Source organism: Mustela erminea, chromosome 9 (genome assembly GCF_009829155.1).
Source record: "Mustela erminea isolate mMusErm1 chromosome 9, mMusErm1.Pri, whole genome shotgun sequence".
Lineage (NCBI taxonomy): Eukaryota > Metazoa > Chordata > Mammalia > Carnivora > Mustelidae > Mustela > Mustela erminea.
In genome coordinates this window covers 98,986,395-99,058,483 of record NC_045622.1, presented here as the reverse complement: position 1 = coordinate 99,058,483, position 72,089 = coordinate 98,986,395, and the positions used below count along the sequence as shown (strand labels likewise).

Genomic DNA, 72,089 nt, shown 5'->3' with positions numbered 1-72,089 from the left:
TTCAAAGTATAGAGATAGAGGGAACATTCCTGAACCTCATCAAATCTATCTATGAAAGACCCACAGCAAATATCATCCTCAATGGGAAAAAGCTTGTAGCCTTCCCGTTGTGATCAGGAAAACAAGGATGCCCACTTTCACCACTCTTGTTCAACATAGTATTAGAAGTCCTAGCAACAGCAATCAGACAACAAAGAGAAATAAAAGGTATCCAAATTGGCAATGAAGAAGTCAAACTCTCTCTCTTTGCAGATGACTTGATTCTTCATATGGAAAACCCAAAAGACTCCACCCCCAAACTACTAGAACTCATACAGCAATTCAGCAACGTGGCAGGGTACAAAGTCAATGTGCAGAAATCAGTGGCTTTCTTATACACTAACAATGAAAATATAGAAAGGGAAATTAGAGAATCGATTCCATTTATTATAGCACCAAGAACCATAAGATACCTGGGAATAAACCTAACCAAAGAGGTAAAGGATCTGTACTCGAGGAATTACAGAACACTCATGAAAGAAACTGAAGAAGACACAAAAAGATGGAAGACCATTCCATGCTCTTGAATCTGAAGAATAAACATTGTTAAAATGTCTATACTTCCTCGAGCAATCTATACTTTTAATGCCATTCCGATCAAAATTGCACCGGTATTCTTCAAAGAGCTGGAGCAAATAATCCAAAAATTTGTATGGAATCAGAAGAGACCCTGAATCGCTAAGGAAATGTTGAAAAACAAAAATAAAGCTGGAGGCATCACGTTACCTAATTTCAAGCTTTACTACAAAGCTGTGATCACCAAGACAGCATGGTACTGGCATAAAAATAGACACATAGACCAGTGGAACAGAGTAGAGAGCCCAGATATGGACCCTCAACTCTATGGTCAATTAATCTTCGACAAAACAGGAAAAAATATACAGTGGAAAAAAGACTGTCTCTTCAATAAATGGTGCTGGGAAAACTGGACAGCTATATGTAGAAAAATGAAACTCGACCATTCTCTTACACTGTACACAAAGATAAACTCAAAATGGATAAAAGACCTCAACGTGAGACAGGAATCCATCAGAATCCTAGAGGAGAACATAGGCAGTAATCTCTTCGATATCAGCCACAGCAACTTCTTTCAAGATAGTCTCCAAAGGCAAAGGAAACAAAAGTGAAAATAAACTTTTGGGACTTCATCAAAATCAAAAGCTTCTGCACAGCAAAGGAAACAGTCAAGAAAACAAAGAGGCAACCCACGGAATGGGAGAAGATATTTGCAAATGACAGTACAGACAAAAGGTTGATATCCAGGATCTATAATGAACTCCTCAAACTCAACACACACGAAACAGGCAAACATATCAAAAAATGGGCAGAAGATATGAACAGACACTTCTCCAATCAAGACATACAAATGGCTATCAGACACATGAAAAAATGTTCATCATCACTAGCCCTCAGGGAGATTCAAATTAAAACCACATTGAGATATCACCTTACACAAGCTAGAATGGCCAAAATTAACAAAACAGGAAACAACATGTGTTGGAGAAGATGTGGAGAAAAGAGGACCCTCTTACACTCTTGGTGGGAATGCAAGTTGGTGCAGCCTCTTTGGAGAACAGTGTGGAGATTCCTCAAGAAATTAAAAATAGAACTTCCCTATGACCCTGCCATTGGACTCCTGGGTATTTACCCCAAAGATACAGATGTAGTGAAAAGAAGGGCCATCTGTACTCCAATGTTTATAGCAGCTATGGCCACGGTCGCCAAACTGTGGAAAGAACTAAAATGCCCTTCAACGGATGAATGGATAAGGAAGATGTGGTCCATATACACTATGGAGTATTATGCCTCCATCAGAAAGGACGAATACCCAACTTTTGTAGCAACGTGGATGGGACTGGAAGAGATTATGCTGAGTGAAATAAGTAAGCAGAGAGAGTCAATTATCATATAGTTTCACTAATTTGTGGAGCATAACAAATATCGTGGAGGACAAGGGGTGTTAGAGAGGAGAAGGGAGTTGGGGGAAATTGGAAGGGGAGGTGAATCATGAGAGACTATGGACTCTGAAAAACAATGTGAGGGATTTGAAGTGGTGGGGGAGTGGGAGGTTGGGGTACCAGGTGGTGGGTATTATAGAGCGCACGGATTGCATGGAGCACGGGGTGTGGTGCAAAAATAATGAATACTGTTTTTCTGAAAATAAATAAATTAATTAAAAAAAAAAGAAAAAATAAATATATCTATTTGAGTGTCCAAGGAAGTGCTCCATGGAAATAATGATTTCACTTGGGATGGAGCAGGCTTTCCTTTTCAATAGTAAGTGAGCATTGGACAGGAATGAAAACTTTTGGATTGTTTCAACAGGAAACTCTTATATCTTTCATTCACTTTATTAATACTTTATTAATATTTATTAATAAATATTTACTTTCTTTCTGGATGATAAATTTAGCATTAAACAGATAAAAATTGTCTCTCTTGTGTTGCTTCCTTTGAACAAAAGCCTCTCATATCTGTTATTATGTGCACTATACAAATGCCTCAGTCTGTATCTCTATTATATAGTTAGATCAATAGGTCTGGATGGATAAGGATGATAGAGAGATGATGATAGATGCTTGATAGATAGATGGATAGATGATAAATACAGCATATATCAATAAGTAGATGGGTTGAGAGAGACAAAGATACATTTTATAATATTTAACTGTTAGAAACCACAGACAAGTTTTCACTCCTGTTTGCTGAAGAGTTGGATAAAGAGCGTATCTGGCAAACTCCTAAGAGTGCAGGGAAATCGTAGTGAATAGCAGTGTGGTTGGGGCATGGTGTGGTTAAGAGCTGTGAGTCCAGAACTGCCTCTACGGTTAATCACCCTCTCTAGTCCTAGGAATCTTGCTGTCCCTGAAGCCTATGTCAGAAGACAGTTGTTAAGAACCGCTAATATACCAAGGTGATTAATAAACCATCTACTAAGAGAAGGTATTTAAAAGTTTTATTTTCAACAACTAAAGGGGGTATTTTAAAAAGTAAGTAATCCACCTTTGTTTCCAGTAATGCAATTTCTGTATCCTGAGGACAAAATATATTATGCTATCCCCATGCTCTCTTAAAATGAATGGATATGCGTCCGTGTGTGTGTGTGTGTGTGTGTGTGTGTGTGTGTGTGTGTGTGTGTGTGTGAAATACGTTATTCTGTAGGTAATCAAAATATTACCATCCTCAGCACACAGTTCAGAACTCTATCACTTTTCAGCTTATTTTAGAAAGCATCGAATATATATCCACTTCCTTTTTTTTTATGATCACATAAAAAACCATTCCTGATTCATTAAGCTTCCATCCTATAAGCATTGAAGTAGTCTCTGACCTCTTTCTGACAAGGAAAGGACTTTTGTGATTGTCTTTGTGCCTCTGAGTGAGATTACTTGCAGCATATGGAAATGCTACATCTCTGTCTACGTGACACTGAAGTATCAATGCTTAAAATCACTCCCTGAGAGATTGCATCCCCTTAAACTCCCACCAAGAATGTGTGAGGTCAGTTGTTTCCTATATCATTTTTATCTGTGTTTGTTAAAATACATGTATCAAAAAGGTGACTTTATTAATATGATAGGTAAAAGGATAAAGAATTGGAATTTAAATTAAATATATTTTTCTGTGATAGAATTGATAATCTTTTCAAACTATGTTTAATAAGGAAATTTTCTTTTGGAATCAGCTCTTTGGTCCATTTTCTTTCTTTCTTTCATTCCTTTTTTTTTTTTTTTTTTTTTTAAGACCTTGTCAATTTATTTAGAGAGAAAGAGAGATCCTGAGCAGGGACAGAAGCAGAGGGAGAGAGTGAGGTAGAATCTTCAGCTGCTTCCATGCCCAGCATGGAGCCCAGCTATGGACTCAAATACACAACCCTGAGATCACAACCTGAGTGGAAATCAAGAGTGGGACACAAATGACTGAGACATCCAAGCACCCTATTTATTGTGTTTTTAAAATATTGATCTCTGAAATCCACTTCTATTTGACAAAATTGTGCTTTTCTCTGTAATACATGATGTAAATATACTTAAATACCTTGGCACTTAAACATTTTATTGCGGTGCCATTTGGAAAATATATGTAAATAGGATGGTGAAGGTTTATTCCAATGTTTAGTATATATAAATAAATATTAGTTCCTTTCTTGTTTCTATCTCCTCTTACTGAAGATAGGGTAGGGGATAATCCAGGAAATAGATTCCAGGAATTCTGTTGAAAAGATTCAGCTATGACTTGAAGCTTTCATAGCTCATTTTGTAAATCCCTGATACTAAAAATAACATGTAATTAAAAAACAAACTATTTTGATTCATGCCAAATGTTTCTATCCTTCATTTTAGTCTCAGTCACTCTTTGTGTCTTAAAAAGTATATCCTGAAATACCCATTAAAATATGAACTAAGTGAAGAATTTAACTGTGGACAACATAATACAATATAAAAAATGTAAAAAGCTTATGATAGAAACTGATTTTAAAACTCTAAACAACTATAAATTATTGTGAGTTAAAGTACAATAACTAAACAATCAAGCTGACAGATTAAAATAAATTCTGTGATAGACTGGACCAAATGACTGAATGTTCACAGCTAAAATATTGTTTGTTTCTCTCTTGTTCTCTCTCTCTCTCTCTCTCTCTCATCTCTATCTCTCTTTTAGGTGTCATTATGGAAAACACTATGACAAGTTTCTACATCATCCCTTCATTACTCAGAATACTTACTAGAAGATACTTTAGAACTGAACTACCAGCCTCAAATAGTATGAAAGAGCATTATGTAAATCATGCATGAGTTTTCTCCATTTGGCAACATCCTGTTCTAATAGGTTCTTGCTGTAAACTAAAGAAAGACCTTCACTTCAGAAAGAAACCATATCATATCAATCCCTAAATTAATGTTTATTATGCCTGAGGAATCACATCCTCTTTTATTATTGATATATTTCATTGTTTTCATAAGCACTCATGTGAACAGATTGTGAGTAAATATTATGATTCCCACCTTATTCAGAAGAAAACAACACTTAAGGTAAGGGTTTACACACTGATAATTGACACATCCATGGTCATATGGATTTGATCTCCAAATGGAGTAGTCATTTCATAATACTTTATGTGAAGATTATTTCAAACCTTTCATTTCTCCACTTTGCCTGAAATAATACAATGAAATATCAGTGTAACTGAGTTCATTCTGTTAGGATTGACCCAAAATCCCATGAGAGAGAAAATGATATTTGTAATCTTCTGCATTTTTTATGTGGGAACAATGGTAGGGAATTTGCTGATTATTGTGACCATCAAGTCCAGCCAGACAATTGGGAGCCCCATATACTTTTTCCTATTTTATTTGTCCCTTGCTGATTCCTGTTTCTCAACGTCTACAGCCCCCAGACTAATTGTGGATTCACTCTCTGCAAAAAGAATCATAATGTACAATGAGTGCATGACTCAAGTCTTTGCCCTACATTTATTTGGCTGCATGGATGTCTTTGTGCTCATCCTCATGGCTGCTGATCATTATGTGGCAATCTGTAAGCCCTTACATTACCCAACCATCATGAGACGACAGGTCTGCACCATCCTTATTGTTCTTGCATGGATAGGGTCTTTTATCCATTCTATAGCCCAGATTATCCTGGCCTTGAGACTGCCTTTCTGTGGACCCAATTTGATTGATCATTACTGCTGTGATTTGCAACCCTTGCTGAAACTTGCTTGCATGGACACCTATAGGATCAACCTACTGTTGGTGTCTTAACAGTGGGGCCATTTGCTCAAGCAGTTTTGTGATTCTGATGATCTCATACATTGTCATCTTGCATTCCCTGAGAAATCACAGGGGAGAAGGAAGGGAAAAAAAGCTCTCTTGACTTGCACTTCTCACATCATAGTAGTAATCTTATTCTTTGGTCCATGTATATTCATATACACACGCCCCCCAACCACTTTTCCCATGGACAAGATGGTGGCTGTATTTTATACTATTGGGACCTCTTTAACAACCCATTCATCTACACCCTGAGGAATGCAGAAATGAAAAACGCCATGAGAAAGCTATGGCATATCACAACTACCTCAGAAAGCAAGAAATGAATTGAGGGGTCTTTTGATTCCATAATCTGTATAGATATTAAATATAATGGTGTGTATCCTCATTTGACCGATGCACTCTCTTACAATGCACCTGATTTCCTTACTTTTTTTCTGTACTTCTGCCCTCAAACTAGTAGCTTCCCTCATATCACCAGCCTGGTTCTTACTTTTCACGAGAGCTCAATTCTGACATTGCTGATTATGAAATACTCCTCACATTTCAGTCTACACTCTGGTTTGGTAAGGAGAAAGATATTTATACAATCACAACTGTTCACACAGTGAGCTTCTATAAGTGAAGAATGATCTGTAGTCTCTGCTTTGTAATTCTCTCTAGAGTAAACTTCTAATAAGGAATCCTGCTTTCAATTGAACACATTTAAAGTAAAGGAATTAACTTAGTGTGTTTAGAAATTTTTTTTTCATTATATCATCAGTTTATCTTAGTAAGTTCCACATGAATGAACCAAAGGCCAAAAATATTGTAAAAATTACATGTCATTTATTTCACAAACAATTTCTATTATTTTTTTTCCTCTGACTATCAGGATAATTGAAGCATTATGGATGGGATTTTTTAAATGTAGTATTACAAAAGTGTGGAAATATCCAGCTAATTTATATGATTGGAATATAGGAACTACACCAAGAGAATAGTGCAATTCTAAGGTAGAAATAAGTCAAACTATTGTGAAGACTAAATATAAATTTAAAATACAACAGAGATAAAACATATTTTCTGTGATTGTAGTATAGAAAAGTAGAACTCAATTTGAAGGGGAGGAAAGCACATAACTTCATTCACTGCTGTGTTTTATTCAGTGGAATAAAATAAAGTACCAGAGGCATTCAGAAATAACACATTTGAATGTCTCTAGTTAATGGAGTTAGAGTGAACCTCCTTCTGCAGCAGGAAGCCACTTTGTTTCTCTGTTTGTGCTTTTCTAGTAAAGGGGTAGTGTGGATTGACAAGTTAGAATGACGCAGAGAATTTTGGTGCTCACAGTGAACAGAACAGATTAGCACACATGATTTGAATATGTGTATTCCAGGGTTATATCATGAATTTTTAAAATTCATTGATTTCATACAGTAAAAATGTTAATTCAAAGTTATCCATGCGCCCTGATGTTTGTATCAGCATTATCTACAATAGCAGAACTATGGACACAGCTCAAGTTTCCATTTCCATTGAATGATGAATGGATAAAGATGTGATATATAAACTAATGTCCCATTATATATACGTAATGGGATATTATTAAGCCATCAAAAAGAATGAGGTCTTTCTCTTTGCAATGACAAGTTCTGAGCTAGAGAATATGAGGCTAAGCAAAACAAGTCAGTCAGTGAAAGATAAATACCATATATTTGACTCGTGGAATTTTTTTTAACTTTTTGTTTAAATTTTACTTATTTTAAATGTGTATAGGGAAAAACACAGAAAGGGAACAAATCAAGAAATGGGTTCTTAACTATAGAAAACAAACAGATCATTTCTAGAGGGAGGGGGATAGAAAGATGGGTTAAATAGGTGATGAGGATTAAGGAATACACATGTTAGGGTGCCTGGGTGGCTCAGTGGGTTAGGCCTCTGCCTTCTGCACAGATCATGATCTCAGGGTCCTGGGATCGAGCCCCGCATCAGGCTCTCTGCTCAATGGGGAGCCTGCTTCCTTCCCTCTCTGCCTGCCTCTCTGCCTACTTGTGGTCTCTCTCTGTCAAATAAATAAATAAAATCTTAAAAAAAAAAAAAGGAATATGCATGTTGTCATGAACACTGGGTGTGATCTGTAACTGTTGAATCTCTAAACTGTACATCTGAAAGTCATATTACACTGTATGTTAATTAACTGAAATCTAAATAAAAACTTGAAATTAAATAACAAATACAATTTGTTACTTTCAGTGTATCCAAGTGGTCCACATCCTTAGTAACTGTGAAAAAATACAATTTCACTTTTAATGTGTTCCCCATTAATTACCTTGGCAACTATTAATGCCTATAGTTACCTCCTGTCAAAGATCATTTTTTTTTTGAAAAAAAAATCATTAAAATATCATGTTTTCAGTGTTCTCACTACTCTTTGCTTTTTGGGTTATTATGAAGCTAGCGACTGCTCTAGTGTCCCAAAGGTGGCATTCTGAAATAAAATGTCATATATATACGTAGTTGTACAAATATATTTTTTAACATACATATAATGTGAAAAGATCACCACAATCTAACTAATTACTGCATCTATCTCTCTAAATAGTTACCATTGCATGTGTGTGCGTATGTGTGTGTGTAAGATTTAATTTAGATCTATCCTCTTTGTAATTCTAAGTATACATTATGGGATGGTTAACTATAGTGACCATGCTATATATTATATCTCTATAGCTCATTCATTCTACATAACTGAAACCTTGTATTCTTGACGCAACATCTCTCCATTTATCCCTATCCCTGGTCCCTGATAACCACCATTTTAGTCTCTGCTTCTGTGAATTGAACTATATCATTTCTACATAGATGTGAGATCATACAGTATTTCTATTTCCGTGACTTTCTTTTTTCACTTAATGTCAAGTCCTCCAGCTCCATTCAGCTCCATTTTTTTTAATTGCAAATGACAGAGTGTTCCTCTTTTTAATGTCTGAATAATAAAGATCTCACATTTTCTCTGTTAATCTGACAGTCAGGGATGAGGTTTTGTTCATAGGTTGGCTACTGTGAATAATAATGTCGTGAACCTAAGAATGTAGGTAGCCCTTCACAATCATGATTTCAGATCCTTTGGATATATATCTTACAGCAGGAATGATGGATCATAGTCTTACTGTCAATTTTTTGAGGAACATCCATACTCTTCTCCATAATGACTATATCAATTTACATGCCCATCAGTAGTATACATGGGATCCCTTCACTCCACATCCTCACCAACATTTTTTATTTCTTGTCTTTATGATAATAGTCATTCCAACATATATAAAGTGGTATCTCATTGATTCTGATTTGCATTTTTTGATGATGAGAGTTGTTGAGCACCCTTTGTTGTACCTCCCAGATAGTTGTATGTCTTTGGAAAAATTGCTATTTTGTCCCTCTGCCTGTGTTTTCACAGAAGAGATGAAGGAAATCTCCATAGTTTCTGCTTAATTTTCCTGTGGACGTGAAACTGCTCTAAAACTGGAGTCGATTATTAAGGAAATATGTTAAGAAGAAGAGAAAATAGATCCCAAATCATGAGGGGGGAGGGTATGTGCTTTGGTGAGTGCTGTGAAGTGTGTAAACCTGGTGATTCACAGACCTGTACCCCTGGGGATAAAAACATATGTTTATAAAAAAGAAAAAAAAAAAAAAAAAAAAAGAAGAAGAGAAAATAGAATATTTGAAAAAAAAGTCATCTACTCAATTAGCTCAGGACAATAAATAAAAGAATTAAAATAATATATAGAGGAACAAAAAAGTAAGCTACAGTAAGATGAACTATTCCCCAATATTTAACAATTACATTAAATTCCAATACACTGCACTTGTAAGGCAGAATCTGACAGGATAGATGGAATATTCTTCAGCAAAGAAAAGTGGTGGACCAATGATATACATGTCAATATGTTAAATTCTAGAACACAGATACCATGCACTATGAGTAAGTGCTGTGATTAGATTTTACATGAAGTTAAAGTCTAGACAACACTACAACACAGTGATACAAATCAGGTCAATTGTTGCATCGGAGGGAATTAACTGAAAAAGGAGCATAACATAACATTCTGGGTGAATGAAAGTATTCTAGATCTTGAATTTGTTAATGGTATGTGATTATATACATTTATCCAAACTTTGGACACATGGGGTGGGGGCTCAGTCAATTATTTAAGCCTCTGCCTTCAGTTCAGCTCCTCATCCCAGGGTTCTGGGATAGAGTTCCACATTGGGATCTCTGCTCAGTGGGGAGGCTCCTTCTCCCTTGGTCTGCCACTCTTCCTGCTTGTACTCTCATTGTGAAAATTAAATAAATAAATTCTTAAAATGCATTTATCAAAACTCATGAAACAATAAGCTTAAAAGTCTGGATTTCATTGTATGTAAAATTTAACTCAGAAAACAAATTGTATTACAAGAAAAAATAATAAAGCCTTACTAATATCTTAAATTTACTTTCCCTCAAAGTGCCTATCAAATCTAGTGACCATTAACAGAGAAAACAACCTGAACAGTGACTGTCATTAAGAATTTCAGTCACCAAACTGTGGAAAGAACCAAGATGCCCTTCAAGGGATGAATGGATAAGGAAGATGTGGTCCATATACACTATGGAGTATTATGCCTCCATCAGAAAGGATGAATACCCAACTTTTGTAGCAATATGGATGGGACTGGAAGAGATTATGCTGAGTGAAATAAGTCAAGCAGGGAGAGTCAATTATCATATGGTTTCACTTATTTGTGGAGCATAACAAATAGCATGGAGGACATGGGGAGATAGAGAGGAGGAGGGAGTTCGGAGAAATTGTAATGGGAGGTGAATCATGAGAGTCTATGGACTCTGAAAAACAATCTGAGGGTTTTGAAGGGGCAGGGGGTGGTGGGAGGTCAGGGTACAAGGTGGTGGGTATTAAAGAGGGCATGGATTGCATGGAGCACTGGGTGTGGTGCAAAAATAATGAATACTGTTATGCTGAAAATAAATAAAAAATAAATTTAAAAAAAGATTGGTGCTTTCTATGTAGCAATCATTAAATTTCAAATTTTTCAAATATAATAATATTTTATCCTTATATTAATTCTTCAGTAGATATTGGTAAATGCCACTAACCTAACTTGGCAATTGAAAACTTTGAGGTTTATACAGATTACACAATTTTTAGGACCAAGATATCTGACACCAAGTGCTTCCTTTTTCCAAGAGCCACCTCCTTTAACAATCAAGACTAATCATGAGTATGAAAATCAAAGGTAAATACTCTTCACACACAGAATGACATAAGTATGACTAATAAATGACAAAACCCATCAGTCATTTAGTCCAAGGAAGACCAGGGTCAAATCTTCCTGAGGATAACTGCTATGGATAATGTGAATCTCTGTGGCTTCTTGAAAAGTAAAATTGGAGATGAACATTCTTGAGCTGATTGCATGGTTAAAAGTTTATGCATACTTCACTCAAAATAACAATTTTTCAAATCTCCTAGTTGCATACACAGTCACAAAACTAGGTGAGAGTTCTTATGTGCCCCCCATAATGTGGTGGGTATGTGTATATGTTTCCTCAATTTTCATAACACCTAGGGGATAGAGATATGATCATTCTCACTTTATAGATGTAGAAGCAAGGGTATAACATGCCAAGAAATGTGCCCAGGATTAAAAAAAAATTTTTTTGCAGGTTCAAAAGCAAGATTCCAATCTTGTCTTTCTGATTTTCCAAACCAATACAGTACACTTAACCACTGTGGTAGTCATTTCCCAGAAATCTGGGAAATCAAGCATGAAGAAATGGAGCCACATCAGAGGTCAAGGTAAAAGTACTCTTCAATGAAAGCAACACACATGTTGTTTTAATATTTAGGGATCCAATTTGTGCGTGCATGTGTATGTGTGTGTGCGCGCACTCATGAAATTGTTTCATGTACACTTTTCTGAAATAGCATTAGAGGCACTATAAGTATTATGATCTTGTCAAAAGATTACTAGTTCAACATTGTGTATTATAACATACCAATGTAGGGAAAGGATTAAAAATTTCCAGGAAAAAGTTCACAAGTCTAATTTGATCTAATCTTGGCCCTACCCCTTATTAACTGCTTCATCTTGGGCAGGATCTTTAAATTCTTCTCTATGTATATATCTCCTACAGTGTAGAAGAATTATAAAATAATAGTGATAATTATCTCACAGATTTGTAGTAAGGATTAAATAGTCACATCTGCAAACACTTATCAGAGAAGTGTCTAGTAAATTTTAGTTGATTTGAGGGGCGCCTGGGTGGCTCAGTGGGTTAAGCCGCTGCCTTCGGCTCAGGTCATGATCTCAGGGTCCTGGGATCGAGTCCCGCATCGGGCTCTCTGCTCAGCAGGGAGTCTGCTTCCTCCTCTCTCTCTCTCTGCCTGCCTCTCTGTCTGCTTGTGATTTCTCTCTGTCAAATAAATAAATAAAATCTTAAAAAAAAATTTAGTTGATTTGATCATTAATATTACTATTACCATCAGTTTCTGTATTGTTTCTTCATTTGAAGAACCAAAAAATACTAACTACACATGTTACTGTCATGCCATGTACATAGCAATCAATCCTAAAAATATGTTTATCAGCTATTATAATGTTATTGGATTTAACAACATGTATTATCAATTCATTTGTAGTAGTTCCTGGAACTTTTTATTACATTCTCACAAAAACACCCTGTTAGACTATTTAGCAACTGTTATGAATAGGGTAATACTGGACTTTCTGTCACTGGCTTGCATCCCTTACTGAACCTCAGCTGACTTCAGCAAGGCACACAAAGTTCTTACCAGACTTATATGCAAGAGTCTCTCTTCCTCCAACTCCTGTTCATCCTTCTACTCACACTCTCAATTACCTTGCATGTGTCCCCGTTCCCTTAGGATAAAGCAAAAGTACCTAGTTCTATATTCATAGCTTTGACATCCATTTCTGACCACGATTTTCAGACTTACCAGCGAGTAGGACTACATCAGGGTAGGCTCTGGAAGGGGAGGTGAACCATGAGAGACTATGGACTCTGAAAAACAATCTGAGGGTTTTGAAGGGGCGGGGGGTGGGACGTCGGGGTACCAGGTGGTGGGTATTATAGAGGGCATGGATTGCATGAAGCACTGGGTGTGGCACAAAAACAATGAATACTGTTATGCTGAAAATAAATTTTAAAAATTAGAAAAAAAAAAGGTTTTTTGTCATCTCAGACAATGATGTGTAAACTGATGCTCTTCAAGAACTCAAAACCACTTTCTCTCTCAGAAACCTCATGAGAGGGGCGCCTGGGTGGCTCAGTGGGTTAAGCTGCTGCCTTCGGCTTGGGTCATGATCTCAGGGTCCTGGGATCGAGTCCCACATCGGGCTCTCTGCTCAGCAGGGAGCCTGCTTCCTCCTCTCTCTCTCTCTCTGCCTGCCTCTCTGCCTACTTGTGATCTCTCTCTGTCAAATAAATAAATAAAATCTTAAAAAAAAAAAGAAACCTCATGAGAATCTACAACTCAGTAGAATAATGCATTTGTTATTTATAAGGTGAAGAAGGTTAATAAACTCAAGGTTACATTAATTAAGAGGATTTCTTTTTCAGGTAATATAGTTAAACATAATATGAAATGAGACAGTTTGTTCTACTGGGGTTCACAGAGAATCCAAAGATGCAGAAAATCATGTTTGTTGTGGTACAGGTTATCTATATCATCTCTGTGGTAGATAATGTGTTCACTGTGGTCACTATCACTGTCAGCCCATTTTCAGGGTTCCCGTGTCCTTTTTCCTGGTCTCTCTCTATGTCACTGATCTCTGCTATTCTTCTGTCACTATCACTACAATGATCTTAGATTCACTCTGTGAAAAGAAGACCATTCCATTTAGTGACTGCATTACCAAAATATTTGGAGAGGTTTTGTTTTGTTTTGTTTTGTTTTTTTGTTTTGTTTTTTTTTTGAGGTGCTGATGATAGCCTGCTTACTGTGATGGCGTAGGAGAGCTATGTAGCCATCTGCAAGTCATTGCACTATGTGACCATCATGAATTGATGGGTTTATGGACTGCTAACAGGAGTGGTATGGGTGGGAGCTTTCCTACATGCAACCATACAAGTCATTTTTATCATCCCATTATCCTTCTGTGGCCCTAAGATTATAGATCACTTCATGTGTGTTTGAACCCTTTGCTCAATCTTCCCTGCACAGATATCCACACTCTAGAGCTCTTTGTGCCTTCCAAGAGTGGTTTCATCTGTCTGTTAAACTTTCTCCTCTTGAAGGTCTCCTATGTGGTCATTCTGAGCTCCCTAAGGAACCACAACTTGGATGCGAGGCACAAAGCTCCCTCTATCTGTCTCCCAAAAAATAGTGGTCATCCTATTATTTGTACCCTCCATATCTGATATCTGTGTACACAAGACCCAAAGCTATGTTTTCTATTGATAAGACAATTGCATTGTTCTATACTACAATGATGCCCATGTTAAATCCTTTAATCTACACCTTGGTAAAGGACAGGATGAAAAATGCCATTAGAAAACTGTGTAGTAAGAATGTTACTTTAGGTGACACATTAAATGTCCTTCAAGTTCTCCATTGATGCGACTCAAACAAAGTCAAGAAGACATTTTGAATGATCTCAGCAAAGAACACCTAGGAAGAAAAGAGGAAAAAAGTGGTTGCTATGAATCAAGATTTTGCACTGAGAAGAAAAGAAATAGGTGCAAGAAAAGGAAAAATAATCTTAACCCAACACCATTCCTTGCATATTTGGCCATTTCTATCAAATTTCATTTTAGTTTTACTAGTTTCATTCATATATGGATTTATAAGCTTTCATCCTAATTCAACAATTAAAAATATTTTGGAATTGAGCTGTAATCTCTATTAAAATTCCAAAGAGGGAGCCACTGCCATTATTGCCATTATTCCCTTTGTGAAGAAACACAAAGGTGAGTATCAAAATAACTTGACTGAAGAGTCGGTGATCAGAATCTACGTGATTTTTCAGGCCATGCTCTTCAATGTTGTGATACAGTGCCAGACAATGATGACAGAAAGATTATTATAACAGCTACCATTTAGTAAAGTGGGGATTTTAAAATACTATACATTTTATTTAATAGTATAATATTTACATATTATATATAGCAGACATATACATGTTATATTATTTTATATGTGATATATGATAACTACATACATATATACATTTATATAAGTTCATTATATATAACAAAATTATATGGGCATTTCTTTAAAACTCTGCTCATTTTTATATTTGATAATAATACAACCACTATTGGGGTACCTGGGTGGCTCAGTGTGTTAAACCTCTGCCTTCAGCTCAGTCATGATCTCAGGGTCCTGGGATCGAGCCCCACATCAGGGTCCTTGCTCAGCGGGGCAACTGCCTCCCTTTCTCTCTCTACCTGCCTCTCTGCCTACTTGTGACCGCTCCCTGTGACATAAATAAATAAAATCTTTTTAAAAATAATACATCCACTATAATATTCTGGTATGTAAATGCATTAAGAATGTAAAAACAATGGTTCACTATACCCTTAAAGGGTAGGTTATGAATATTATACCAGGTTTCCAAATTTCCTTGTAGGCTTCTGAATAATTTTGTATTATTCACATCACCCATCTTATGCTGGTAAGTGATTAGAAAATGCAGTGCTTCAAATGAAGGATTATTTTAATGTCAGACAGGAATTTTTATTTTGTAATATATATTTATCTTATAGTGTTCTTGCCTGATAACTAAAAAACAATTTCTAGGTGTACAACAATATCTGGTGCATGATCAATGTTGAATAAAAATTAAAGTATAAAGGGAGATAAATAAAGTCAATAAAATGTACAGGAAAAAAAAAATGACTGGGTTGAAGGAATTTTTTCCTCTTTATCTGATTTAGACTCTGAGACTTAAAGCTAGATCTCTTTGAGAAATGACAGTTTGTTGTAATTCCTGCTTAAACTGTGTGATGAGAAACGAATTGAAATAGATTCTCAGTGAAGGAGCCAATAGCTTATTTGGATACTATTCCTGCTCTCAGAAACTTTTCATCACATGATTGGGAGCTGTGTTATTTTTCTCTTTCAATTAGCTTAGTTTTGGTAACATTTCATTATGAGAATGTATTATTAAAAATACGTGACTCCATCTACATACAAAACAAAGGCAGCATAAATATATTCCACTTATACCTTCTATTCCTCACTCAATTAATCAACAGAAATTTCTTGAGCCCAAAGAATATATCAAACACATCGATGGACTTACAATGATAAGTAGAGAGTAACCTGGGTCTTGTCTTCACAGTCTTCATATCCACTGAGAGACACCCAGAATGGAGCAGAAAATGACAGTGCAGTGTAAGGTAGTGGCAGCACAGGTGCTTTGAAAGCATGTTTGAGGGACACACAACAAAGACCTGGGGATTCAGGAAATGTTCAAAGATGAAAGGACATACAAAATGGAACTTGAAACTAGAAATCAAGTCAGAAGTGTGAATAGGTACACATAAGTTGGAGTAGGAGCATTCTTACAGACAAAATACCTAACAAAGGCCAAGATGTGAAAATCAGTATTCATGAAGCCTCATGAATGCAGTGTGGCCTTTGAACCACCAAGTGATATAGTTTGATTTGAGTTTGACTTCATTAGTGTATGGGTTATTAGTGTGAGAAATGGATTGAAGGGAATAAGAGTGACATCAAGATGTTCCTGAAATGACTTGGGTATGAAAGGATGAAGGTCTGAAGTATGGTGATGCTGGAGGGGATGCAGAATGTGGCGAGCACTGATGTGTCTAGCTCATTTCCCTCCATTCCTGTGATGCCCCAGTTGCTGCGTGTCTGGGCTATACAACAGCTCAGAGCTCAGTGCCCCACCTTCTCTGTGGATTTGCTCCAGGACAAAGTTGTATGCTTTGCTCCCCATCCCAGGCCCCAGAGGAATCCAATGAACAATGGGGTGGACACTTTGCCTTAAGGTGGAACTGGTCCGTACTAAAATATATTCCCCAAGGATTTTATGGCTACAGGTGGAAGCCAAGGACCTTTTGGGACCATAATCTTCTTCCAAAACTGTAGTCAACTTCCCCCAACCCTCCTCCTTAAATTCACTTGTATGAAAATCCCCAACTCGGAGTCTACACCTGGGTAACACAAACTAACACAGAGAGATAGAAGAGTTTAAGAGATATTTAAGAGTATAAACAGAAGAACTTGACATGGGCTGAAGATTTAAGAAAGAAGTCATGGATGAAAAATGTATTCTTCCTTGGATACTGGGAGGATACGGGAACAGAGATGAGTCTTCTTTGCCCATTGAAATGGCTTCTCCCTCGTAGGCTGAAGGCTTAACTTTGCATTGTCTATGGAAACTCTAATGGGTCCCCCAGAGGCAGTTGCCCTAAAGAAGGGGCTGATTCTTCTCAGGATCCACCCCCACTACTCTCTTTGTTCCTAGACCTATAAGTAGATGTGAGTCCCAGCAGACCCCTAAAGGTCAGGTTCCAGATGTGACTCATGAGGAACAGACTACACACCAAAACAATGAAGTCTTTTCTAATACATAAATACAGAAATAGGATACTAATGGAAACAAACAAACAAACAAACATAAAATTCAAGAAAGCCAAATCTTGATATGGGTTCATGAAGCAGAGATTCTTCTTTTAATTTTGTAGCTGGGGAACTGAGGAAAAGTTAACAGTTTTCTCCTTGGTGGCTATTATATGAGTCAGAAGGTGGCTCATATAAAGCAAATTAGAGTTACCAGACCTGACATGGTTTAATGGAAAGGAAGAGATTGAAAGGCATAGGGAGATTGGAATGTAGAAAGGATTTGTCAAGTGCTTTTTGTACATCGATTGAGAGGACCACATTGATCTTCTCTCTTTTCTTACTGATTTTTTTCTATCACATTGATTGATTTGCGAGTGTTGAACCATGCTTGCATCCCAGGGATAAATCCTACCTGGATGTGGTAGATAATCTTTTTAATATACTGTTGGGTCCTATTAACTAGGATCTTGTTGAGAATCTTGGTGTCCATATTCATCAAGGATATTGGCCTGAAATCTTCCTTTGTGATGAGGTCTTTTCTTGGTTTGGGGATCAAGGTAATGCTGGCTTCAGAGAAAGAGTCTGGAAGTTTTCCTTCCATTTCTATTTTTAAAAAATTCAGGAGATTAGATATTATTTCTTCTTTGAAGGTTTTGTAGAATTCGCCAGGCAATCCATCAGGTCCTGGACTCTTGTTTTTGATCACTGCTTCAATCTTGTGACTAGATATTGGCCTATTTAGGTTGTCAGTTTCTTCCTGTTTCAGTCTTGGAAGTTTATAGGTTTCCAGGAATGCATCTGTTTCTTTGATATTGCTTAGCTTATTGGCATATAAGTGTTGATAATAACTTCTGATGATTGTTCTCTTTTCTTGGTGTTAGTCATTATTTCTTCCCTTTTGTTCATAATTTTACTAATTTGGGTCCTCTTTCTTTTCTTTTGGATTAGTTTGGCCAGTGGTTTATCAATCTTATTAATTATTTCAAAGAACCATTGTTTAGTGTCATTGATGTGTTCTACTGTGTCTCTAGTTTCTATCTCATTGATCTCTGCTCTAATCTTATTTTTTTTCCCTTCTTGTGCATGGGTTTGGCTTAATTTATTGTTGACTTTCCAGTTCTTTAAGGTTTAAAGAGAGTTGGTGTATTCAGGATTTTTCAATTTTTTTTTTTTTTTTTTTTTTTTTTTTTTGAGTGAGGCTTGGATGGCAATGTATTTCTGCCTTTGTCATATTCCAAAGTATTTGGCCTAATGTGTCTTCATTCTCATTGGTTTCTGCGAATTGTTTAAGCTCTTCTTTGGTTTCCTGGTTGATCCAAACAAACTTGGATGACTTTAGGAGAGGGAAAGGAAAGTGAATTTGGATAAATCTGAGAGGGAGATGAAACATGAGACTGTGGACTCTGAAAAACAAACTGAGGTCTTTGGAAGGGAGGAGGATTCAGGGATGGGTGATCCTGGTGGTGGGTATTATGGAGAGCACATACCACATGAAACCCTTGGTGTGGTGCATAAACAATGAATCTTGGAACACTGAAAGAATAAAATAAAATTGATGAAGAAAATTAAAAGGGGCGACCACCCCCCAAAATAATAATAACAAAATAAAATAAAGAATGGGTTTTTCATTTAAGATCCCCTTAATCCCCCTGGGAGGGTCCAAAAGATATACCTTTTATCATGGCTGTGATAAATTTGGCATGGTAGTCCCAGCACCCGTGAAAACCTTTATGATCACAGTTTTTTTGTAGACTAGACCTTTAGTGTCACTGGACTGCAAAATCCCAATGCAATGGGAGATAGTTGATCCCAGGTAATAGGGGCCATGATGAAGTACTCATGCTCCTCAATGGAAAGGTAAGCACACTTCCCATAAAGGAGAGAAGATACAATACAACAATGAGATAATCAATACAAACAGACTAACAGTGTTGGGTATTTTTTGACAGTGTTCTTAGAAGTAAAATAGAGAGGAAACCTATTCAAGTCCTACTTATCCAATGTAGCAAAAAAGGTCTATGTTAAGCAAACAGAAGTCTAACTTAATCATTAAGTCAGAGATTCATGGCTTCACAATAATTTGTAGACTTGAGGCAGTATATGGACTTGAAATTGTGGAATAAACAAGATTAGATTCCCTTGAGGAAAGACCCTGGGACATTTCTGTATATTCATCTTTCCCTCAGCCTTCCCCACGGGAGATCTGAGGTATTCTCTCAGTCAGGTTGTGCATTAGAGATAAGAAAATAACCATCTTTCAGGCACTTCTGGACATATTGACCCAAAACTGATTCCAGGAAATCCAAAATAACAGTATGATCCACAGTTAGAGCAGGAGCTTGTGGAGGAATGTCCTCATTGAATCTTTAGCTCAGGCCTAATCTGTGTTGTAGGCAGTAGGTCAATGAACTCATCCTATGGTTACTTACCCAGTTCCAGAATTAATTATTTGAAGAGATGTATTTGCAACTGGCAGAATCCCCACACTGGATCCCTGACATGCAGGCTATAATGGTGAAAAAACAAGTGAAAGCCTCTAGAACTGCCTCTATTGAGGGAAGTAGTAGACCAAAAGAAAACCACCCCCCTGGAGGAATCGTAGAGATTGGTGCCACCATCAAGGACTTGAAAGATGCAGAGATGGTAATTCCCATAACACACACATTTAACTTACTTATTTGGCCATTACAGGAGAGAGATGGATCTTAGGGAATGACAGTGGATGCTTACAAGTTTAATCAGGTGGAGACTCAAAGAATTGCAACAGCTATAGCAGATGTGGTTTCCTTGCTTCAACAAATTGACCGATTTCTGGTACCTGGTATGCAGTCCCTGATTTGGCAACTGCTTCTTATCTCCCTGTCTGTAAGGACCATCAGAAGCAGTTTGATTTCAGGTTTCAAGGCCAGCAATATATCTTCCATGCATATTGCATATTCCATGCATACCAAAAGGGTGTGTCAACTCTCCAGCAGTATGTCATAATTTAGTTCATAAACACCTCAATTACCTTTTATTTTACCATACTGTACCAGTATGTACATTATATTAGTGACATTATGCTGAGTGGAACTAATGATCAAGATGTATCGACTCTAGATTTATTGGTAAGACATTTTTCTTAAAGATGGAAAATAAAATTGGAAAATAAATTAAAAATCAAGGGAATAAAACCCAGGGAAATATCCAGGGCCAGGGGTAGAAAGCATATCAAAATACTTCTTTTGAAAGAAAACCAAAACACGATAGAAACAGAGAGGGAGACAAACCATAGGAGTCTCTTAACTATAGAGAACAAACTGTGGCTTGCTGGAGGAGATGGGGATGGCTTAAAGGGTAATTTAATGATGAATATTAAGGAAGGCAGTTGATGTTGGAGCACTGGGTGTTATCAATAACTAATGAAACACTAAATTGTCTTCCAAAATAAATAATACTTTGCATTTAAATAAACTGAATTTAAATAAAACCAGAAAAACAAAGATATCTCTTTGAAGGTAAAGCTTATATTGGTCCATCTATGCCCTCCAAAATCAAAAAGATATAAAATACCCAAAATGACTTTTTGGACAAGGAAGGCAACAGCTTTTTTCTTTGGGTGTTTTACTTTGACCTATTTTTCAAGTCACTCAAAAAGCTGCTAGTTTGAGTTGGACTAAAGACAAGGCAACGCCACAGGTCCAGACTGTGGTGCAAGCTTCTATTCCATGTGAGGGTTAAAATTCTGCAAAACCAATGGTTCTTGAAGTGTCGGTGGAAGAAAGGGATGCTATTGGAGTCTAGCCATCCTCCATATATGGATTGCAGTGCAGACCTTCAGGATTTTGGAGCAAATTCCAGCCATCCTATACAGATCATTACATTCCTTTTGAGAAATGACACTTGGCCTCATACTGGGCCTTAATACAGAAAAAGGCTTAAGTATGGGCTACAAGTTTCTGTGAAATTTGAACTGTTCATCATGAATTTGGTGTTTTCAGATGCAGAACCATAGAGTTGCTGTCCAAAGCAGCACTCCATTATGGAATAGACAGTCTCCTTTTATATATGATTTTTCTTTCCATGTTACAGTTACCTGATGTTCAGAAGTGGATGACCCTCCTTCTGACATTATATCAGAAGGTCAGTGGCAGTCTAATGGTACAACACAATGCCTGTGTCACTCATGGCATTTCATCTCATCAGAACAGCATTTTATCCTCTCACATCATCAAAGGAGGAAGGGGGAGTATAGTTCACTCGGGTATTTTGAAGAGGGAGACCATATTCAGATACTTTTGTTAAAATATATTGTTGAGATTTTTTATATTATTATTATTATTTTTATCTGTTACCTTGCCTAATTTCTAAATTAATCCTTATCACAGGGATGGATGTATAGGGGAAAAAAAAAAAACATTATGTATATAGGTCTAAGTATATCCAGAGTCTCAGTCACCCACTTGGGGTCTTGATTTACATCACTCTACCCACATAATGTAGGGATACATTATAGGTGATCTGTCCCAAGCAGGAACTGAAGAAAATGTTATGCAAAGAAGTGCCCAAATGTTCACACTCCCCACTTTTGCTACCATGCTTTCTCTCTCCCAGCATACACCAAAGGCCTTGTTGGGAATTCACTATCACCAAGTGACAAAAGAAAGGATATGGGCCTGATATATAGAAAATTCAGCAGTGATATATAGGTACAACTCAAAAGTGAATAGATGCAATACATTCCCATAATGGAAAAAATCCCTGAAGGTCCATGGTGAAGGGAGTTTCTCCCAATGGGTAGAACTTGACACAATGCACTCAGTGTTCACTTTCTTTGAATGAGAAATGGCTGGATATAGAAAGTATACTGATTCATAGGTTTTGGACAAAGGTTTGGCTGAATAATCAGGAACTTGGAAAAACAAACAAACAAGCAAACAAAGAAACAAACAAACATTATTCGAAAACTGGTAACTGTAAGGAACTATTTAGAAACTGTCCCTGCTCCCCTTTCCCCAGGGGATTTACTTGGAGAAAAGTCCCTGAAACCAGCTTCAGGTAACAAAGCCCAGATACAAAGGTGGGTCAGGCCAGGTGGAGACATCCTACTAGTGGGGGGATGCATACTGTCTCTCTGGTTACCAAGGAGTATGGGCCCAGCTCTTTGGGAGCCTTTTTGGGGCCAATCCCAATTAAGGTGTAATAGGCTGGCTCAAATGTCTACTAGGGTAAATTGTAACTCAATTGGTCACCTAGCATCATGGTGGAGTTTCCTGTGTGTGTTACAATCTCATTGGCCACCTGTGTGTGGCCAGGCCCAACTGCATGGCCTTTGCCCTTAAAAGCTAGTCTGCGAAACAAAGAATGATCACCCTCTCTTGTAAGAGGTGCGGCCCCAAACGTTCGGTTAGATTCTTGATGCTTGGCGCAAAATAAAGCTTTGCTTAACCTTCGTTTTATATCAGTCTCGCTCCTTTAATCATGGACCCATTATTGGGGCATAACGGTAACAAGAAAATTTGAGGAAGAGTCATGTTTCCATACCTTTCTGAAAAAAAAAAATACACACAAACATATTTATGTCCATTGTGAATGCTCACCAAAGACTGACCAGCAGAGGAGGATTTTAAGAATCAAGTGGAAAGAATGACCCAGTTGGTGCATACCCATCAACCTATTTCCCATGCACTCCTGTCATTAACCAATGGGCTCACAAACAAAGTGATCATGGTGGCAGATATGGAGGTTGTACATGAGTCCAACAGCATAGATTTCCACCCACTAAAGCTACCGTGGGCATAACCACTGCCAAAGACCAACTCAGCAGATGCAACCTGAAGTCCCCAGTGTGGCAACATTCCTTGTCATGAACAGCTTGGGTTCAGGTGGATTCCACTGGAATGTTTCCATCATGGAAGGGCAGTGTTTTGTTCCTACTGCTATAGACACTTCCTTTGGATAGAGACTTGCATTCCCCCTGCATGCAATGTTGTTGACAAAACTACTATCTGTGGACTTAGAGAATTTTTTAATATAAAATCATAGCATTTCACACATTACTTCTTTTTTTATGACCCTCAGTTTGTTTTGTGAGATTAAGAGTCACTTATGGTTTGTCTCCCTCCCAATCCCATCTTGTTTCATTTATTCTTCTCCTACCCACTTAAGCCCCCATGTTGCATCACCACTTCCTCATATCAGGGAGATCATATGATAGTTGTCTTTCTCTGCTTGACTTATTTCGCTAAGCATGATACTCTCTAGTTCCATCCATGTTGTCGCAAATGGCAAGATTTCATTTCTTTTGATGGTTGCATAGTATTCCATTGTGTATATATACCACATCTTCTTGATCCATTCATCTGTTGATGGACATCTAGGTTCTTTCCATAGTTTGGCTATTGTGGACATTGCTGCTATAAACATTCAGGTGCATGTGCCCCTTTGGATCACTACGTTTGTATCTTTAGGGTAAATACCCAATAGTGCAATTGCTGGGTCATAGGGCAGTTCTATTTTCAACATGATGGCCAACAGACACATGAAAAAGTGCTCCATATCACTCGGCATCAGGGAAATACAAATCAAAACCACAATGAGATATCACCTCACACCAGTCAGAATGGCTAAAATCAACAAGTCAGGAAATGACAGATGCTGGCGAGGATGCGGAGAAAGGGGAACCCTCCTACACTGTTGGTGGGAATGCAAGCTGGTGCAGCCACTCACACATTACTTCTAAACAACAATCTCACTTCACAGAAAATGAACAGCCGTAACTGGCCCTGCTCATGGAATTCACTGGTCTTCTCATATTTCCCACTATCTTGAAGGAATTGGCCTGATAAAAATGGGAGAATGACATGTTACAGAATTAGTTCTAGTATGAACTATGTAGCAATGCTTTCCAGGGTTGGAACAAGCATCCTCAGTTCTCAGGAAGACCAAATATGCTCTGAATCAGGATCAATTTCATGTTGCTCTTCCTCCCATACCCAGGTCCTATAATCAAAAACTAGAAATGGGAGAAGCACCACACATTGTTGCTCTTAGTGAATCACTAGAAAAATTTTGTTTCCTATTCCCATTTGTTTATGCTCTTCTTGCTTTGAGGTGTTCATTCCAAAGGGAGAAATGTTTCCAACACGGTATACAACAAGGTTCTATTGAAAAGAATGTTAAGACTGCTGCCTGACCATTTTGGGTAGCTTATGCCTTTAAATCAATAGGTAAAGAAGGTTTATGTGCTGGTTGGGGTGAATGATCCTGACAACCAATGAGAAATTGGACTACTACTCCACAATAGAGGTAACAAAGAGCATAGCTAGAATCCTGGAGTTCCTGTAGACATTTAGCCATCAAATTATGTGCTATAGTCAATAAAACTGCAGAAACCCAATCCAGGTAGAGCTATTAGTTACCCAGACCTTTCAGTATTGAAGGTTTGTGTCATCCCACCAGCTAAAGAACGACAACCAGCTTTGGTGCTTGTTGAAGGCACATTGAATACAGAATGGGTAAAATTATAAATAAACCATGTGCCTGTTACAAAAATGAGAACTGTAATTATTGTATTTACTTTTTATATTATGAATAATTCTGTGTGTGTGTGTGTGTGTGTGTGTGTGTGTGTGTATAGAGAGAGAGAGAATCTTTGTTTTCTTCCATTTCTTATTACTTTATCATGAAATTGAAGATACATTGAATTTTGGCCCCAACATTTTAGTATATTTATTTCCCACAATATCTTTTCTTTTTAATTTCTTTTCAGCATAACAGTATTCATTGATTTTGCACCACACCCAGTGCTCTATGCAATACATGCCCTCCCTAATACCCAACCCCTGCCCCTTCAAAACCCTCAGGGTGTTTTTCAGAGTCCATAGTCTTTCATGGTTCACCTCCCCTTCCAATTTCCCTCAACTCCCTTCTCCTCTCCATCTCCCCATGTCCTCCATGTTACTTGTTATGCTCCACAAATAAGTGAAACCAAATGATAGTTGAGTCTCTCTGCTTGACTTATGTCACTCAACATAATCTCTTCCAGTCCTGTCTATGTTGCTACAAAATTTGGGTATTCATCCTCTCTGATGGAGGCATAATACTCCATAGTGTATATGGACCACATCTTCTTTATCCATTCCTCTCTTGAAGGGCATCTTGGTTCTTTCCACAGTTTGGCGACCGTGGCCATTGCTGCTATGAACATTGGGGTATAGATGTCCCTTCTGTCACTACATTCATATCTTTGGGGTAATACCCAGTAGTGCAATTGCAGGGTCATAGGGAAGCTCTATTTTTAATTTCTTGAGGAATCTCCACACTGTTCTCCAAAAAAGGCTGCACCATCTTGCATTCTCACCAACAATGTAAGAAGGTTCCCCTTTCTCTACATCCTCTCCAACACATGTTTCCTGTCTTTTTAATTTTGGCCATTCTAACTGGTGTAAGGTGGTATCTCAATGTGATTTTAATTTGAATCTCCTTGATGGCTAGTGATGATGAACATTTTTTCATGTGTCTGATAGCCATTTGTATGTCTTCATTGAAGAAGTATCTGTTCATACCTTCTGCCCATTTTTTGATATGATTATCTGTTTTGTGTGTGTTGAGTTAGAGAAGTTCTTTACAGATCCTGGATATCAACCTTTTGCCTGTACTGTCATTTTAAAATATATTCTCCCATGCCATGGTTGCCTCTTTGTTTTGTTGACTGTTTCCTTTGCTGTGCAAAAGCTTTTGATCTTGATGAAGTCCCAAAAGTTCATTTTTGCTTTTGTTTCCTTTGCCTTTGGAGACATATCTTGAAAGAAGTTGCTGTGGCTGATATGGAAGAGATTACTGCCTATGTTCTCCTCTAGGATTCTGATGGATTCCTGTCTCATGTTTAAGTCTTTTATCCATTTTGAGTTTATCTTTGTGTAGAAAGCAAGAGAATGGTCGAGTTTCATTATTCTATATATAGCTGTCTAGTTTTCCCAGCACCATTTATTGAAGAGACTGTCTTTTTTCCACTGTATATTTTTTCCTGCTTCATCGAAGATTATTTGACCATAGAGTTTAGGGTCCATATCTGGGCTCTCTAGTCTGTTCCACTGGTTTATGTGTCTGTTTTTATGCCAGTACCATGCTTTCTTGGTGATCACAGCTTTTTAGTAAAGCTTGAAATCAGGTAGCATGATGCCCCCTGTTTTATTTTTGTTTTTCAACATTTTTAGCGATTTGTGGTCTCTTCTGATTCCATACAAATTTAAAGATTATTTGCTCCAGCTCTCTGAAAAATACTGGTGGAGTTTTTATCAAAATGGCATTAAAAGTATAGATTGCTCTAGGCAGTATAGCTATTTTAACAATGTTTATTCTTCCGATCCAAGAGCATGGAATGGTCTTCCATCTTTTTGTGTCTTCTTCAATTTCTTTCATGAGGGTTCTATAGTTCCTTGAGTACAGATCCTATACCTCTTTGGTTAGGTTTATTTCCAGGTATCTTATGGTCCTTGGAGCTATAGTAAATGGAATCGATTCTCTAATTTCCCTTTCTGTATTTTCATTGTTAGTGTATAAGAAAGCCACTGATTTATGTACATTGACTTTGTATCCTGCTATGTTACTGAATTGCTGTATGAGTTCTAGTATTTTGGGGGTGGAGTCTTTTGGGTTTTCCATATAAAGAATCATGTCATCTGTGAAAAGAGAGAGTTAGACTTCTTCATTGCCAATTTGGATACCTTTTATTTCTCTTTGTTGTCTGATTGCTGTTGCTAGGACTTCTAATACTAAGTTGAACAAGATAGTTGAGAGTGGGCATCCTTGTCATGTTCCTGATCTCAAAAGGAAGGCTGCCAGCTTTTTCCCATTGAGGATGATATTTGCTGTGGGTCTTTCATAGATAGATTTGATGAGGCTCAGGAATGTTCCCTCTATCCCTATACTTTGAAGTGTTTTAATCAGGAATGAGTGCTGGATTTTGTCAAATGCTTTTTCTGCATCAATTGAGAGGACCATGTGGTTCTTCTCTCTTCTCTTCTTGATTTGTTCTATGACATTGATTGATTAGTGAATGTTGAATCATCCTTGTAGCCCAGGGGTGAATCCAACCTGGTCATGGTGGATAATCTTTTTAAAGTGCTGTTAGATCCTGTTTGCTAGGATCTGGTTGAGCATCTTAGCATCCATATTAATCAGTGATATTGGTCTGAAATTCCCCTTTTTGGTAGGCTCTTTGCCTGGTTTGGGGATCGGGGTCATGCTGGCTTCATAAAAAGGGTCTGGAAGTTTTCCTTCTGCTTCAATTTTTTGAAACAGCTTTAGGAGAATAGGTGTTATTTCTTCTTTGAAAGTTTGGAGAATTCCCCAGGGAATCTGCCAGGTCCTCAGCTCTTGTTTTTTTGGGAGGTTTTTGATCATTACTTCAATCTCGTTTCTAGATATTAGTCTATTCAGGTTGACAATTTCTTCCTGGTTCAATTTTGGGAGTTTATAGATTTCCAGGAATGCATCCATTTCATCTAGGTTGCTTAGCTTATTGGCATATAACAGTTGATAATAACTTCTCACTATTATTTCTACTTCCTTGATGTTAGTTGTGATCTCTCCCTTTTCACTCATAATTTTATTAATTTGCGCTTTCTCTCTTTTCTTTTGGATTAGTGTGGCCAATGGTTTATCAATTTTATTGATTCTTTCGAAAAAACAGCTTCTAGTTTCATTGATACATTCTACTGTATCTCTGGTTTCTACCTCATTGATCTCTGCTCTAATCTTGATTATTTCCCTTCTTATGTGTGGAGTTGGTTTCATTTGTTGTTGATTCTCCAGTTCTTTAATGTGTAGAGACAGCTGGTGTATTCTGGATTTTTCAATATTTTTGAGGGAGGCTTGGATGACTATGTATTTCCCCCTTAGGACTGCCTTTGCTGTATCCCATAAGTTTTGGACCGAATTGTCTTCATTCTCATTGGTTTCCATTAATTAAGTTCTTCTTTGATCTCTTGGTTTATCCAAGCATTCTTAAGCAAGGTGGTCTTTAGCTTCTAGGTGTTTGAGTTCCTTTTGAATTTTGCCTTGTGATTGAGGTCCAGTTTCAAAGCATTGTGATCTGAGAATATGCAGGGAATAATCTCAGTCTTTTGGTATCGGTTGAATTCTGATTTGTGACCCAGTATGTGATCTATTCTGGAGAAGGTTCCATGTGCACTTGAGAAGAATGAGTATTCTGTTGTTTTGGATTGGAATATTCTGTATGTATCTATGAGGTCCATTTGGTCCAATGTGTCATTCAATGCTCTTGTTTCTTTACTGATTTTCTGCTTCAATGAGCTGTCTATTACTGAGAGAGGCATATTAATATATCCTACTATTAATGTATTCATATTAATATGACTATCTTGATTAGTAGTTTTCTTATGTAACTGGTTGCTCTCATATTGGGGGCATAGATATTTATAATTGTTAGATCATCTTGGTGGATAGTCCCTTTAAGAATTATGTAGTGTCCTTCTGTATCTCTGAGTACAGTCTTTAGTTTAAAATCTAATTTATCTGATATGAGAATTGCTACCCTGGTCTTCTTTTGAGGCCCATTGGCATGAACGATGCTTCTCCATCCCTTCACTTTCAGTCTGGATGTATCTTTAGGTTCAAAATGGGTCTTTTGTAGACAACATATGGATGGGTCCTGTCGTTTTATCCAATCTGCAACCCTGTGTCATTTTATGGGCTCATTTAGGCCATTCACATTGAGAGTAATTATTGATAGATACATTTTGATTGACATCATGTTACCTTTGAAGTCTTTCTTTCTGTAGATTGTCTTTATATTTCTGTTCAATGATATTTTTAGCATTTTTTCTCTTTTCTGAAACCCTCCTTAATATTTCCTGCAGAGTCTGCTTGGTGGTTGCATAGTCTTTTAAGCCTTGCCAGTCTTGGAAACTCTTTATCTCTTCATCCATTTTGAATGTCAGTCTTGCTGGATTAAGTATTCTTGGCTGCATATTCTTCTCATTTAGTGCCCTGAATATATCTTGCCAGCCCTTTCTGGCTTGCCAGGTCTCTGTGTACAGGTATGACATTATTCTGATGGGCTTTCTTCTGTACGTAAGGAGCTTCTTTGTCCTAGCTGCTTTCAAGAGGGTCCGCCTACAATTATAATTCTTCATTCTTACTATTATGTGTCTCAAGGATTTTTGAGAATCTATATCTTGGGGGGAAACTGTTCTGCCTCTAGTACATGAACGCTGGTTCCATTCATGAGATTGGGAAAATTTTCATGAACAGCTTGTTCCGCTATATCTTCTAGACTTCTTTCTTTCTCCTCCCCTTCAGGGAGTCCAATAATTCTGATGTCGGAACGTTTCATGGCATCATTTATTTCCCTGATTCTGTTTTCTTGGCTTCTAAGCTGTTTGTCCCAGGCTTTCTCCTGATCCTTTCTCTCTATCTGTTTGTCCTCCAGATCACTAATTCTATCTTCTGTCCAGTTACCCTAGCTTTTTGAGAATTTAGATTAGATTGGAACTCACTGAGAGCATTTTGAACATCATCCCTGGTGGCTTTCAGTTCTACCCTAATCAATTCCATTTGGTCATCCATGGCTTTCTCCAACGTAGCTATTGCCTGGATTATTGTTAGCCTGAATTCCCTTTATGACATATAGTCTATGTAGATAGCCATTAGCTCTGTTGTAGAAGGCCTATCCTCTGTATTTTTCTTCTGTTGGGCATTCCTCCTCCTAGTCATTTTGGTGAGAGATGACTGAACAGATGTATCTGGATGTATAAACCATGGTCCAGTCAAGGTGCACCCTGGAACGCTTCCTGAGCAATCAGGATTCCCCACCCAAATGAGAGAAAAAAAAAAAAGGGAAAAAGAGAGAGAGAGAGAGAGAGAGACAGGAAAAAGAGGGAAGATAAAAGAGAAGGCTCAGCCCAAATGGGCCCCAAGGTAAGATTTATGAAGTATACAAACAGAAACAGATGAACAAAAAGACTGATAAAATATATGGCAAGAGAAAAAAAATATATATATATGTGTGTGTGTGTGTGTGTGTGTGTGTGTGTGTGTGTGTGTGTGTAAAAGCAAAAAAAGGAAGAACCCCATCAAAAAGAACCCCAAGTATAAGATTTATATACTATCAGGACAAACAAAAATACACAGAAACACTGGTGAAAGAAAAAGGTGGGAGAGTGGTTAATAATTCTCAGTGTGGGCGAGGAAGGATGCTTTGATTCTTCCTGGATGTATCTTGATATTTTGTTAAAGGACTCAACTTTCCTAAGATAAAGGGGGATTAAAAATTGGTTTACCTATAGAGGTAGCATTGATTGGGGAAAGGGGATTACCTTGAAGTTTAACTTTATATGAGTATTAGAAAATAAAATTAAAAAAATAAACTAGACTAAAATAAACTAAAATTGAAAAAATAGAAAAGCAAAAGAAAAACACATGTTTATGTATCAAAAAATTCAAGTTAGAATGTTATTATTGAATTTGATGTAGTGGACATCTCATTGTGATGGTAAATAGGTTAAAAAGTTATCTATATATTAAAAAAAATCAAACAGAATAGTGGGAACGAGTTAAAAAATAAAAGTTGTGTTTGTGAAGTAGTGGTGGTTGTTCTGCTGTCTTTTTTTGTTGTTGTTGTTTTTCTTTCCTGGTTGGTTTTCTGGGGGAGGAGCCTGCCACGTGGGTTTTCAGTCAATGATGTGCCCTGAATCAAGTCCTCCTAACCCCCTCAAGGTGTGGGCTCTGAGAAAACTGGTTTTTCAGGCTTTTGTTCTCTGAAGGTTTTCATGTTTGTTCATTTGTTTTCTCTTGCCTTGACAGCTTTTGATGGTGTTTGGAGGTTTAGAGGAAAGCAAAGTGCACCCTGACCTCCCTCTCAGAGAAAAGCCTCAGTATGATCCCTGTGGGTGCTGCAGAGCACATAAGTTCACCCTTCGCTGCTGGCAGAGCAGGTTCTGAGTCGCGGTCCCTGGGGACGCAGGATCTCCTGCTTGTACCCAAAACCACAGCTGCAGCAACTGTCTGGGCAGGTCCAGACCACCAGAGAGGTTCCAAGCAGCGATTGCACACTGAGATTTTCCTGCTGGCCTGGGGTGGGAGTGCCTGGACTTTCCTTCCAGGTCCGATAGCACCGGGCTGGTGCCTGGGCACACCTCTCCCAGGGGAGGGTGTGGGGTGCACACGTCTCAGGATCTGATAGCATGGTGCAGTGTTCTACCATCTGGCAAGGCTCCCAGCCCCTCACGGGAGCTGGACCCCACGATCTCTGGCACCCTGGCGGCTCAGGGATCAAGACCCTGTTTCTCCACCGCACTCTCTCTGGCTCAGCACCAGGGGAGGCTGTCCTGGGTCCAGGGACTTAAGACTCTGGCCCTAACTGCCCTGATTCCCACAATTTCCCCCCAGGATCTTTTTATCTTTTTGAGTGCTTTCAACCAGACTCCAAGTTAATGCTGGTTCCCAGATGCAGGGCACTTTCATATTGGGGTATTACTTTCCAATTGGTTGCCACTGGTGGCTCCCTCCCCCTTGCGTTTATCTTCCGATATCAGTCTGACATTCCCACTCTATTTTACCTGCCCACTGACATCTTCTGCCTCTGTAGAGATCCAGACATGTATAATTCCGATCTCAGGCTGATTTCATGGGTAATCAGAGTTCTTTGGTAGGTTATCAGCTCACTTCAGGGTACAGGTTGAAATGGTACCTCTTCCTACTTCCTCGCCATCTTGTCTCCCCTGACAATATCTTTTAACGAACTAAATATCAAGGGAAAAGTAAAAATCACCCCAAAACTTTGCTTTTTCTTCTTGTGGAAGTTTTAGTGTATTTTGCTTTTGTACAGGATTGTTGTATGATGTCAGTTAGTATTATAACAATTTGTAGTGTTTACTGGAGGTTAAGTATGATTTACAGAGATGTGTATAGGTACTACATGAATAATCAATGGACTTTTAACAATTAATTTTATGTGTTAACTTGCCTAGACCACAGGGTGTTCAGATGGTGCCTTGATTATTGTTTTGGTTATGACTGGATGATATTAACTTTTGAGTTGGTAGAGTGAATAAAGTAGATTGTTCTCACTAACATAGGGCCATCAACTAATGAAATGAATGACTGAAAATTACAAAAAGCTAACCTTCCCTGAGTAAGAGGGAATTCTCTTACCTGAGAGCTTTCAGACTGAACCATTAGCACTTCCTGTCTGATGACTTGCACTCTGACATATTAACTCTTCCCTGATTTTACACTAGCCTCCTGCTTATGGACCTGAAGTAGGACATTAGCTCTTTCTGGTTAACTGAAGTTTCTAGTGTTTAGACTCAAAAGGGGACATTGATTATGCAGATTTTGCATTTGCCAGTTTCCATATACACAAAAGCAAATTATTGTGTGTGTGTTTGTGTGTGTGTGTGTGTATACAGAAAGATATCAGACATTCATAGATCAAGAGACTCAATATTGTCCAGATGTCAATAATATCTGGAACAATGCACATTTTATACTACCCCTATTAAAACTCCAATGACAATTTTTGCCAACGTAGAAAAATCAGCTGAACATTTCATATAGAAGCTCAAGGGATCTTTAATCAAATAAAAATTCTTGAAAAGAAAAATTTGTATGCTCCACATGTCCTGATTTTAAAATTATTATGAGGCTATGTAATCAAAACTATGGCAATGGCATTAAGCCAGGGATGTAGAAAAATGGGATGAACTGTAGAGCCCAGAAATATACCATCTTTTTTTAAATTTTTTTATTTATTTTCAGTGTAACAGTATTCATTGTTTTTGCACCACACACAGTGTTCCATGCAATCCGTGCCCTCTCCAATATCCAACAACTGGTACCCCAAAATCCCACCCCCTGCTCCTTCAAAACCCTCAGATTACCATTTTTTTTAATGCATCACACAGTATTTCTATTTTTAATTTTTAAAAAAAATTTTTAAAAGATTTATTTATTTATTTATTTGTCCTACTTTTCTTTTTTTATAAATTAATTGATTTATTTTGAGAAAAACAGTATTCATTATTTTTTCACAACACCCAGTGCTCCATGCAATCCGTGCCCTCCATAATGCCCACCACCATGTACCACAACCTCCCACTCCCCCTACCACTTCAAACCCCTCAGATTGTTTTTCAGAGTCCATAGTTTCTCCTGGTTCACCTCCCCTCCAATTTCTCCCAACTCCATTCTCCTCTCTAACACCCCTTGTCCTCCATGCTATTTGTTAGGCTCCACAAATAAGTGAGACCATATGATAATTGACTCTCTCTACTTGAGTTATTTCACTCAGCATAATCTCTTCCAGTCCCATCCATGTTGCTACAAAAGTTGGGTATTCGTCCTTTCTGATGGAGGCATAATACTCCATAATGTATATGGACCACATCTTCCTTATCCTTTCATCCGTTGAAGGGCATCTTGGTTCTTTCCATAGTTTGGCAACCGTCGCCATTGCTGCTATAAACATTGGGGTACAGATGGCCCTTCTTTTCACTACATCTGTATCTTTGGGGTAAATACCCAGGAGTGCAATAGCAGGGTCATAGGGAAGTTCTATTTTTAATTTCTTGAGGAATCTCCACACTGTTCTCCGAAGAGGCTGCACCAACTTGCATTCCCACCAACAGTGTAAGAGGGTTCCCCTTTCTTCACATCCTCTCCAACACATGTTGTTTCCTGTTTTGTTAATTTTGGCCATTCTAACTGGTGTAAGGTGATATCTCAATGTGGTTTTAATTTGAATCTCCCTGAGGGCTAGTGATGATGAAAATTTTTTCATATGTCTGATAGCCATTTGTATGTCTTCATTGGAGAAGTATCTGTTCATACCTTCTGCCCATTTTTTGATATGATTATCTGTTTTGTGTGTGTTGAGTTAGAGAAGTTCTTTACAGATCCTGGATATCAACCTTTTGTCTGTACTGTCATTTGGAAATATCTTCTCCCGTTCTGTGGGTTGCCTCTTTGTTTTCTTGACTCTTTTCTTTGCTGTGCAGAAGCTTTTGATCTTGATGAAGTCCCAAAAGCTTATTTTCACTTTTGTTTCCTTGCCTTTGGAGACATATCTTGGAAGAAGTTGCTGTGGCTGATATTGAAGAGATTACTGCCTATATTCTCCTCTAGGATTCTGATGGATTCCTGTCTCATGTTCCTGAACCTCATCAAATCTATCTATGAATGACCCACAGCAAATATCATCCTCAATGGGAAAAAGCTTGCAGCCTTCCCGTTGAGATCAGGATGACAAGGATGCCTACTTTCACCACTCTTGTTCAACATAGTATTAGAAGTCCTAGCAGCAGTAATCAGACAACAAAGAGAAATAAAAGGTATCCAAATTGGCAATGAAGAAGTCAAACTCTCTCTCTTCGCAGATGACATGATTCCTTATATGGAAAACCCAAAAGACTCCACCCCCAAAGTACTACAACTCATACAGCAATTCAGCAACGTGGCAGGATACAAAGTCAATGTGCAGAAATCAGTGGCTTTCTTATACACTAACAATGAAAATACAGAAAGGGAAATTAGAGAATTGATTCCATTTACTATAGCACCAAGAACCATAAGATACCTGGGAATAAACTTAACCAAAGAGGTAAAGTATCTGTACTTGAGGAACTACAGAATACTCATGAAAGAAATTGAAGAAGACACAAAAAGATGGAAGACCATTCCATTCTCTTGGATTGGAAGAATAAACATTGTTAAAATGTCAATACTGCCTAGAGCAATCTATACTTTTAATGCCATTCTGATCAAAATTCCACCGGTATTCTTCAAAGAGCTGGAGCAAATAATCCAAAAATTGTATGGAATCAGAAGAGACCCCGAATCACTAAGGAAATGTTGAAAAACAAAAATAAAGCTGGAGACATCACGTTACCTGATTTCAAGCTTTATTACAAAGCTGTGATCACCAAGACAGCATGGTACTGGCATAAAAACAGACACATAGACCAGTAGAACAGAGTAGAGAGCCCAGATATGGACCCTCAACTCTATGGTCAATTAATCTTCAACAAAACAGGAAAAAATATACAGTGGAAAAAGACAGTCTCTTCAATAAATGGTGCTGGGAAAACTGGACAGCTATAAGTAGAAGAATGAAACTTAACCATTCTCTTACACCGTACACAAAGATAGACTCAAAATGACTAAAAATCTCTTTTATGGTCAACTGATTTTCTGCAAGGGTGCCAAAACCATCCAAGAGAAAAGAATAGTGTTTTCAGCAAATAGTTTAGCTAAACTAGATATTCAAAATCTAGTTATGCAAAAGAACACTAGATATGCAAAAGAAGGAAGGCAGTTGTGCCTGGGTGGCTCAGTGGGTTACTCCTGTGGCTTCCACTCAGGTCATGATTCAGGGTATTGGGATCGAACCCCACATTGGACTCTGGGCTCAAATGGTATCCTGCTTCCCCCCTCACTCTCTGCTTATCTCTCTGCCTACTTGTGATCTCTCTCTCTCTCTCTGTCCAATAAATAAATAAAATCTTAAAAAAAAAGAATCAAGGAAAATCCCTAAATTATACTATAGACAAAATAAACTCCAACTGAATCAAAGACTTAAGTATAAGAATAAAACTATAAAATGTTTAGAAGAAAAAACTAATGATGTATTTTTTCTTGGCTAGCTGAACACAACAACAAAAAAAATAAAATATAAATGAAATAAAAGCTTCGGAACATTACCTTAGGAAATGATTTCTTGAATATGACACCAAAAAAAAACACAAGTTACAGAATTAATTAATTAATTAATTAATTAAACTATCTCAAAATTAAAAATTCCTATGCATCAAGGTCACAATCAGCAGAATGAAAGGCAATTCAAGGAATTCCTAAAACTCAATATCAACAAAAGGCGAATAAACATATCTCTAAAAATATACATAAATGAGCAATGAGCAGCATCAAAAGATAGTCAACATCACTAAACACACTCATGCACACTGTCCATAAGAATATTAAAATGTTGAAGCCACTGTGAAAGGCAATTAGAACTTCTTTAGAAAGTTAACAATAATGACCAAGTGATCCAGCATTTCCACCTCTGGGAATATAGCAAAAGCACTGGAAGTGGGGACTGGGAGAGATATGTGTACCCTCATGTCCATATCAGCATTAGTCATGATAGCCAAAATGTGTAGGCAACTCATGTGTCCATCAACGTATGAATAAACAAAATGTGGAAAGCATACTGTGGAATATTATTTGGCATGGAAAATGAAGAAATTTCTGACCCATGCTCAACACAGATATAGTCTGATGACATATTAAATGAAATAAACTGTGTATGGTCATGTCTTCTTCAATACCTCCAGACACTGACAGTTTCTCTGAATATACTTTTATTGATTTATTTCAGCTATGTTGAAAATACAAGATTATATTATTTTCACTTGTATATATAATGATTCCACAATTCTAGTGCTTACTCAGTGCCCATCACAATAATTCTGCTCAACTTTCCTTGTTTTTGATAAACTTGAAAGTTTTGAGGGGACTTAGTCTGATATTTTATATAAAACCCTCTATTTGGGGTTTGTTTGACATTTTATTCAAGATGGGACTGGGGTTCTGGGTTACTGGGAGAAAAGTCACAGAGGCAAAGTGTCATTTGCATCACATCATGCCAGTAGGTACATACTTTTATTGTGCCTCATCATCCTTGAGGTTAACCTTGATCACCTGGTTGAGATAGTGTTTGCCACATTTGTACCTCCTGCCGGATTCCACAGTGTGCCTTTTGGAAGGAATTCACCTGTGTACAGCCCACAAATAAGAGATTGAATGTTATCCTATAACCCTTTGAGAGCAGAATACCAACAAAATAATTAGGAATGTTTTAATGAAAAGTTTGTCTATTATTCCCTATTCATTAGCTATTTATTTAAGAGTTCATATCACTACAAACTTGTGGATCTTTAAACTATGAGTTATATATCAATTTGTGTTATTTATTTTGTTGTTCAATTATTTTCTAGCTTTAGGCATTGTGAGGTATTTCCAGTGGCTCTTGTGTCCCTTTGGCATATTATCACTGTGGCAGGTGTGTGTGTGGTGTTACCACTATTTTACCAGTTCATCTTGTACTTTCCCCACCTGAGACCTAGAATCATCCTTTTACTTAAGAAGTCCTAATTAATTTTTTTGGATAAAGGTATCAGGAAACATGTCCTTCCACTAGATCACGAGATAATCACTGTTTTATTATTATTATTATTATTATTATTATTATTATTATTATTATTATTTTCTAGTCAAAACTTGTCATTTATGGCCCACATAAACACTTTAATTGCAAGAAGAGACCAAGTTTTCCCCCAAATCCATTAATACATGAGTGAACATTAAGTTCTTGTCACATCTAGCTCATGTGTCTTAATGAAAAGGGAATGAGCACTTTAGGGAATGACCTCCCCAGACTCCTTATTTTTTCATCACTTATGTTTAAATACTGCTTTAGGAAAGGCAGAAGACAAATATGTCCCTGTCAAAATTACAAGTGAGAATGGATATCAGAAAGTGTGAGAAGAATCCTGGACCAGCTTTGTCTTCTGGCATGCAGGTGAGAACCTGAGCCTCAGTGACATCAAAAGAGATCAGAGAGAATTTTATTTATTTTTAAGATTTTATTTATTTATTTGACACAGAGAGAAAGATCACAAGTAGGCAGAGAGCTAGGCAGAGAGAGAGAGAGGGGAAGCAGGCTCCCTGATCAGCAGAGAGCCCTACGTGGGGCTCGATCCCAGGACCCTGAGACCATGACCTGAGCTGAAGGCAGTGGCTTAACCCACTGAGCCACCCAGGCACCCCCAGACAGAATTTTAAAAGCAATTTTTAAAATTCTCATTGGAGTAAAGAGACTGAATTACATTGAGAAGAAAAGAGAATGACTGAACATCCTACCCTTTGCATAAGCTCTTAACACAACTTGTGAGATTTGTGCTGGGGATTAACTTATTTGTATTTCATACTTAGACAAAATCCATATAATCTATGACAAATGTGCACCTAACACATAAAAGGCATTTGTGGAAGGATAGAAAGTTTAGGGAATTTTCTACAAGTGCTTGACAATCTAAACTGAGAAGATGGAGTAAAAGAAATACTCAGTAGGTCCTGGTGGAGAAAGAGGCAAATAAAAATTGTATCTAGTCCAGTGTTCCAGGATGCTCCATGGAGATGATGATTTTACTTGGGATGTAGTAGGCTTCCCTATTCAGTGGTCACAGAGTACTGAAGGACTGAACACTATTGGATGGTATTAAGAGGAGATTCTCTTAATTCTTTCATTTACTTTATGAATAATAATTATTAAATATTTACATTTTTCTAGATGTTTGAATTCAGCAGTGAACAGATAAATACTGCCTTCCTTATGTTGCTTCTTTAGAATGTATGCCACTCTTAGTTCTATTCTTATTTGAACTATACAAATCTTTCAGTCTGTATCTTTGTAAGATAGATGATAGATAATAGCTGATAGATGGAAATACAGATAGATTGATATACGATAGGTAGATAGATGATAGAAAGGTAGTAAATTGATAGTAGATATATGGATGAATGGATAGACAGACATCACTTTATAATACTTAATTGTTAGAATCCAGACAGGTTTTCACTCCTGTTTGCTGAAGAGTTGGACAAAGAGCATATTTGGCAAACTCCTAAGAGTGTAGGGGAACATGAAGTTAATGGCAGTGTAGTGGGGGCATGATTTGGTAAAGACCCCTGAGCTCAGAACTGTCTCTACAGTGACTCATCCGCTTACACAGATATTTAAATCTTATTCTAACCATAGAAATTTTGCTGTTTCTGCAGCCTGTGTCAGAATACAGTTGTTATGTACTAGTAATATGCCAAAGGCAATGATAAACCATTTACTAAGAGAAGGTCTTTAAAAAGCTTTATTTTGGTGCAGTGCCACTATGACAGATTTTCAACCACCAATGGGAATATTTTAAAAGGTAAGTCATCCTCCTAACTTTGATTCTAAGAAAACAATTCCCCCACCCTGAGGCCACACATATGCTATCTCCATACTCTTGTAAATACAATTAATTGATCTCTCTCTCTCTCTCTCTGTGTGTGTGTGTGTGTGTGTGTGTGTGTGTATGAGTGTGTGTGAGAGAGAGATTATTCTGCTGTTAAAGAAAATATTACCACCTTCAAGAGACAGTCCTGAATTCTGCCCCTTCACAACATATTTTAGAAACCATTGTATATATTTCCACTTCCCTTTGTTTGATGATTCCATAAAATACCATCCCTGAATCATTTAGCTTCCTTCTGGTGGGCATTGAAGTTGTTTCTTACCTTTGGTCAACATGGAAAGGATTGCTGTGATGATCCTCCTGCCTATAAGTGAGATTATTTGCAGCAAATGCAAACACTAGACCTGTGTCTATGTGACATTGAAATATCATCAATGCTAAAAAACACCCTCAGAGTGATTGTATCCCCTTAAACTCCTCCCGAGAATGTGTGGAATCAATTGTGTCCAACATCATTTTCAGAACTGTTTATTAAGAGACATTTATCAAAACTGTCATTTTGTTAATTTAAGTGAAAAGAAAAATAATTGAATTTGAATGGAATGTATTTTTCTATGAAAGAAATTCATAATAATTTCACATTACTTCTAATAAGAAAAGTTCCTTTGAGGTCAGTTCTTTTGCCCATTTTCATTTTAACTGTTGTGTGTGTGTGTGTGTGTGTGTGTGTGATTTAATTAGATAGAGAGAGAACACAAAAGCAGGGCAAGGTACAGAGGAGGAGGGAGAGATAGAATCTTAAACAGGCTCCATCCCCAGCACAGTACCAAGTATGGGGCTGGATTCCAAAACCCTAAGATCATGACCTGAGTGGAAACCAAGAGTCAAATATTTAACTGGCTGAGCTACCTAGGCACCATATGGATTGTGTTTTCAATCTTGAGATCCATTTATATTTGAAAAATTATGCTTTTGTCTGCAATACATGTCGTAAATATACTTAAATGCCTTGGCACTTATACATTAAATTTGTTATCATACGGGAAATATATGTGATGAAGACAGAAAAGGATTTTTTTTAGTTTGGCATATATAAATGAATATTCATTCCTTTCCTCTTTCTATCTGTTACTGAAGTCAGGGCATGGGACTTACAAGAACATATGTTCCAAAAATGATATGAAAAAGTTTTATCTATGACCTGGAGTTTCTTTAGCTCATTGTCTAAATTCCTGGTGCTTAAAATAACAGGAAATTTGAAACAATATTTTGATTTATGCCAAATGTTCCCTATTTATCCTTTATTTTAGAATCAGTCTCTCCATGTGTCTTAAGAAAATATGCAGAAAGACCAACCAAAATACTAGATGAGGTGAAGAATTCTACTTTGGACAACATAGGATAATGTAAAAAGTACAAAATGTTATGATAGAAGCTGAATTCACAACTATAAGCAACTATAAATTATAGAGAGTTAAAGTAAAAGGAAACAAATTTAGTCAAGGGAACTGATCAAAATAAACTTAATAATGGACTACATGAATTGACCAAACATTCACTGCTAAAATATTGCTTATTTCTCTCTTGTCCTTTTTCTCTCTTTCCATCACCCTGTCTCACTCTCTCTCTCTCTCTCATATGTTTCATTAAACAAACAAACAACAAAAAAATTATTGAAGTTTCCATATCATTTATTGAATGTTCAGAATATTTACTAGAAGATACTTTATGAATATCTATCAAGTTCAAAAAAGTATGAAAGCACATTATGTATTTCATGCATGAGTTTTCTCCTTTTTGCAACATTCTATCTTAATGTGTACATGATGTAAAATAAGGAAAGATATTCAGCCCAGAAAGATACTCTTTCATAATAAATTAATTTAGTTAATGTTTATTATGCCTGAAGAATTGGCTATTTTCTCATTATTAATATATTTAATTCTTTCCATAAGCAATCAGGTGAATAGATTGTGAATAAATATTATGATCCCTGCATTGTTCAAGGGAAAACAACACGGAAGACAAGGGATTACCCACTGGTAAGTGGCCCTTCCATGAACAAGCATATGAATTTGACCTCCAAATGGAGTATTCATTTCCTCATATTTATTTCTTTGCAGATTGTTTCTAACCTGCGATTTCTCCACCTGGCCTGAAATAATGGAGCAAAATAACACTGTAACTGAGTTCATACTGCTAGGACTGACCCAAGATCCAATGAAAAAGAAAATGGTATTTGTAATTTTCTTCATTTTTTATTTGGGAACTGTGGTAGGGAATTTGCTCATTATTGTGACCATCAAGTTCAGCCGCACACTTGGGAGCCCCATGTACTTTTTCCTATTTCATTTGTCCCTTGCTGATTCCTGTTTCTCAACTTCCACAGCCCCAAGACTAATTGTGGACTCACTCTCTGTACAAAGAACCATATCTTACAATGAGTGCATGACTCAAGTCTTTGCAATACATTTCTTTGGCTCCATGGAGGTCTTTGTTCTCATCCTCATGGCTATTGATCGCTATGTGGCTATATGTAAACCCTTACATTACCCAACCATCATGAGACGGCAGGTTTGCACAATCCTGATCGCTCTTGCATGGGTAGGAGCTTTTATCCATTCCATTACTGAGGTACTGCTGGCCGTGAAATTGCCTTTCTGTGGGCCCAATTTGATTAATCATTACTGCTGTGATTTGCAGCCCTTGCTGAAACTTGCATGCATGGACACGTATATGATCAACCTAGAATGGGTGTCTAACAGTGGGAGCATTTGCACAGGCAGTTTTGTGTTTCTGATGATTTCATACATTGTCATCTTGCATTCACTGAGAAACCACAGTGCAGAAGGGAGAAGAAAAGCTCTCTCCACCTGCATTACTCACATCATCGTAGTAGTGATATTCTTTGGTCCATGTATATTCATATATGCACGCCCCCCAAGCACTTTCCCTATGGACAAGATGGTGTCCGTATTTTATACTATTGGGACCCCTTTCTTCAACCCATTCATCTACACTCTTAGGAATGCAGAAGTGAAAAATGCCATGAGAAAGCTATGCCATATCACAACTACCTCAGAAAGCAAGAGATGAAGTGAGGGTTTTGGTTGATTCTTTAATCTGTACAGATGTCAAATATAATAGTGTATATCCTCACTTGTACAACATAGTCTATTACAATGCACCTGATTTGCTTAATTTTTACTGTACTTCTGCCCTCAAACTTGTACCTTCCCTCATAATACCAGCCAAGTTCTTACCTCTCCTGAGAGTTCACTTCTGACATTGTTGATTATGAAATACTCCTGACATTTCAGTCTACACTCTGGTTTGATAAGAAGAAAGATATTTATACAATTACAACTGTTCAAACAGTGAGTATTTATCAGTAAAAAAGAGCATATTCTCTAAGATTTGTAATTCTCTCTGTAGAAAATTTCAAATAAGGTATCCTGCTTTCTCTTGAACACATCAGAGCAAAGGAATTAACTTTGTGTGTCAAGAATTATTTTTATTATATCATTCATTCATTTAAAAATTTCTCTAATGGTGAACCTCTCACCAAAAAGGTATATATATATATATAATTTATTATTTATAATAAATTATTTTTACTATTCTCCTTATTTTTTCCTTTGATGATCAGGATAATTGAAGTATTATGTATGGGATTTTTTAAATGTAGCATTACATGGCCTGGAGATATTCAGCTAAGTTGTATGATTTGTATATAGGAGCCACAAGAGAATTCTGCAACTCTAAAAGGAAAAGAAGCAAAATAATGTATGTTGTCAAAACTAAATAATAATTTAAAATACATCATAGTTAAAACATATTTTTTGAGATTGAGGTACAGAAGGATAGAACCCAGTTTGAAAAGGGGAAGGGAAGCATGTTATTTCATTTACTGCTATGTTTTATGAATGGAATAAAAGAAAGTACCAGAGACATTCAGAAATACTCAATTGAATGTCTCTAGCTAATGGAGTTGGAGTGAATCTGCTTTTGCAGCAGGAAGCCGCTTTGTTTCTCTGTCCTTTCCTAGTAAAGCGGTAGTGTGGATTGACAAGGTAGAATTGCCAGTAGAATTTTGGTGTTCATAGTTAAGACAGTAGATTAGCAACCATGACTTGAATATGTGCCTTCCATGGATATTGTCATGAATTTTTAACTCATTGATTTCAGAGAGTACAAGAATGTTAATTTGAAGGTGTACATGCCCCTGATTTTTATACCAGCATTATCTACAATAGCAAAACTATGGACACAGCCCAAGTTTCCACTGAATAATGAATGGAATAGTCATGGTGTATATATTATCAGCCATTAAAAATAATGAGATCGTGCCATTTGAAATGACAAGGTTTGAGCTAGAGACTATTAGGCTAAGCTAATCAAGTCAGTCAATGAAAGAGAAATACCACATGATTTCCCTCATGTGGAAATTAATAAAATAATGAGTATAGGGAAAAACAGAGAGAGGTGGGCAAATCAAGAAATATGTTCTTAACTACAGAAAAAAAACAGATGGTTACCAGAGGGGAGGTGTCTAGAAGGAGGGGTTAAATAGGTGATGGGGATTAAGGAGTAGATATGTTGTGATGAGAACTTGGTATGGTATGTAAGTGTTGAATCGCTAAATTGTACACCTGGAAATCATATTACACTCTATGTTAATTAACTGCAATCTAAAATAAAATAAAATAAAATAAAATAAATTAAAATAAAATAAAATTCATTACTTTCAGTGTATTCAAGTTTACCACATCCTTAATAACTGTTACAAGATTCCATTTTATTTTAATGGTGTTGCCCATTATTTACCTGGAAAAATCTTTTTAATGCCAAGAGTTTCCTCTTGTCAAAGGTTATTTTTCAATAAATTCATTGAAATATCATGTTTTCAATGTTCTCACTACTTTTTTTTTTATTTCTGGGTTATTATGAAGTTAATGCCTGCACTAGTGTCCAAAGTTGGCATGTTGATGTACAAAAATTATATATATATAAACACACACACACACACACACACACACACATATGTATATATATATTCAGTTATACAAGTTGATGTTTGATGTACATATAATATGAAACTATCACCACAATCTAAGTAATTAGCACATCTATCTTTTCTATATATTTACTAGTGTGTGTGTGTGTGTGTGTGTATGTGTGTGTGTGTAAAAAGTTTTAATTTAAACTATCCTGGTTGCAATTTCAGGTATTCATTATGGTGTCGTTAGCAATAGTGACCATGCAATATATTAGATTTCTAGAACTTATTCATTCTACATAACTGAAACCTTGCACACTTGGGCAACATCTCTCCCTTTTTCTCAGTCCCGGGTCCTTGGCAACCACCACTGTACTCTCTTTTTCTGTGAATTGACTATACCATTTCCACATATTAGTGAGATCATGAAGTATTTCTCTTTCTGTGTTTTCTTGTTTCACTTAACATCAAGACCTCCAGTGCCATCCAGCTCTGATTTGTTACTGCAAATGGCAGAATTTGCAAAACAAAACAAAACAAAACCTTACCAATATATATATAAGCATCCCCCACAAAAACAAAACAAAACAAAACAAAAGCCTTTCAAATTTAGTGATCATTTCCGGGGTGGGGGGAGGCAGAACAATGATTGTTATTAAGAATTTCACTCCCATGAGTGGAAGATTACAAATATTTTATTGAAAATTAGTATATACATTCATCCATTGATCAGATGAATGGATAAGGAAGATGTGGTCCATATACATTATGGAGTATTATGCCTCCATCAGAAAGGATGAAGACCCAACTTTTGTAGCAACATGGATGGGAGTGGAAGAGATTATATTGAGTGAAATAAGTCAAGCAGAGAGAGTCAATTATCATATGGTTTCACTTATTTGTGGAGCATAACAAATAACATGGAGGACATGGGGAGATGGAGAGGAGAAGGGAATTGAGGGAAATTGGAAGGAGAGGTGAACCATGAGAGACTATGGACTCTGAAAAACAACCTGAGGGTTTTGAAGGGGCAGGGGGTCGGAGGTTGGAGGAACCAGGTGGTGGTTATTAGAGAGGGCACGGATTGCATGGAGCACTGGGTGTGGTGCAAAAACAATGAATACTGTTATGCTGAAAAGAAATTAAAAAAAAAGAAAATTACTATATCATAGTTACTCCTAATTGTGGCCTTAGATTTCACAAAAGTGAAAAACGTTTGTAGTGAAAATTATGTCATCAAGAAAGTGTAAAGCCAACCCACAAACTGAGAAAAAATATTTGGAAATCATGTTTTAGATAAGGAACTTGTTTGCAGATTTTATAAAGAACTTATTAATAACACATAATAATAAAAATGAAACAACCCAACTTAAAAATTTGCCAGTTATCTGATTAAACATATCTGCACAAAAATATTCAAATGGCCAAAAGAACATCAAAGTTGTTTAACCCCTTTAGGTAATAGGAAATGCAAACCTCAGACATAATAAGATACCACTTTCCGCCCACTAAGATGTCTAGGAAAAAAAAAAAATGAGGAACAAGTTTTAGTGAGGTGGTAGAGATATTGGAGTTGTCATAAATTGCTGATAATAATGTGAAATGGTGCAACTGCTTTGGAAAACAATGTGTCAGCTCCTCAAAAGATTAAATATATAATAACAATGATCTAGCAATTCTAATTAATCTTAGGCATCTACCTAAGGGAACTTAAACATATAAAATTTGTACACAATTGTTCATTGCATCATTATTCATAGTTATTAAAATGGGGGAACAATCTACATGCCAATCAACTGATGCATGTATAAATATATATCATAAATGGTGGTGGTATTCTTCTACAATGTGAATAAAACTTATGCTAAAAATATTATCCTAAATGAAAGAAACAGGTTAAAAAAGAAAACATACCATATAATTCCTTTTATATGAAATGTCTAGAAAAGCTAATCTATAATGAAGCAAAGGCGATTAGGGGACCCTTTGGTGGCTCAGTCTGTTCTGCCACCAACTCTTGATTTCTGCTCAGGTCATGATCTCATTCATGGTCATGGGATCAAGCCCAGTTGTGCTTTGTATTCAGTGTGGAGTCAGCTGAAGAGATTCACCTTCTTCCTCTACCAGTCCCCCAGTGCTCCAAATGGGAGTTCTCTTTCTCTCTCTTTAAAACAAAAGAAAGAAGATTAGTACTTGTCTAGGACCCCTTGTGATGGTGATGTAGAGGAATGATAACTGACTATAATGGGTATGGAGTTTCTCTTTAGAATTGTAAAGGTGTTGTAAAATTAGATGGTATCCATTGTTTCACAGCCTTCTATACTAAAAACCATTAAACTCTATACTTTAAATACATGAATGGTATAGTACGTAGAATGTATCTCACTAACAAGGCAAAGCTGGAAAGAGTCAAATCCCCATGGGGTGAAGGTGAATCTCACCTGACCAGTCAAGCAACTAGAGCTAATAGCTGAATGTGAGGCAGTTCAAGCATGAAACCCAGGTAATAATGTGGCTCCATATTCCTCCCTTCTGCTGGTAGGCATAGATGCTTTAGCATCTATAGCATCTATATCTGCTTTTCATCATGATACTTTGAGACCATAGATGACAGAGTTATGGAAAGTATTCTCCATCTTTAGGGTACTCATGGGCCTTACTTACCAAGACTTTGGCTCATATTCATGGGGCCACTTCTGAAATCCTACCTACAGATATTCCCTGTTGCTGCTGAAGTAGTAGATATTGTGTGACATGATTAGAAATTAATATGCCCCACAGATTTCCCATCAAGCTTGCTTTCTGTTTTAAATGCTTCTGCTGCAAATTTTGATTCTGTTTTTTTCCTATAACTTCAGGAAGTGTTCAGTGACATGGGGAGATGGCAGTGCAAATGGCCTGCTCTGGGGTTGAACTTTAGCCAGTGGGAAAAGTAAGTCAATGGCTAATTTCCCCCTCTTATGGCTATTTGGAAAAGGAACATATAGTCTCTCTTAAAAGGTCCAGTGAGATCAAGAAATCAGCTGTGTAAGTGATGAAACTAGCCCAGGGTATGCTGCTTATAAGTTCCTCTAGGAACAAAAATGAGTAATAGTCTGACATTTTGGACATTGTAGGAAAAAAGAAGGAGATTTGATGAAAATAGGAAGGGTAAAGAAAAAAAAAAGCAAAAATGAGGAGAAAGGGAAAAGTAGGAATAGTAGAGGAATAACAAAGGATGTTAGTGGTCAAGATCAATATCAATGGCTAATAATCAAAACGTAGAAGCATGGAAGCTGGCATTACAATTTCTCCCAGGTATAAACTAGAAGTCAATTTCCCAAAAATTTCTCCAGAGATAAAAAAAGATTTAATTAAAAAGAAAAGCAGTGAACATCAATGGCACTATTGAATCAACACTTTTTCAATCAAATGGAACTTTCAAAAGAATAAAAGAAATAAAATTCAATAGAGAAAGAACCCCAAATAGACATTTAATATATCCACTATATTAAAAATTTATCATCTTTATATATATATATTTAACATGAATCCCATGAACAAGATATCAATCATAAAACAATTAGTTCTGTTTATAGGAATGTTTTGGATTCATGTTTGGTCCTAAATGCAAAAATTGATTGGATTGGGGCGCCTGGGTGGCTCAGTGGGTTAAGCCGCTGCCTTCGGCTCAGGTCATGATCTCAGGGTCCTGGGATCGAGTCCCACATCAGGCTCTCTGCTCAGCAGGGAGCCTGCTTCCTCCTCTCTCTCTCTGCCTACTTGTGATCTCTCTCTCTGTCGAATAAATAAATTAAAAAAAAAATTGATTGGATTGTAAATTTAGTAAATAAAGAAAAATTTAAGATTTTAACAGGTTGAAAAGACATGCTGGAATTAGCTCTTTTCCTCATTGGATGTCATCTTTTTAAAAATGAAAAGGCAATACACAGACTAGGGAAAAAAACTACATTTGTATAGACACACACACTTATGTATAAGCATTTTTTTTAACATCTTAATTTTAATTTATTTTTTCAGTGTTCCAAGATTCATTGTTTATTCACCACACCAATGACCTTGCAATTCCACTACAGATGTAGTGAAAAGAAAGGCCATATGTACCCCAACACTCACAGCAGTAATGGCCATAATCATTGAACTGTGGAATGAACCAATGTGCCCTTCCTCTGATAATATAAACATTTTATATTATATAAAACTTACATATTCAATTTTACATATAAATTATACATGGATATATACTTTATATTTAATATTTTGTTTAAACCATATATATAACAAAAAGATCTGTGTCTAGAACACATAACCACACTTATAGCTTAGTAATAAAAAACACAGAACTACTATTTTTATGTTGTACACAAGACTTGAAAAGAAATTTAAATAAAAGATGTACAAATGCAGGATTTTAGGGTAGTTCTGTTTTTAACTTTTTAAGGAAACTCCGTATGTCTTCTAGAGTGGCTGCATCATTTTGCTTTCTCACTGACAGTACAAGAGTATTGCCCTTTCTCCATACCCTTGCCAACATGCCTTATTTGTTGTATTGTTGATTTTAGCCATTCTGGCAAGTGTGATGTGATATATTATAGTAGCTTTGATTTGTATTTCCTTGATGTTCAGTAATGTTGAACATAGTTTCCTGTTTCTGTTAACCATCCCGATGTCTTCTTTTAGAAATGTTTATTCAAATCAGGGAGATCATATGATAGTTGTCTTTCTCTGCTTGACTTATTTCGCTATGAGGAAGTGGTGATGCAACATGGGGGCTTAAGTGGGTAGGAGAAGAATAAATGAAGCAAGATGGGATTGGGAGGGAGACAAACTATAAGTGACTCTTAATCTCACAAAACAAACTGAGGGTTGCTGGGGGGAGGGGGTTTGGGAGAAAGGGGTGGGATTATGGACATTGGGGAGGGTATGTGCTTTGGTGAGTGCTGTGAAGTATGTAAACCTGGTGATTCACAGACCTGTACCCCTGGGGATAAAAATATATGTTTATAAAAAATAAAAAAATTTTAAAAAAAAGAATGCAGAAAATTGAAGAAAAAAAAAAAAGAAATGTTTATTCAAGTCGTCTAACCCTTTTGAATTGGATTACTTGTTTTTGATTGTTGAGTTTTTGAGGTTCCATATATACTTTCAATGCTACTGACCAACCCAGAAATTGCACTACTACCCGATATTTGTGGAAAGAATACAGAAAAACAAGAATACTAATTCAAAGGGACACATGCACTCTGATATTTATAAAAAGATTATGTACAAAGGCCAATTATGGACACAGCCTGAATATATATCAAATGACGAATGGATAAAAGAAATTGCAAGAATAGATAGGCAAGGAGCATTGGAGCACTGGGTGTGGTGAAAAAATGATGAATACAGTTTTTCTGAAAATAAATAAATTAATTTATAAAAAAAAATAAATGCCTGTAAATTTAGGTAAAAAAAAATAGATAGGCAAACCCAGAAAAAACTTTTTAAACATTTTTTAAAATTTTATTTTATTTTTCCAGTGTTCCAAGATTCACTGTTTATGCACACCAGTGATCCATGCAATACATGCCCTCCTTAATGCCCACAACCAGGCTTACCTGTCCCCCCAAACCCCTCCCTTCCAAAATCCTCAGTTTGTTTCTGAGTCCACAGTCTCTCATGGTTTGTCTCCCCTCTGATTTCCGACAATTCACTTTTTTTTTCCTTCTCCTAATGTCCTCTATGTTATTCTTTATGCTCTGCAAGTAATTAAACCATATGATAATTGACTTTCTCTGCTTGATTTATTTCACTCAGCATAATCTCATCCAGTCCTATCCATGCTGATGCTAAAGTTGGGTATTCATCCTTTCTGATGGAGGCATAACATTACATTGTATATATGGACCATATCTTCTTTATGAAACAGGCTCTTATATCTAGAGAAGAAAGTGGTGGTTACCAAAAGGTAGGCACATAGGTGCATGGAGGATGGGTTTTATCTTGTATATGATATAACTGAAATTTAAAAGAGAACTATTTCTATTTTGAGGTTTTCTTGTGTAGGGTGTAAGAGAATTGGTCGGTTTCATTCTTCTGAATGTAGCTGTCCAATTTTCCAAGCACCATCTATGGAAGATACTGTCTTTCTTCCATTGGATATTTTTCCCTGATTTGTCAAAGTTTAGTTGACCATAGATTTGAGGGTCAATTTCTGGAGTCTTGATTCTGTTCCATTGATCTATGTGTCTGTTTTTGTGCCAATGTCATGCTATTTTAGTGACCATAGCTTGGTAATATAGCTAGAAGTCAAGCAATGTGATGCTCTTGCTTTGTTGTTCTTTTTCAACATTCCCTTGGTGATCTGGGGTCTTTCTTGGCTTCATACAACTTTTAGGATTGCTTGTTGCAGCTCACTGTGAGACAGGAATCCATCAAAATCCTAGAAGAAAAAATAGTCAGTAAACTTTTTGAAATTGGCCACAAAAAAATTCTTTCAAGACACTTCTCCAACGGCAAGGGAAACAAAAGAAAAATGAGCTTTTGGGAAATCATAAAGATAAAAACCATCTGCAGAGCAAATGACACAGTCAACAAAACTAAGAGGCAACCCATGGAATGGGAGAAGACATTTGCAAATGACATAACAGATAAACAGCTGGTATCCAACATCAATAAACAACTTCTCAAACTCAACATCCTCAAACCAACTAATCCCATCAATAAATGGGCAGAAGACATGGACAGACAATTCTCCAAAGACTTCCAACAATATCTGGTGCATGATAAACAATGAATAAACCAAAAAAAGAAAAAAAAGAAGAAAGAAAGTGTAAAGGAAAGTGAATGAAGTTAATAAAAATGTATAGCAAAAAATATACTGGGTTGACGGATTTTTTTCATATTTTTATCTGATTCAGACTTTGAGACTTCAAGCTAGATCTCTTTCAAGAAACCACAATCTGTTTTAACTTCTGCTTAAGAAGCATGATGATAAAGTAATTGCAACTGATATTCTCAGTGAAGGAACAAATAGCTTACCTTGATACTCTTCCTGCTATCAGCAATATTCCATCATATGATTGGGAGCTGTTCATGTTATTTTTCTCTTTTAATTAGTTAATTTTTGATAATATTTCATTATGAATGGTATTTTTAAGTACATGGCTACATCTACATACACACACACACACACACACACATACACACAAACACAGAAAAAAAAAAACACAACACTAAAAAATAAAGATTTTCCACTTATTCTTTCCATCAATCACTCATTAAACAGCATAAATCTCTTGAACCCAAAGAAGGTATCGGACACATTGATGGTTCCTGGGCCTTCAACGATAACTAGTGAGAAACCTAGGTCTTGTCTTCACAGAGCTTCAAACCCACTGACAGATACCTAGAGGGGAGCAGAAAATGACAACACCATGTTATATATGCTAAGGTAGCAACTTCACAGTGTGCTATGAGCATGTTTGAGGGACACACAACAAAGGCTAGAGGGTTCAGGAAAGGTTCCAAGATGAAAAGACATACAAAAGAGAACCTGAAAGAAGGAATCAAATCAGCATATGGAATCAAGTCAGCAGTGTGAATGTGTTCACATCATTTGGTGTAGGAGTATTCGTGCAAGAGAGAATACGTAACGAATGCCAGGGGGTGAAAATCAGTATGCAGGAAACCTCATGAATTCAGTGTGGCTATAGTTGTTGATTCATCTATTTAATCAGCAATTATTTGCTATACTATCACTGTGTGCCAGGCAATGTCTTAAACAATGAGCTTATAAAAGATAAATAGTAGAATATGAGCTTGGAGGGACAGGAACAGAGAAGATGATGAAGAGTCTCCTAATCCTGTTAAAGATTACTGCTAAATACCCGGAGGCACACATTGGAAGACCTTTTGATCCAATGAGTGACGCAGTCTGACTTCAGTTTGAAATGATAACCGTATGGGTAATTAGTGTGGGAAATGGAATGAGGGGAACAAGAGTGACAGAACAATGTTACTGAAATGACTCAAGTGTGAAAAGATGGAACCCTGAAGTCTGGTGGTGCCAGTGAGGATACAGAATGTGGTAGATCCTGTTGTGTCCAGCCTCACTTCCTAGCTGCTCTGTTTCTTGGCTACTAAGAGGTCAGAGCTCAGTGTCCCACCTTCTGTACAGTTACCCCAGGACAAAATTATAGGCTATGCCCACAATCCCAGGACCCATAAGGGACCAATGAATGACAGGCTGGTCCCATTGCCTCAGCTGGAACCAGTCCTATATTACAATATATATCCCATAGTTCTCATGGTTGCAGAATAAAGCCAAGCCCCAACTGGGACCATAACCTTCTTCCTGTACTGTAGTCAGCTTCTTTCAACCCTTGTCCTTAGAAATCACTTTCATGAAAATACTCAACTGAGAATCTACCTAGGGAAACCAAACTATCAAAAAGATTTTAAGAAATATTTATGGGGAAAAAAAAAACAGAAGAACTTGACATGGGATGAAGATTTAAGAAAGAAATCATGGAGGAAAACCAGATTCTTCCTTTGAGGAGTGGGAAGATGAGGGAATAGAGACAATGAGTCTTCTTTGCCAGTTTTAGTGGCTTCTCCCTCTTAATCTGAAGGGAGATTAATTAACTCTGCATTGCCTAAGGAAACTTTAATGCTCTTCTCCCAGGCATTTCCCTTAAAAGAAAGGGCTGATTCTCCTAAGGACCTACCCCCACCACCCTCTTTACTCCTAGACCTATAACTAAGGCATGAGTCCAGTAGACCTCAAAAGCTGAGGTTATAAGTGTGGCTGACCCATGAGGAGCACACTACATTCCAAAGTAATGATGTGCTTTCTAATTTAGAAGGACAGAAATAGGATAATTATGGAAGAAACATAAAATTTAATCAAGACAAATATCTTGATATGAGTTCACTAAAAATAGATTCTTCATTTAATATTGTAGCTGGGGAACTGAGTAAAAGTTAACAGTTTTTCTGCATGGAGGCTGAAGCAGGAAACAAAATATAACCCACATTAAGCAAATTAGAATTTGACCTGACTTGATTATAGGGAAGGGATAGATTTAAAGCCATAGGGAGATTGGAATATTAGAATGGATTTGTTATTTGAGATCTGCTTAACCTCCCTGGGAGGGTCCAGAAGACACACCTTTTATCATGACTGTTCGAAATAAAGTTGTCATGCTAGTCCCAGCACCCTTGAAAACCTCTGTGATCACTGTATTTTTGTAGACAATACCATTAGGGTCACTGAACTTGGAAATCCCAATGCAAAGGGAGATAGTTTACCCCATGTAATAGGTGTCAAGTGGTAGCACTCAAGCTCCTTAAAGGCAAGGTAGTCATGCTTCCCAAAGAGGACAGAAGGCTCAATACAACAATCAGAATAATCAATACACTTCCAATGAAGTAGGCACATGCTGTGAGGAGCACTGGATTTTAGACTTAACTAATAAATCAATAAAACTACATCACAAACTAATTATGTACTATACAGTGGCTAACTGAACATAAAAAAAAAAGAGTATATTTATGATGAACACTGAGTAATGTAAAGAATTACTGAATCACTACATTGATTATCAGAAGAGAGTAGAACACCACATGAAAATTGTACTGGAATTAAAATTTTTAAAATAAAATATACTAAAAAAAAAAAAAAAAAGAAAGAAAAGAAAAAGAAAGAAAGAATGTTGGCTAGTTTTTCCAGTCATCCTACAAGTCAGATAGAGAGGAACCCTATTCAAGTCTTTCTTGATCTGGGTTACCAAACCAAACCAAACAAACAAGCAAAAAAAAGTCTAGGTAAAGAAAACATAATTTTAATTTTTAATTTTTTTTGTGTTATATTAGTCACCATACAATACACTTGTTTTTAATGTAGTGTTCCAACATTCATTGTTTACATATAACACCTAGTGCTCCAGATATACATGCCCTCCTTAATAACCACTACCAGGCTGACCCAACCCCTACCCACTTCCCTCTAAAATCCTCATTTGGTTTCTCAGAATCCACAGTCTCTCATGGTTCAATGCCCCCCAAACCCAACTTTTCCTTTACTTCACCTAATATCCTCCATGTTATTCCTTATGTTCCACAAGTAAGAGAAACCATATGGTAATTGATTTTCTCTGACTGGCTTATTTCACTCAACATAATCTCCTCTAGTCCCAACAGAATAGACTTCTACCCACTAAAGCTACAGTGGGCATGACCACTGCCAAGTGCCAACTCAGCAGATGCAACCTGAAGTCCCCGATATGGCAGCATTCCTTGACATGATCAGCTTGGGTACAGGTTGATTACATTGGAATGTTTCCATCATGAAAGGGCAGCATTTTGTCCTGACTGCCATAGACAATTTCTTCCGATAGGGATTTGCAGTCCCTGCATGCAATGCTGCTGACAAAACTACATCCATGGACTTAGAGAATTTTTTTACCCCAAATCATAGCATTTCACACAACAATCATTCTGATCAATAATCTCTTTCCACAGTAAATGAACTGCCACAATGGGTCCATACTTACGGAATTCATTGGTCTTACTATATTTCTCGCCATGCTAAAGCAATTCCTCTCATAAAATGGTGGAATGACCTTCTGCATAATTAGTTATAATACAAGGTAGGTAGCAATACGTACCAGGGCTGGAGTAAGTGTCTTCAGTTGTCTGCAAGGTCAAATATGCTCTGAATAAGCATTCATGCCATATTGCTGTTCATACCATAGTGAAGTCCTGTAATCAAAGGATAGAAATGGGAGAGGCAACATGCATTACTACCCTTAGTTACCCACTAGCAAAATTTGTGCTTCCTGTTGCCATTTACTTATGCTTTTTTTCCTTCGAAGTCTGCATTCCAAAGGGACAAATGCTTCTAGCAGTAGACACAGAAACATTCTATTGAACAGAGGGTTAAGACTGCTGTCTGACCACTTTGGGCAGCTCATGCATTTAAATCAATAGGCAAAGAGGGAGGTTGCTGTGCTAGCTGGGGTGATTGATTTTGGCAACCAAGGAGAAATTGGACTACTCCTCCACAATGGAGGTAAGAAAAAGTATATCTAGAAAATAGGAGATCTGACAGGACCACACTTACTATCACCATACTATGTGATTAAGGTCAATGGAATGTTACAATAACCCAATCTAGGCAGAACTATTAATGACCCAGACCCTTCAGTAATGAAGTTTTGTGTCACCCCATCAGTAAAGAAGCACGGCCAATTTTGGTGCTTGTTGAAGGCACATTGAATACAGAATGGGTAACAAAAGAAAGTATTTGTGAATTAGTCATGTAACTGTTACAAAAATGAAGACTGTAATTATTGTATTTACTCCTTATATCAAGAATGTGTTTGTGTACGTGAATATATATATATAATATATATATAATATATATATATATATCTCAAAAGCTTTATTTTCTTTCCTTTTTAATTATCTTATCATGAAACTGAAGATATATTGAATTTCTGTCATAGCATTTTAATATCCTTATTTTCCATTGTAGTATTTGTCTTACTGAATATCAAGGGGAAAAGTAAAAATTACCCAAAAAATTCCCTTCCCTTCCTCTGGAACTTTTAGGAAATTTTCAGTTGTATGCAGGATTGTTTTATGATGTTAGGTGGAATTATGACCTTGTGTTTTCTTTGTTTAGAGATTAAGTATGGCTTAAGGAGATGTGTCTTGGTGCTAGTGGATAAATAATGAACTTGTACTGGTTAGTTTTGTGTGTTAACATGCCTAGCTCACAGGGTGCTCAAATATTATTTCAACTATTGTTTTGGGTTGTGACGATAAGCTTTTTCTGGATGATATTAATTTTGAATTGGTAGACTGAATAAAGTAGATTGCTTTCACTAATGTATAGTCCTCATCTAACTAAATGAAGGCCTGACAATTACAGAAGGCTAACCTCCCCTGAGTAAGAGGGAAATCTCCTACCTGAGATCCTTCCAACTAACCATTAGCTCTCTCTGACTGATGACTTGCCCTGTGACACATTAACTCTTCCTGATCTAAGGAGTCTCCTGCCTATGGACCTGTACTGGGACATTGGCTTTTACTGGTTTATAGCAGTTTCTGGTCTTTAGACTCAAAATGTGAGTCTAAATCTCATCTGCACTTGCCAGCTTCCATATACATGAAAGTCAATTCTTTTAAATAAGCCTGTGTGTGTGTGTGTGTGTGTTCCAAATGATTAGAAATTTTCAAGGATCAGGAGACTCAATATTATTTAGAAGTAAATGGTATCTTAAATGTTGCACATTTAATACAACCCCTGTCAAAATTCCTGCAAATTCCTGACAAATTTGCTGATTGAAAAATCAGCTGAAATATTCATATGAAGTCTCAAGGGATTTTTAGTCAAAAAAATTCTTGAAAAGAAGTTGGGGCAATTGGATGGCTCAGTCCATTTATTGTCTGTCTTCTGCTCATGTCATGATTCCAGGATATGGGGATCAAGCCTAGTGTTGGGCTCCCTGCCGGGAGGTGAGGGACACTTCTCTCTCTCCCTCTGTCTGCCAATCCCCTGCTTGTGTCTTCTTTCTCTCTGTCAAATAAATAAATAAGTATCTTTAAAAAAAAGGAAAAAGAAAAATTGTATGTCTCACATCTCCTTATTTTAAAACTTATTACAATCAAAATAGTGTGGTAATCAAAATAGTGTGGTAATGGCATTAAGACAGACATAGAGACAAATGGAATAGATTGCAGAGCCTGGAAATGCACCATTAAATATATGGTCACCTGACTTTCTACAAGGATGTCAAGATCATCCAATAGGAAAACAATAGTTTATTTCAAAAAATAGTCTGGGGAAGCTAAAGTTTTATGTGCAAAAGAATGACAGTAGACCACTGCCTTACACTATATACAAAATAAACTCAAAGACATCAAAGACCTGAGTACAAGAGTTAAAACTATAAAAGGTTTATTTTTTTTAAAGATTTTACTAATTTGTTTGACACAGAGCAAAAAGAGAAATAGAGAGCAAGGATAGCTGGGGTGGGGAAACACCTGGTGGCTCACTCCTTAAGCATCTGCCTTCAGCTCAGGTTATGATCCCAGAGTTATGGAATCCAGCCCTTCGTTGAACAGTTGGCTCTGTGGGAAGCCTGCGTTTCCCTCTCCCACTGCTTGTGTTCCCTCTTTGGCTCTCTCTCTCTCTGTCAAATAAATAAAATTTAAAAATAAATATATAAAAGCACAAGCAACTGGAATGGCATGCAGTGGGGGAAGCAGGTTCCTGGCTCAGCAAAGAGCCTGATACAGGGCTCAGTCCTAGGACCCTGGGATCATGACCTGAGCCAAAGGCAGCCACTTAACCAACTGAGTCACCTAGGCCTCCCAAAACTATAAAATGTTTAGAAGAAAATATAAATGAAAAACAAAAGCTTTAAGACTTTACCTTAGGAAACAATTTCTTGAATATAACCCCAAAACACAGGATACAGAAGAAATAAATAAATAAATTGAACTAACTCAAAGTTAAAAACTTCTGAAGAAGGCCACAGTCAACAGAGTGAAAAGGTAAATGATTTAACTCCTAAAATTCAATATCAACAAAACACATGAAAAAAAAATTCTCAAAAAAAATATACAAATGGACAATGAGCACATGAAAAAATATCCAAGTTCACTAAACACACATATGCATACTGTTCATAAGATTATAGGTGCAGCCACTATGAAAGACAGCAAGACATTCTTCAGAAAGCTAACAATACAATGACTAAGTGATCTCAAATTTCCACTTCCAGGTATATAGCAAAACCACTGGAAGTGGGGATTAAAATAGATATGAGTACCCTCATGTCCATATCAGCATTAGTCTTGACAGCCAAAATAGGTAAGGAACTCAAGTGTCCATCAACATATGAACAAACATAATGTGGTACACATACAATGGAATATTATTCAGCATAGAAAAAGAAGGAATTTTTGAGCCATGCTTCAAGACCAATACACTTTGATGACATATCAAATGAAATACACCATTTATGTTTCATAAACTTGATTAAAAAAAAAAAGCTTTATTTATTTGACAGATAGAGATCACAAGTCAGGAGAGAGGCAGGCAGAGAGAGAGAGAGAGAGAGAGGAGGAATTAGGCTCCCTGCTGAGCAGAGAACCTGATGCAGGGTTCAATCCCGGGACCCTGGGATCATGACCCAAGCCAAAGGCAGAAGCTTTAACCCACTGAGCCACTCAGACACCCCAATAAACTTTATATTTTGTAACAGATTTCTATTTACAGGAAAATCCTATATGCTCTATGTTCAGTTTCCTCTGTTGCCATCTGACATAGAATAGTACATTAGCTCACAAGTGAATAACTTTATGGGAACACATTATTTTTAACTAACAACCATGTTTTATTCAAAATACTTTCACTTAATGGCATTTTTCTTCTCCAGAATTTCATTCAGCATACCACATTAAATTCAGTTGATGTGTTTTCTTCAGCACCTCCAGACAGTGAGTTTCTCTAGATAATCTCTTATTTATTTCAAGTACACCTAATGTACAGCATTTTATTACTTTCAGGTGTGAAAAATAAGAATTCTACATTTCTATAGCCAACTCAGTGCCCATCACAATAATTCTGCTCGACTTTTCTTATTTTTGATAAACTTGACTGTTTGGAGCAGAACTAGTGATACATTTCATATAAAAACCTTCATTTGGGGTTTGTTTGATATTTTACTCAAGATTGAACTGGGCTAATGGGTTATTGGGAGAAAGATCAGAGAAGCAAAGTGCCATTTGCATCAGATCATGCCAGTGGGTACCCATTTTCAATGTGACTCATCATTGTTGGTGTTAACCTTGATCACCTGGTTGAGGTAGTGTTTGCTACATTTCTCCTCTGTAAATTTACTCCCCCCTTTGCCCCCTCCCCATCCAATTTCACAGTGAGCCTTTGGAAGGAATTAACTTGTGTACAACCTACAAATAAAAGATTGAGAGTTATCCTATAACCCTTTGAGAGAAGATTACTTCTAATCTCAGTAGGGATTCTTTTATATGGGAGATTAGTCTATTATTACCTAATTACTAGATGTTTATTTAAGTGTTTAGCATCATAATAAACGTGTGCATTTTTAAATTAGGAATTACATTTCAAATCAGTGTCATTTATTTTGTTCCTCAACTGTTTCTAACTTTTGCCACTGGGAGTGTCTTCCCATTGGCTTTTGTGTCCCTTTGGCATATTCTAATCACAATGAATGTACGTGTGTGTGTGTATGTATGTGTGTGTATTTGTGTGTGTTTGTGTGTGTTAGCAATTCCTTACCTTGTAGAATTAAAAAAAAAAAAAAATGTCTGATTGGGGCACCTGGGTAGCTCAGTCCATTAAGCTTCTTCCTTCAGCTCAGGTCATGATCTCAAGGGTGCTGGGATACAGCCCCGCATGGAGATTCTTTCTCAGTGAGGAGCCTAGTTCTCCATCTCCCTCTGCCTGACACTCTCCCAGCTTCTGGACTTTCTCTCTCTCTCAGGCTCTGTCTCTCTGTCAAATAAATAAATATTAAAAAAAAAAAAGATGTTCCAGTTCATCTTGTATATTCGCTGCCTCAGACATAGAATCAGTCATTTATTTAAGAAGTCCAAATTCATTTCTTGGATAATGGTATCAGTAACCATGGCCTGGCACTAGATCACTAGATAATCACTGTTTTTGTTGATGCTGTTGTCGTTGTTTTTGTTTTATTTTTGTTTGTTTGTTTTGTTTTTGTTTTTGTTTGTTTAATCCAAAGGACTTTGTTTTTTACATTTTTATTTTTTAATTTATTTTCAATTTCCAGAATTCATTGTTTATGCATCACACCCAGTGCTCCATGCAATGTGTGCCCTCCACGATACCCACCACTAGGCTCAGCCAACCTCCCACTCCCCTCCCCTCCAAAACCCTCAGTTTGTTTCTGAGTCCACAGTCTGTCATGGTTCATCTCCCCCTCCAATTTCCCTCAACTCACTATTCCTCTCCATCTCCCCAAGTCATGATAATCACGTTTTTTTTTTTTTTACTATTTTTATCCCTTAAATTATAGCTAAAAAGACTCCATTTTGGCCCAAAGAAACACCTTTTCCCCATAATCTAAAAATAAATATTGAAGTTAAGCAGAGAGAGTCAATTATCATATGGTTTCACTTATTTGTGGAGCATAAGAAATAACACGGAGGACATAGGGAGATGGAGATGAGAAGGGAGTTGGGGGATTTGGAGGGGGAGATGAACCATGAGTGACTGTGGACTCTGAAAAACAATCTGAGGGTTTTGGTGGGGCAGGGGGTGGGAGGTTGGGTGAGCCTGGTGGTGGGTATTATGGAGGGCATGTATTGCATGGAGCACTGGGTGTGGTGCATAAACAATGAATTCTGGGACACTGAAAAGAAATTTTAAAAATAAATAAAAATCTAAAAAAATAAATAAAAACCAAATAAATAAATAAATAAATAAATTTTGAAGATTTTTATTTTATTTTTTTTTATTTTTTATAAACATATATTTTTATCCCAAGGGGTACAGGTCTGTGAATCACCAGGTTTACACACTTCACAGCACTCACCAAAGCACATACCCTCCCCAATGTCCATAATACCACCCCCTTCTCCCAAACCCCCTCCCCCCAGCAACCCTCAGTTGGTTTTGTGAGATTAAGAGTCACTTATGGTTTGTCTCCCTCCCAATCCCATCTTGTTTCATTGATTCTTCTTCTACCCACTTAAGCCCCCATGTTGCATCACCACTTCCTCATATCAGGGAGATCATATGATAGTTGTCTTTCTCTGCTTGACTTATTTCGCTAAGCATGATACGCTCTAGTTCCATCCATGTTGTTGCAAATGGCAAGATTTCATTTCTTTTGATGGCTGCATAGTATTCCATTGTGTATATATACCACATCTTCTTGATCCATTCATCTGTTGATGGACATCTAGGTTCTTTCCATAGTTTGGCTATTGTGGACATTGCTGCTATAAACATTCGGGTGCACGTGCCCCTTTGGATCACTACGTTTGTATCTTTAGGGTAAATACCCAATAGTGCAATTGCTGGGTCATAGGGCAGTTCTATTTCAACATTTTGAGGAACCTCCATGCTGTTTTCCAGAGTGGCTGCACCAGCTTGCATTCCCACCAACAGTGTAGGAGGGTTCCCCTTTCTCCGCATCCTCGCCAGCATCTGTCATTTCCTGACTTGTTGATTTTAGCCATTCTGACTGGTGTGAGGTGATATCTCATTGTGGTTTTGATTTGTATTTCCCTGATGCCGAGTGATATGGAGCACTTTTTCATGTGTCTGTTGGCCATCTGGATGTCTTCTTTGCAGAAATGTCTGTTCATGTCCTCTGCCCATTTCTTGATTGGATTATTTGTTCTTTGGGTGTTGAGTTTGCTAAGTTCTTTATAGATTCTGGACACTAGTCCTTTATCTGATATGTCATTTGCAAATATCTTCTCCCATTCTGTCAGTTGTCTTTTGATTTTGTTAACTGTTTCCTTTGCTGTGCAAAAGCTTTTGATCTTGATGAAAGACCCAATAGTTCATTTTTGCCCTTGCTTCCCTTGCCTTTTGAGTTGTTCCTAGGAAGATGTTGCTGTGGCAGAGGTCGAAGAGGTTGCTGCCTGTGTTCTCCTCAAGGATTTTTTTTTTTTTTTTTTTTTTTTTTTTTTAAAGATTTTATTTATTTACTTGACAGAGAGATCACAAGTAGGCAGAGAGGCAGGCAGAGAGAGAGGGGAGGAAGCAGGCTCCCTGCTGAGCAAAGAGCCCGATGTGGGGCTCGATCCCAGGACCCTGAGATCATGACCCGAGCCGAAGGCAGCAGTTTAACCCACTGAGCCACCCAGGCGCCCAATCCTCCTCAAGGATTTTGATGGATTCCTTTCGCACATTGAGGTCCTTCATCCATTTTGAGTCTATTTTTGTGTGTGGTGTAAGGAAGTGGTCCAATTTCATTTTTCTGCATGTGGCTGTCCAATTTTCCCAGCACCATTTATTGAAGAGGCTGTCTTTTTTCCATTGGACATTCTTTCCTGCTTTGTCGAAGATTAGTTGACTGTAGAGTTGAGGGTCTATTTCTGGGCTCTCTATTCTGTTCCATTGATCTATGTGTCTGTTTTTGTGCCAGTACCATGCTGTCTTGATGATGACAGCTTTGTAATAGAGCTTGAAGTCCGGAATTGTGATGCCACCAACGTTGGCTTTCTTTTTCAATATCCCTTTGGCTATTCGAGGTCTTTTCTGGTTCCATATAAATTTTAGAATTATTTGTTCCATTTCTTTGAAAAAGATGGATGGTACTTTGATAGGAATTGCATTAAATGTGTAGATTGCTTTAGGTAGCATAGACATTTTCACAATATTTATTCTTCCAATCCAGGAGCATGGAACATTTTTCCATTTCTTTGTGTCTTCCTCAATTTCTTTCATGAGTACTTTATAGTTTTCTGAGTATAGATTCTGTGTCTCTTTGGTTAGGTTTATTCCTAGGTATCTTATGGTTTTGGATGCAATTGTAAATGGGATTGACTCCTTAATTTCTCTTTCTTCTGTCTTGCTGTTGGTGTAGAGAAATGCAACTGACTTCTGTGCATTGATTTTATATCCTGACACTTTACTGAATTGCTGTATAAGTTCTAGCAGTTTTGGAGTGGAGTCTTTTGGGTTTTCCACATATAGCATCATATCATCTGCGAAGAGTGATAATTTGACTTCTTCAATTTTGAAGATTAAGTTCTTTATTCCATCTAGCTCATGCTTCCTAATTAAAAGGGAAGGGGCACTTCAGGGAATGACCTTCCCTAGACTCCATATTTTGCATCATTCATGTTTAAATACTGCTACAGGAAAGGCAAAGGAGAGACATTTCCCAGTCAACATTCCGTGTGAAAGTTGATTTCAGAAAATGTGGGATGAATTCAGGACCATCTTTGTTTTCTGGCAGGGAGCAAGAACCTGAACATCGGTGACATCAAAAGAGATCAGACAGAGTTTTAGAAACACTTTTTTTTTTTAATTGACATTTGAGCAAAACGTGGCAAAATAACTTTGATAAAAGAAGAGACAACTGAACTGCCCACTCTTTGCATAAGCTCTTATCAAAACTGGTAAGATTTGTGTTGGGCATTAACATAACCTTATTTCATACTCAGAGAAAGTTATCTGATAAATGCCACACTGGTGGCATTTGTGGAAGGATAGAAAGTTTAGGGAATTTTCTGGAAGTACATCACAATCCAAACTGAATAGATGGAATACAAGACATGCACATGGGCTCCTCATGGAGAGATAAGCAAATAGAAATTATATCTATTCCAGTGTTCCAGAAAATGCTCCATAGAGAAGATGATTATACTTTGGGTAGAGCAGCGAACAGATAAAAATTCCCTGCCTTATGTTGCTTTGTTCAAATGTATGTTTTTCTTTTACTTATTATTATGTGAATGATACAAATGGCTTAGTCTATAACCCTCCCATAGATAGATGATAGGTGATAGAGATCTATGATAGATGATAGATAGATGATACATAGATACTTTTTTTAAAATAATATTTAACTGTTAGAAATCATGGACAATATCCCATTCCTGTCTGTTGAAGAGCTGGATAAAGAGCATATCTGGTGAAATCCTAAGAGTTCAGGGCAAACTGTAGTGAATTTCAGTGTGGTTGGGATATGATGTGGTTAAGAGCCTTGAGTCCAGAACTGCCTCCAGAGCTGACTCACCCTCTTACACAGACATTTAGATCTTACTCTGGCCCTGGGAATTTTGCTGTTTCTGCAGTCTGTCAGAAGACAATAATTATCATCCAGTAATATGCCAATGTGATTAACAAACCATCTACTAAGAGAAGGTTTTTAAAAGCTTTATTTTCAGTGCAGCATCATTATGACATATTTTCAATTACTAAAGGGAACATTTTAAAAGGTAAGTCATCCTCCTAACTTTGATTCCAAGAATACAATTTCCCCACCCTAAAGTCATATTATGCAATCTCAGTACTCTCTTAAATATAACTGATATGAGACCATGAGTGTGTGATATATATTGTTCTGCTCTTAATGAAAACATTACCATCCTCATCATACAGTCCTGAATTCTATCATTTCACAACATATTTTATTTTATTATTATTTTTTTTAATTAATTTTTTATTTTTTATAAACATATATTTTTATCCCCAGGGGTACAGGTCTGTGAATCACATCATATTTTAGAAACCATTACACATGTATAACCACTGTTTTTTTTTTTTAATGATTGCATAAAACACTGTCCCCAACTCACTTAGGTTCCTTCTGATGGGTATTGAAGTGGTCTCTTACCTTTTGCCAACATGAAAAGGACTGTTGTGATTGTCTTTGTGCCTGTGAGTGAGACTACTTACAGCAAATGGAAGCACTAGACTTGTGTCTATTTTCCACTGAAATATCCTCAATGCTGAAAATCACTCCCTGAGAGACGGCATCCCCTTAAACTCCTACCAAGAATGTGTGGGATCAGTTGTTTCTGGCAGCATTTTCAGCAGTGTTTATTAAGAGACATTTATCCAAAAAAGGTCTCTTGGTTAATATGACAGGTGAAAGGATATATAATTGGAATTTAAATTGAATGTATTTTTCTAGTAATGAAATTGCTAATCTTTACAAATTATGTTTAATGAGAAGAGTTTCTTTTAAAATCAGTTCTTTTGCCCATTTTCATTTGCACTGGTTTATTTTTAAAGATTTTGTTTATTTATTTATTTAAAGGGAGAACCAAACCAAGGAAAGGGGCAGAAGGAAAGAGACAGATAGAATCTTAAACTGGCTCTGTACCCAGCATGAAGCCCAGAGTGGGACTTAATCTCACAATCCTGAGATCATGATCTGAGTGGAAATCAAGAGTCGGACACTTAACCAGCTGAGACACCCAAGTACTCTCTTCACTGTGTTTTTAAAAATTGACCTCTGAAATGCATTTATATTTTAGAAAATTATGCTTTTGTCTTGAATACATGTTGTAAAAGTACATAATGCCCTGGCACTTATGCATTTAATTGTACTACTATATGGAAAATGTATGTGAAGAGGACAGAGAAGGTTTTTTCCACTGTTTGACAGAGATAAATAAATATTAGTTACCTCTTTTTTCTAACTTCTCTTACTTAAGTCCTAGTATGGGATGCTCAAGAAAATAGATTTCAGGAATTCTATTGAAAACTTTCAGCTATGACGTGGAAATTCCTTAGCTTATTTTCTAAATCCCTGGTGCTTAAAATAACATGAAATGAGAAAGAATATTTTGACTTATGCCAATTGTTTTCTATCTTCCCTCTATTTTAGTCTCAGTCTCTCCTTGTGCCTTAAGAAAATATGTGGATATATTCATTGATACATTGAACTAGGTGAAGAATTCAACTTTGTACAAAATAGTATGATTTTTAAAGTACCAAGTTTTGTAACACAAAATGAATTTAAAACTATACAAAACTAGAAGTTATTGAGAGTTAAAGTAACTGGAAATAAACAATCAATGTAACAGATTTAAATACATTTCATTAGACTGGACCAGTTGACTGAATTCTCACTGCTAAAATAAGGTTCTCGCTTGTTCTCCCTCTCTCTCTCTCTCTCTCCCTCCCCTTTTAGGTTTCATTATGGAAAACACTACCAGATTCTGAAACATTCCTTGAATGTTCAGAATATTACTAGAAGACACTTCACAACTCATTTGCCAGGTTCAAATGGTGTGAGTGCACATTATGTAAATCATGCATGATTTTTCTTCATTTGTCTACAATCTACCCTAACTGGTCCTTGCTGTAAACAAAACAAAGATATTCAGCTCAGAAAGATAGCCTGTTACCAAATCCCCTAAATTAATATTTATTATGCCTGAGGAATCAAGTACTGTTTCATTATTGATACATTTCACTACTTCCATTAGCAATTAGGTGAATAGATTGTGAATGAATTTTATGACTTGCACTTTATTCAAAAGAAAACAACACAAAAAGTAAGGGATTACCCACTGGTAAGTGGCACATCCATTATCAAGCATATGGATTTGAGCCTCCAAATGCAGTATTCATTTCATATTGTTTTTTCCTTTGCAGATTATTTTTAACCAGTGCTTTCTCCACTTTGCCTGAAAAAATGTGGCAAAATATCAGCGTAACTGAATTCATACTGTTAGGATTGGCCCAAGAGCCTATGAAAAAGAAGATGGTATTTGTAATCTTCTTCATTTTCTATGTGGGAACCATGATAGGGAATTTGCTTATTATTGTGACCATCAAGTTCAGTCGGACACTTCAGAGCCCCATGTATTATTTCCTATTTTACTTGTCCCTTGCTGATTCCTGCTTCTCAACTACAACAGCCCCCAGACTAATTGTGGATTCACTCTCTGCACAAAGAACCATATCTTACAATGAGTGCATGACTCAAGTCTTTGCTCTACATTTATTTGGCTGTATGGAGATCTTTGTGCTCATCCTCATGGCTGTGGATCGCTATGTGGCTATCTGTAAGCCCTTACATTACTCAACCATCATGAGACGACAGGTCTGCACCACCCTGATCATTCTTGCATGGATAGGGTCTTTTATCCATTCTATAGCCCAGATTATTTTGGCATTGAGAATGCCTTTCTGTGGACCCAATTTGATTGATCATTACTGCTGTGATTTACAGCCCTTGCTGGAACTTGCTTGCATGGACAAATATATGATCAACCTATTGATGGTGTCTAACAGTGGGGCCATTTGCTCAAGCAGTTTTGTGATTCTGATGATCTCATACATTGTCATCTTGCATTCACTGCGGAACCACAGTGCAGAAGGAAGGAAAAAAGCTCTCTCGACTTGCACTTCTCACATCATAGTAGTAATATTATTCTTTGGTCCATGTATATTCATATATACACGCCCCCCAACCACTTTCCCCATGGACAAGATGGTGACTGTATTTTATACTATTGGGACCCCTTTTCTCAACCCAATCATCTACACCCTGAGGAATGCAGAAGTGAAAAATGCCATGAGAAAGTTCTGGTATATTAAAATTACCACAGAAAGCAAAAGATGAATTGAGGACTTTAGCGGATTCCTTAAACATGTACAGATATCAAATATGATAGTGTACATCCACTTGCCCAACACTATCTAATATAATAAATAATAAATATGATTTCCTTATTTTTTTCTCTACCTCTGTCCTCAAACTTGAGCTTTCCTCATAGTGCCAGCCTGGTCTCTTCCCCTGAGAGCTCAAGTTTGACACTATGGGTTATGAAATGCTCATATTTCATAATATGAAATATGAGTTGTAGAAGTCTCTTGCTATAGCTCCTATAGGAAGAGCTATATATATCCTCCTATAGGAGCTACAACAAGATACTTCTGCAACTCTAAAAGGAAAAGCAGTGAAATAACCTATGGGGTCAAAACTACCTCAGAAATTACAATACATCATAGATGCAATGTATTTTCTGAGATTGTAGTACAGAAGGGTAGAACCTAATTTAAAGGGAAAAAAGTGTATATTATTTCATCTGAAATTGGGTTTATCAATGGAATAAATGAAAGTATGAGAGGCATTCAGAAATACTTAGTGAACTCGTCTCTAGTTAACAGAATTAGAGGGAATGTACTTTTGCGGCAGGAAGCCACTTTATCTGTACTTTCCTAGAGAAGGCGTAGTGTTTATTGACAAGTTAGAATTACCAATAGAATTTTGATGCTTATAGTGAGCAAAGTAGATTATCAGCCTCTCTTCAAATATGTGCATGCCAGGGGTGATATCATGAAGTTTTAAAATTCATTCATTTTAGAGAGTACAAAAATATTAAATCAAAGGTACACATGCACCCCAATATTTATAGGAACAATATCTATAATAACAAAATTATGGAAAAACCCCATTTCCATCAAATGATGAACTATATATATATAGTCATGTATTTACCTATGTATAGTGTATATAGTGTATATAGACTATAGTGTATAGTCATGTATAGTGTATAGTGATACACTATATATATAGTGTATTACTCAGTCATAAATAAGAATGAGAAATGAGATATAGTCATTTGCAATGACAAGGAGCTAGAGGGTATTATGATAAAACAAGTCAGAGAATAAAAATTCTATATGATTTCACTCATGTAAAAATTAAGAAAAAAATGGGTACAGTAAAAACATAGAGAAGGGGCAATTCAAAAAAAAAATTCTTAACTATAATGACCAAACTGCTGGTTACCAGAGAGGAGGTGGGTAGGAGGACAGTTAAATACATGATGGGGATAAAGGAGTACACTCGTGGTAATGAGCACTGGGTATATAGTAGGTAAGTGTTGAATCACTAAATTGTACACCTGAAACTCCTATTAGGCTGTATGTGAACTAACTGAAATTTAAATAAAAACTTAATAAACAAATAAAATTCATTGATATCAGTGTATTCAAGTATAACACATCTTTAGTAACTGTGACAAAATTCCATTTCATTTTTAATGCTGTTCTCCTTTATTTACCTGGAAAGCTTTTCAAAACCAATATTTTCTTCTTGTCAAAGATTGCTTTTTAATTTTTTTAAATTTTATTATGTTATATTCATCACCATGCAGTACATCACTAGTTTTGATTTAGTGTTCCATGATTCACTGTTTGCATATAACACCCAGTGCTCCATGCAATATGTGCCCTCCTTAATACCCATTGTTTTAAAAATAAAGTCATTAAAATATCATGGTTTTAGTGTTCTCACTACTTTTTGCTTTTAGAAGATATTATGAAGGCTACTGATTGCATTAGTGTCCAGAAGTTGGCACATTGATGTACAACAATTTTATATATATATATATATATATATATATATATATATATATATCACTTTATATATTATATAACTTTATATGTTATATAACTTTATATGTTATATATAACACATTATATGTTATATATAATATATTATATATTATATGTTATATAACTTTATATATATTTATATATATACATACACACACATAAATAAATTTATATAACTGAAATATATATAAATAGATCACTATAATCTAACTAATTAGCACATCTATCTTCTCTGTATAGTTACTACTGTGTGTGTGTTTTTATGTGTGTGCACTCAAGACTTCATTTAAGATCTATCCTTTTTGCAATTCCAAATATACATATGGAATGGTTAACTATAGTGACCTTGCTATATATTAGATCTCTAGAGTTATTCATTCTATGTAACTGAAGTCATGCACCCTAGAGACATCATCTCTCCATTTCCCCCAGTGCCTGGCCCCTGGTAACACCATTCTACTCCCTGCTTCTCTGAATTGAACTATATCATTTCCACATATAAGTGAGATCTTTCAAAACATCTCTTTCTATGTGTTGCATGTTCTATTTAACATCAAGCCCTCCAGCTCCATCCATGATATTGCAAATGGCAGAGTTTCCTTCTTTCTAATGTCTGAATAATATATGTCTCACATTTCCTATACTGATTCATCAGTCAAGGATGAGCTTGTGTCCACACCTTGGCAACTGTGAATAATGATGTAATGAACCTAGGAATACAGATAGCCCTTCACAATCACGATTTCTGATCCTTTGGATATATACCCAACAGTAGGATTGAAGGATGGTAGTTTGACTTTTAATTTCTTGAGGAAACACTATACTTTTTTCCATAATAACTGTTCCAAGTTATATACCCATCAATAGTGTGCATGGAATCTCTTTACTTCATACCCTCACCAACATTTCATATCTCTTATCTTCTCGATAATAATTAGTATAACAGAGGTGATGTGATATCTCATTATGATTGTGGTTTGTATCTCCTTGATGATATATGTTGTTGAGCACATTTTGATGCATCTGTTGGCCATTTGTATGTCTTTGGAAAATGTCTATTCAGTCCCTCTGCTTATTTGTTAATGAGGGGAGATGAAGGAAATCGCCATAGCTTTGGCTCAGTTTTCCTGTGAAGCTGAAACTGCTCTAAAAAATAGAGTTTTACAAAAATAAAAATAAAGATGTTAAGAAGAGAAAATTGAATAATAGACAAAAACCATTTACTCTTTTAACTAAAAAAATATAGAAAAGAAGTAAAATAAGTTATAAAGAGGACAAAAAAAGTAAACTAAAATCATATGAACTTACTCCCCCAAATTTAACAGTTCCATTAAATGCAAATACACTGCACTTGAAAGGCACAAGTCAGCAGGATAGACAGAATAATCTCCAACAAAGAAAAGTAATGGACTAATGATATGCACAACAATATGATAAATCCCCAAACAGAGACTACACAGTATGAGTAAATGCTGTGATTCAATTTTCATGAAGATAAAGAATAGACAACACTAAAACAGAGTGATAGAAATCAGGACAGTATTGCATCTGAGGGAATTAACTGAAAAGGAACTTGACAGAACTTTCTGGGTTAATGAAAGTATTCTAGGTCTTGAATTTCTTAATGGCTATGTGAGCCATTTATCTAAACTCATCAAACTTTATTCTTAAAAAGGTCTGCATTTCATTATATGTAAGATTTAGCTCACAAAAAGATTTTTATTACTAAATAACACCTTACCAATATAATTAAGCCCCCTCAAAAAAAAAAAAATCCCTTTCAAATTTAGTGTTCATTTCACAGAAAAAAAAAAAAAAAGGAGAACAGTGAATGTCATTAAAAATTTTATTCCCGGGGCGCCTGGGTGGCTCAGTGGGTTAAGCAGCTGCCTTCGGCTCAGGTCATGATCTCAGGGTCCTGGGATCGAGTCCTGCATCGGGCTCTCTGCTCAGAAGGAGCCTGCTTCTCTCTCTCTGCCTGCCTCTCTGTCTACTTGTGATTTCTCTCTGTCAAATGGATAAATAAAATCTTAAAAAAAAATTGATTCCCATGAGTGGAAAATAAACAAATATTTTATTGCAAATGAATACCTCATAATGACTTTGATTGGCTGCCTTAGACTTCACAAAAATCAATACCCATTATACTGAAAATTGTTAACAAAGTGTAATATCAACTCATATATTGGGAGGAAATATTTGTAAATCATATATGTATATATTTTAAAGATTATATATATTTGAGAGAGAGAGTAAGAAGAGAAGCTAGGGGGAGAAGGAGAAAGAGAAGCTGACTCCCCACTGAGCAGGGATCCTGATGCTGGGCTTGATACCAGGACCCTGAGATCATGACCTGAGCAGAAGACAGATGCCTAACCAACTGAGCCACCAAGACAGGATTTTTTGTTGTTGTTGTTATAAATTATGTATCTGATAAGGAACTTGTTTTCAGACTCTATAAAGTACTCCTACCACTTAATAATTAAAGAGGCACTATTTTCAACATTTTGAGGAACCTCCATGCTGTTTCCAGAGTGGCTGCACCAGCTTGCATTCCCACCAACAGTGTAGGAGGGTTCCCCTTTCTCCGCATCCTCGCCAGCATCTGTCATTTCCTGACTTGTTGATTTTAGCCATTCTGACTGGTGTGAGGTGATATCTCATTGTGGTTTTGATTTGTATTTCCCTGATGCCAAGTGATATGGAGCACTTTTTCATGTGTCTGTTGGCCATCTGGATGTCTTCTTTGCAGAAATGTCTGTTCATGTCCTCTGCCCA

General features: G+C 36.8%; 2 protein-coding genes and 1 pseudogene across 2 annotated transcripts; all 3 read left to right on the top strand.

Annotated features, from left to right (window-relative positions):
- Nucleotides 1–2,825: 2,825 nt before the first annotated feature.
- LOC116599889 lies at nt 2,826–6,139 on the top strand (annotated as a pseudogene).
- A 35,453-nt stretch (nt 6,140–41,592) lies between these two features.
- On the top strand, nt 41,593–42,525 carry LOC116600103 (olfactory receptor 4C11-like). The gene has a single exon (XM_032360181.1). It carries the CDS (start codon nt 41,593–41,595, stop codon nt 42,523–42,525), a length of 933 nt encoding a protein of 310 aa, XP_032216072.1.
- A 24,072-nt stretch (nt 42,526–66,597) lies between these two features.
- On the top strand, nt 66,598–67,530 carry LOC116600003 (olfactory receptor 4C11-like). The gene has a single exon (XM_032359933.1). It carries the CDS (start codon nt 66,598–66,600, stop codon nt 67,528–67,530), a length of 933 nt encoding a protein of 310 aa, XP_032215824.1.
- The last annotated feature ends 4,559 nt before the right edge of the window (nt 67,531–72,089 follow it).

Coding starts and splice junctions, on each gene's coding strand:
- LOC116600003 (XM_032359933.1), top strand. CDS start 66,598: ATGTGGCAAAATATCAGCGTAACTGAATTCATACTGTTAGGATTGGCC.
- LOC116600103 (XM_032360181.1), top strand. CDS start 41,593: ATGGAGCAAAATAACACTGTAACTGAGTTCATACTGCTAGGACTGACC.